Consider the following 72,089-nt stretch of genomic DNA (forward strand, 5'->3'; position numbering starts at 1 on the left):
TAACCAAATCTTGGAAGTTATTTATGTGATTAAATCACGTAGTATGATTAATCACTTAAACCAGGGATTCCAAAAATGGCACATGCAGTACTACTAAAAATACAGACTGGTCTCCAATATGGTGTCTATCTCCCATTTTTACTTTAAAAATCCTATTAAAATATGTACATTGATTGATATGAAATGCATTTTAGCAATAATACATGGGATTCAACAAAACATCCAAATTAGTATCCACTTGAAATTGGCATCTATACACCACTGATTCAAAGAGTGAAAGTGTAGTTAGGTCCTCAAACCCATTACATTATAGGAAGTAGGTATTTATTCTGTGAAAGTTGTAGCATTTTAACTGTCCAAAATGGAGAATAAATTAACACACGTTTGTTAATTTCCATGAAACATGTAAATATTTTTTTAAAGGCTTTGGCCACCTAATGAGAAGGAAGGACTCACTGGAGAAGAGCCTAATGCTGGGAACAATTGATGGCAAAAGAAGAAGGGGACGGCAGAGAATGAGGTGGCTAGATGGAGTCACTGAAGCAGTTGGTGTGAGCTTGAGTGGGCTCCGGGGGATGGTGGAGGACAGGAAGGCCTGGAGAAATGTTGTCCATGGGGTTGCGATGGATCAAACGCGACTTTGCAACTAACAACAACAACTTCGCTGAATATTAAAGGCTGTTCTGGTAAAAAAATTGCCCTCCCTCCAAAAGAAGACAAATACTGGGCACTGCCAGGGTATATGTTTAAAGAAGACTTAGCTGAATTAGACTATCCGATTTTTCAGAGACATTTTGATGTCCGACACATATGAAACACACATTCTTCCTGAATGAGGTGCAGCCCAGGATCTATGGATCTGATACAGAATCACAGAATAGTAGAGTTGGAAGGACCCATAAAGCCATTGGGTCCAACTCCCTGCTCAGTGCAGCATGCCAGGTTCAAGCATCCCTGACAAATGGCTGTCCAGTTGCTTCTTGAATGCCTCCAGTGTGGGAGAGCCCACAACCTCCTAAGGTGATTGGCTAACAGTCAGGATTTCCCCCCACCACCCCATGTTCTTCTGGAATCTGGCTTCCTATGACCTAAGCTCATTATTCTGTGCCCTGCACTCTGGGGTGATTGAGAAGAGATCCTGGCCTTTCAAGTATCTAAAAAGTGCTGTCATATCTCCCCTCAGGCTTCTCTAGTTCTAAAGGCTAAACATGGGCATTTTTTCAGTTTCTTCTAGGACTAGAAGAATCCTCCTGGAATCTGGCTTTCTTCTGCTCATCAGATTTCTTTCTAGAGTTCAGCCCTGGCTTAGGGAATGAGCCAAGGTGACACAAAGTCTGTGAACAGTAGTGGAACTCCTTTTTGCACAACCCAGCAACTTTTCACAGCATGTGCTGTATGAACACAAGTCACATGTGAGGAACAGGGGCTCCACGTGCACAGTGACTTCATTCCTAGAGGATGCCTGTGTCAGGTCTCACCATGCTCAAAACCCAAGTCAGGCTTAGACCTGAGAAAAAGCAGGCCAAATTCTGGGGAGCTGAGCCAAGGTCATCCAATGGATTCCCAACCCAAATTACATCATGCCAGGGAAAGTCTGATGCAGAAAAAGAAAAGCAAATATGAGATGGGCTGACTCCATAAAGAAAACCACAACCTTGAGTTTACAGGAGCTGAGCAGGGCTGTCATAGATAGGACATTCTAGAGGGCTTTCATTCATAGGGTCACCATAAGTCGGAGTCAATTTGATGGCACAAAACAATAACAACAGCAACGGGTTGGTTGCACACCTGCCCTGTGGTCTTTCCTGTAGCAAGAAAATATGTGCTGAGGTGAATTCACATGATAGTTACATCCTAAGCATCATTTGGTCCATTCTCATGAAATCTCAGTGTCATAAGCATTTATTGCACTAGTACAATAAGAGGCAGGAAAGGTTTCCATCTAATTATGGGCCCATTCATATGTATAGCTTCTGCCTATTCTTTGCCTTTCTCCCTTGAGTCTTCATCAGATACGCATATACATACACTAACTGTGTGTCAGCCGACAGGAGAAGGGATAACGGGTTATTTCTGAATCCTAGTACAATAGACTTTGAATAGTAAAAAGTACATCCAGCTGGGCTCTCCTAAAGAATGCTCTGCTGAAAAGGGCTATTTAACATTCAGATGTCCGGAAGAGCATGCTGAGTTTTTCTCAATTTTGATTGAGATGCTGCCTTGCGCTGGAGTAAGTCCAGGCGCGTGGAATTACTGAGAAGCAATCTGATCCCATCCTCGCTGTGTTTACCCATTAGGCCAGGCATCTTCAACCTTTTTGGGTTCAATGGGCATTTGGAATGTTGTGGGCAATCTCACAAAATGGCTGCCATGGGTGGAGTTGGCCCATTTACAAAATGGCTGCCACAGTCAGCAGAGCTGTGAGGAAAGCACCTATTTCCCAGAAGGCACACTGGTAAGGGTGAAAGGAAAGTAACTTGCCTGAAGAACTGATCCACAAGCAGAGGAAGTTTTTGAGCACCAAAATGCACATCACTCTTTTTAATCTACATTTTTAGCCCCAACACACATTTCACAGAAAGCAAATTGTTGAGACTCTGACATGTGGAGTCCAGAAGTATTTCTGGGAAGAAGAGGAGACTGTGGCAGCGGCAGTGGTGGTGGCAGCAGTGGCTAAGGCTAAGGCTAAGGCTGGCAGTTCCCTTTGCCAGTTCCCGAGTTTAAAAAAATAATTAAAAATGTTGTTAAAACATAGTATAAAATTAGGAGGTGCAGTGAGTCTGGTAGGCTCAAAGAGAAGTGTTTGTGGGTACACTGGTGTCCATTGGCACTACATTGGAGACTCGGGCTATAAGCCATGGCTCCGTTGTTGCACAGGCCCGACTTGGGGGAGTATCCAGTGTGCTGCTTCATGAGAGGGGGCATTCTGCAAGGGGTCACTCCCATTCAGCCCTTCCACCAACAGCACTCACCAGTTCTGGGGGCCAGCGGGAGCAGCCTTATCCAAGGTCCACCAGCCTGCCCAAGATCAGAAATAATTGTTTCCTGTCATTTCTCTTTGCCCACAGAAGTACTGAAGCTCTATTCTCCAAACTGTGACCCACACTTGCGGAAGGAAACACAAAATGTTGGCCACTTAGTCATGGTCCCCCTGGATTCTGTCCAATGACTTAAGCTAGAAAAAATGCTGCAGTCCTAGCATATTACCTATTGGCATCACAATCCTAGATATTTATGCTGGTGATCTTTGCTTAGGTGAGCAGAACCACTGCACTAATCCTGCCTACACATCTGTCCCCCAGCCATCGCATTTTTCCATCCATCACCTCCTCAATCCCTCCATGATCGGTGCTGCTGTCAGCCAGGCTATGGAGGGAGAGGAGGCTTCCCCATCTAGACTTTTCCAAGAATTGACTGGGAAGAAGAGGAGTAGCATCTCAGTCACATACACCCACATGTTTAGATCAAAAGATTATGCCAGCTTTTTGTGAATCCCCTAAAAGATCAAGATTCAAGTAAAAGCTTAAGTTTTGTGCATGTTTACAATGCTGTACATTTCATCCTCCTGACTGTTGTGGGAGGCATCTCTTGCTCATTATAGCTTGTCTGATTTGGAAGAGGAGGTGAGGACTTTGAAGTTTCAGGTTAGCTAGTGAAGGTTCTGAGGCACAGTATGGGAATCGACCTGTTTTGGAAGGAGTGGAAGGTTTTGAGGATGGAAGGAGGAGCAGCTGTGAGACCCAGTCCATGACCCAGTAAGGAGGCAAAGGGAGAAACAAGCTGCCTCATTGGAGGGTTTTTGCCATTCCCGATACCTTGCCCTCAAGCTCCAAGAGGATGGAGTCAGACTCTTTACTGAAATGAAGGGAAGTTTCCAGTTTGGATTCAACTCTTTACCATACACAGATGCTTTCCGCTCAAAATTGGTGAAAGACTATTTAGCGTTAATACTGTTCTGGCATCTGTTAAGTTTCAGTAAAAGAAAGGCACTGCAAAGATTGTCTTGAATTTGGTAACCAGAAGGAAGGGGGAGGGACCAGCTCACGGCAAGCCTTCTGTCTTCCTTGAAAACCTGCAGCAGCTTCCAAACATAGTGCACCTTTCAAGCTCCACTGGACTGAGTGCATCTTAATGGCAGGAAGGAGGAGAAACTTGACAGAGTTAGCTTTAGGAATTTCTCAGTCAATGAATTGCATGCTGATGAAACAAACTGGGGAGGGTTTCTATGTTCATGGCTTGTGCCATTCTGCGGAGGTGATGTAACATCCAGTTGTTGCATTACAAACCTCATGGCCATTGTTTACACAGTCCTGAACTGGGCGGAGCTGGCAGATTGACTTTAATATTCAATGTGGTGTAACAATTATGCATCCAAAAACCCTTTAGTGAGGACAAGAAAATGAGGCAACAGTCACTCAGAAAATAAGCTAGTTTTCAAATCAAACTCTTCTTCTTACTGTATTGTACTGTAACAAACTAGGAACTGGCTAAATGAATGGAATTGGTTCTTGAGCCTTGTTGTATTCTTACCACATCTTTCCACAACCTGATGCCATTCAGAGCTTGAGATGAGGGATGGGCAGAAGGAAGCATTCCAAATTTTTTAGGTATCAGCTCCCAGAAGCCCCCGCCATCATGCTCAATGGTCAGGAATACTGGAAGTTGAAGTCCAAAACATCTGGAGATCTACTTTCTGCCCAGCCCAGTTTCAATCTTGGTTCACATATAATGCAAAATATTTTCAATTAGCCACGGTTTCTTGAATCTGGGTTTGTAATTACATGGAAACCCAAATCTATGGGTTAATTGTGGTTGTCCATGAACAAGCATGAAGAGTACTCATGCTTTATTTTTGGGCTGTGAAGTATAGATTGTTTAAATTATGGGTTGTTGTTACTGAACTCAGAATTGTGGATTGTGCATGGGTTGTTTCACCAGGCTGAAGAAATTGTGCAAGACCATTAATTCCCACCCCAGATTCACAGATTTGAGGAATAAATGACGCAAGACTTTATGCCCAGTCTTATCCATCAAAGCATTTCTGTAGCCCTGATGCTACCATCACCCACAGCTGGTCATTTGGGAGAACCTCCTTCGTTGGAGGTCTGGATGCACCAAAGCATTTGGCCTGCCTCTCTCTTTCTCTCTCCCTGCTCTGATCATTAACCGCTTTGGTTTGCCACCATCTTCCCACCTCAGAAAAGCATAATTCAGTTGGGGGGGGGGTTGGTCCTTGAAAACTATGTTCATAACTGCTATTAATCTTTTCTTGCCCTTTGCAAGCATGTTGTGGGATATGTTTTGACTTACCTAATCAATTTCCTTGTCTGTTTCAGCTATTCAAGGGATCACCCAGATGTAGAAGGTAATGGACAAGAAAACTGACAAGCTGAGACCACATATAAGCTACTTTGTGCACGGTTGCTAGGGTCCAATTACCAAGTTGTCAATTGAAAAGCACCAGTTAAAAAACAAAACAAAACACAATACAACACAACACAGGGGAAGCACCAAAAGAAGATGCACTGAAAAGGGGAGGGAAAATTTTTCCTCTTAACAATATAGTCCTCTCAGTTTTTAATGTTGAATGGACAGCTCTTAGTGTCCTTCCATCTTTTCAGCACTTTCCAGAGTCTCCAGCTATTCCAGAAGGGAAGATATAAATTTCCTCACCCTTTCCCTATTTCCATTTGGAGTTTGTTACCTATTCCACTGCTGCTCTCTTTGACGGATGAAACAGCCAAAGAGATTGATCAGAACAACTACAGATATTAGCCAGCTTCTTCATGAAAAATAAACCACCCTGATGGAAGTGATCTGGATTTGGATCACATGACAAGACACCATGACTGGTTACCAATGCTGGGTAGTTTTGTCATGCAAAGGCAAAATCTGTTTACAGCACAATAGCACACCACTTTGCCAATAACATGAGCATCTCATAATATCCAGAATCCCTTTTAAAATTATGACCCCTTTCACTGGCTACATTGATTACTGGTCAGAAGTCCCTAGTTGATTACCATTGGGTTAAGTCTTCAGTTGCATTTAAAGGAGGTTGAAGTCAGAATTCCCCTCCACACCCCCCCCCAGGCATGTTATGTCAGATACTTGTCAGTTTAAATGATAGAAAAATCCTGACCCAGAGAGTGTTATATAAAAGTGCCAAGGCAACTGGGCAGAACACGCTGCAGCAGACAGGTGAGATTCCCCGGTGGAAGCAAAGGGGGGGGGGGTAGAGGAAAGGTTGAGCAATGTGGCTGACAGGCTGAGTGGACAGCACTACCCATCCTGCAGGAACCACGTAGAAAGCTACTCACAGACACAGCAGAAAGCTCTTGTGACAGGCTGAAAGCTGAGCCCACAGGGGAGGTGAATAACATGCTCTGGAGCTGCTCAGGCAACCCAGAAAAAGGAGCTGGGAAGGAAAGGGAAAGTAAGAGGATGCTAACTTGGGCTGTGCCTGAAAGAAACCTCTCTTGGAGAAAGCACGGAAGAAGAGGAAGTGCTGAAGAGGCACTTAACATTCACATAGGCAGTAATCCAAAGAAGAGACTTGGGCTTTGGAAGGGAAAAACCAGGCAAGCTGCCAGATTCTTACTCAGTGAGGAAAAGCAGCCTTTCCTGTCCCACCTAATGGACATCAGAGGCAGCTGAGCTCCCCACTGCACCGCATCAACATGGTTCCCTCCCTGGTGCCTTACATAGGTGGCCCAAAAGAGCTGCTGCAAGCCACAGTGGCCGTGGAAACCACTCCTGCTCTGCTTCTTTCTGGGCACTGGATGCAATGAAGTGCCTCTGAGTTCTCAGGCTTACATGCACAGAGGCAACAGGGCATGGGAGTGTGCCTTTAGAAAGTTATTAGGAAGTTCTCCCCTTGGCTACCTTCCTCCATGTCAGGATTGTGACTCTTCTCTTCCTTTAGGGTACAGTCCAGTGCATGCTTAAACAGGAAGAAGGTTTTTCCTGGATCGCTCCCTTGGATTTTCATTCTGAGACATATCTCAACGATACTTTCTATATTTGATGTATCATGGTGGAAGCTCAATGGTGGGGCTAATGAATGAACTCAGCAGTCCTCCTGAGCATTTTCTTTCACTGGTTGAACCATCACCATATTCCAGCAAAGCCAGGCTCTTCATCCAGGGAGCCAAGCAGGCTCAACTCAGCAGGTAGCGTCTACCTTCCTGTTGCAGGCACCTCTTTGAAGCTTCCTGCAACCTCAACCCTAGATGCTCATTAGCATGCTGTTAATTCACATTAAAAAAAAAGATTTGGATTAAGCTCTTTTTAATAATTCACAGCTTTCTGAGACAACTTGGATGGAATTGGGAGCACACAACTCCTTTGCATTCAAGCAATTCTCCTTGTAGAGCAGATGCAGATTTTGGGAGATGGAAACAATGGTCAGTCAGCTTATAGGACTAAATACCCCTAGCTTAGGATGCAGAAACCGGCAGTGAATCCACTCTACTTCGGGCCCCAGTCTGGCCCTAAAAGAGCCCCCAAATAGCTGTATTCCCCCACTCCTGCATTCAACAGACAGTGGTGTCTTTCCTTTTGTGCCATTTCCCCCTAATTCTGAAGGGTTGAAGTGCCTCCCCAATGGCAGTTAGAGCTCAAAATTAAAATAAGCTTCCCCCTTCTTTCCAGTACTGATGCTTTTCTCTTTGGACCTCTCTATTGGTAGAATGTGGACTCTAAAATCTCTGAAATGGAATTGGACCTTAATGCTGAAAGAGCTTGTTGCTAAGGTTCACCACTAAACTGCTCAACCATCAGTTCAATGTTCTGTCAAAGGAGATCTGTGAGATCCACACCATCTGATCATTCAGAGGCATGCTAAAATATTCTGCATTTCTAAGCCTCTGAGATATATATTGTTGAAATGTGGATTTTGCCTTCTGCTTTTATGATTTATGGTATGTACAATTTTCAACTGACATTTACCAGTTTTCATGTATTTCTTTTCTATTATATTAAATGGTAAGCTTCCTTTGGACAATTTGTTGAAAGGTGGGATACAAATGTTCAAATATAAATACAATGACCTGCAAACCAAACAGGGCATGGGTGGGTATGAAACAGGGAGAATATTTGCAGTGTTGTCATGCTAACTTAGGGGTGTTATCCTCCAGATTCTGAGATAACCATTCTCAGCAGCCCTTACCAGAACAGCTAATGGTGAGGAATAATGGGCATTGTAGGTAAAACATCCATAGAGCCACATACTGTTCTAACTGATGACAAATGTTTGATGCACACAACATTCAACATTTTCAGGAATCAGATGGGTATTTGGCAATTCCTTTGTAGATGCTACTGTTGCCCATTGCATCTCCAGAACCTGGAAAGAACTTGCTTGAAATCAGCATGCTACAGCAGATATTTTTTTGCTATACAATGGAGAATTGGATTGCTGCTATTGACCTGAGGGCTTGTGTGCATGGCCTTTCTAACTTTATTAATAATATATATCAGCACATTTCCCGTTTACAACTTGTGGACATTTTCCTGCTGTGTAAGCTCACAGAAATGCCAAAGGCCCAAACTTTGGCTTGAATGTAATATAATTTATCATTTTGCAGCTAATTTATTAAACCTATTGAAAAAATGATTGATGAAGGGCAGAAACATAAAGAATGGTTTGCATCATTGCACGGGATTAGCTTTTACTGGGTTTCCCTTTTTCATTTGGAAGCCCTGAAGCAGCTAAATCTATTTGTTGTGATATCACTTTTCTGAGGTTCTGGCTGCCCATACAATGACTCTCTCTCTCTCTCTCTCTCTCTCTCTCTCTGAGTGTGTGAGAGTGTGGTGTGTGTAGTATAATCCTTCACCCTTCGGTTGGCCATGTGTCCTCTATTGCAGAGGGCAGTCCCCCATTCCAGAGGGCAGTTTGAGTCTAAGCATAAATCTAAGCCCAGTTTAAAGATCAAGAATGATCAGCGAGAACAGCTGGACCATGAAATTGCCCACCAATAATACCAGGATGGCAAACCCCAGGTCTCCTGGTCAGTCTTCCTCAATAAGAGATGTACTGCAATTGTTTAAATTAGAAGATTTCCAGATTTGCATCTGAAGGTACAAAATGATTGCACTATTCGATTATCTTTTCCCGATGCTTTCCTTTTTTTCAGTGATTTATGAGTGACCGTCCATTTTCTCCGGGCATGTGTGTGTCTTCACTCAAGTATTAAAAAGCCCTTGTGTGCTCCCAAACCAAAGACAGATTCCTGCAAGTCCCCGCTGGTCTCTTTTCAGACGTCCTCGGTCACTTCGTGCTTTCCTTATATTTTTGCTGCCGTTCACTTGCATTTGTTTCGGCACTCGGCTTCCTGGCTGAGTTCTTCACTTGTCTTTCATCCCCACCACAACTCCCCCTTTAAGAATAAGTGTTGAGCTACTGCCTGGGGCGGCCGCCATTTTGTTCCCTCTGAATGCTCCGCCGCCATGTAATCCCTGGCCATTTCGGCAGACAGCTGCTGAGAGGAGCAGGCGCGATGGCAAAGCAATACAGAAGCAGACACAGAAAGGTGGAATAAAACCTCTTGCAAAGATAAGAAGCCGCTTGGTGGTCTTCGGTGATTGCTCGGCCGTTTGAGCAGCTCTACGCAAGAGAGAAGGCCGCACTAGGTTAGGCGCTTGCCTCGCTTTCAACGGAACGGGCACCTTTCTTCAGAGGCCTGCGCTGGTTGCCGGTTGCAATCCTGCCTCCTTGCAACGTGAAAGCCCCACGTGGATTAAGTCTAGGTGAGTTAGCCACCTTGTCATGAGCCTACCTGGATATTAGGATCTGCAGGGGACTCCTCGGGAGGGCAGCGTTACTCACCTACGCTTGCCTCTTAAGCATGTGTAAAAGTACATGCCTTGCTCCCAGGCGGAGCTCCCCCAAGAACTGCAATTGCTCCCACTTGTTTAGCTTTTGGAAAGGGGGTGAAAACCCCTCACTGTAATTCAGGCTTATTGTGTTGCTGTTTTAACATCTGACTTGCTCCTTATTGTTTTTTTCTTCTGCTAAGACCTAATGGTTGTGCTCCACCTTGATGGTTTCTTAGCAAATAAGGTGGCACAATAAATTCTGATATAGGTATCCACATAGCCTCCAGTTCCTAAACTTAAAAATGCCCACTCCAAAATTATATGAGCTGGAAAAGAACCAGGATTGCAAGCACCAGTCAGGTGACACTTTCCTCTGCTGTGGTAGCACATATATTTATTAGTTTTATATCCAGCCTTTTTTCTTACAAATAAATTACATAATGCATAATTTTCATAAATTCATTTCCGTATGTGGCTTACATAATTCTGCTTTCAGTCTGAGCCCCACAGCAACAACCCTGTGAGGTAGGTTGGGCTGAGTATCTGTGATGGGCCCAGTCATCTGGGTCTAGAACCCAGATCACATATAATTCAAACCTGAAGATGTGGCTGCCAGTTATTGTCAAGGAATCAAAGAGGATGCTTTAGACTTACCTTACAGACTTTTAAAAATTAAGCCATTATCAGCTTTTAAAGTTCTGCCTGCCTGCAGTGTATACAGGTTCTAAGATCTGCTGAGGAAGTATAGATGTGAGCCCATGGAGATTGGCAGGGATGGGAGATAGTCAACCACAACCCAACAACAGTATAGGGAGGGTGCTTAGAAACATCCTGCAGATCTAAAGGCTAGATCAGAGCAAAGACATGGAATGGAACTGAGGTGTTCCTTCTGGTCACATGGATTACATAGAACAGATGGTTAGGGGGCTACATCTGCCAAAAACCTAGGCCCAGCTTGCTTCCTGACAACATGTGATCTCAGGCTGGGACACTCTGGGGAAGCCAGGGCCCATGTTCTATTTGAATCAAATTGCTACCTTTGAGTGTGTTTCCAGATAGAGGGATCCTAGTGCTGCTGATTAGAAGGGATTGTGCAGCTACTCTAAGTTAGTCTCCTTGATGGATTTTCTGCAGTGAGAAAAAGATGCTGGGAAGATATGAGAGGCCTAGGAGTGCAAAATGCTGGCTGGAGCCCCTCTCCACAAGTCTGAGTGTAAGTGACGTCTCATCTGGAAGTACGTTTCTATTATAGCTTTTGCAAAACTGTATTCAAACAATTACTTTTATTTTTACTTGCCAAAATGAAGCAATGGAGACAGCCTAGAGGAAAGACCAGGATAGGGAGGTTTTCACACTCACCAGAAAGCAAAGAAACACATACATCTTGACTCTGAAGAAAGACTTATTTGGTACCTGCACTAAAAAAAAGACAAGTGCAATGTCCAAACCACCAATCCTTTCCATCTTATTTAATTGCAGGTTTAAAAAAAAAAACCCAATAAATCACCCATATGGCTATGTCTATTAATGATACCTCCCAAGAGGAAAGATTTGAAAGTTGATGCATCACTCACAGTAAACTTGAAGATAAACATGGGGTTGGGGGGGGGGGGTCTTGCAATTACAGGACATGGCTACAAAATGTCTTGTAAATTAGCACTAACAGAACCATGAAATTAAATGATATGAGTGCCCCCTCCCTTACTTCTAGATTAATAGATAAGGTACATGGTTTCAAAACATCATTTACATTTAATAGGTGGGGTTTAAAATGCAATTGTTCTTTTTAATTAAAATCTAATTATGCTTATAAATAAGCAATTATTTCCAATATGATGGAGCACCTCATGTGAAATTATTAGTTAGGCACTCATATTTAAAACATTAGCCTTGATAAGAATTGATAACTGGCATTACATTTCATTGAAAAGGCATGATATTCGTCCATATCAAAGCAGACAGTTTGGACATTTATTAATGTGACAGATTTCATAGCAAGGGATGAGCAGCAAGAGAGAAAACAATTCTCTCATAAACAACTTCTCTCTTTTAGATGCCTGAAGCAGTAGCAGAGTCTTCTGGAGGGATCTGTGAACAGAGGAACTTGAAAACTTCTTCAAAAAGTAACACTTTCCCCCATTCTTCTTGCTAGGGGAACATGGAAAAGGAAAGGTCCACTTAAGACTCCTGGAAGCTTCTGGGAGGACAGAGGATTCTTCACAGTTGCAGATCCCAGACTGTGGTGGTACTCTGTGGGCCAAGGCCTTTCCCACCCTCCCCACACAACTGCCACAGAAAGAACCAGATCACCCCCCCCCCCCCCGGGGCCAGGTCAGAAGTGAAGAAAAGTGGTGGGCTGGCAGGCAGGTAAAGGAAAGAAGCAAGGACCACAAACTTACCCCAATTCTTCTCTCTGCAGGTCCCCCACTTTGCCCTTCCTCAGTGCTTTATCTAGCCAGCCGGAACTGGCTGTCTTAATAGGCAGTGGGGGCTGCTGCATTTTGCTCCTCCTAGTAAGCCTCTGGCAATGGGCTTACAAGTCTGAGTGGCTGGATTGTGTCCCGAACAGTTGCTTCAGGAATTTATTCAGGAACTTACAGAGTACTTAAGAAAAGACTGATTGAAGCTAGCGGGATTTAAGGTAGACATAACAACCATTGATAGGTATTAACATCACAAATACAGTGGTATCTTGCCCCCCCTCCCAGCACTATGTGATTGGGGCTAGTGATCGACACTCGATGCAGAGTTCATGACCTGCAGCAATTTTTTTATGAAATTTCTGTTCCCAATCCGATTTGATCGTGAACTGAGGTGTATGTGAGCTGAGGTACCACTGTATGCCTAATCTCCCTTTCAAACCTTCTAAACTTGAGCCCTTAACCCCATTTTGTGTCAGAAAATACTCCAGAATCCTCAAATGCATAGGTGTTTTGGCCCAACTCCTGCTGAGTTGATGGGGGAAAAGCAGGAAGTTTGTAAAACCTCAATGTGGCTGTTAGTTTTTAAAAAAGTAAATCTCACACAAAAGATTAAAGGAAAGCTATTTGAAAGTTTAAAAAAGGAAGTAAACCAAAAGACCTGTGCACATGAAGGGAGAAGATAGCTACAGTGGCCATGTTGTGTGAATCCAGACTTTTTTTTTTTTTGCTGGGTGGTTTATTTTTGTGAATTTTTGATGCTCTGAATAATAATAAAAAAAAGGAACAAAAGGGGGTAATGATTGGAATGGTTAGGGCCATGGGATAAGGAAACAAGCCAGGCTGTGCTGCCAAGTTCCACAAGGTATGTGCTAGAACTAAATAGAGGACTAAGGGGGAAAGCTGGTGACAAAAGCTGGCAGAAAGCCCCTGTGAGCTGTTGGGTGTACCATGGGTGGTTCTGTGGATAACCCATACTGAGTACCTGTGACCCCACCCAAAGATTAAAAAGGCATCTTTACCACACTATTGGTGTGGAGGGGCAGGGAAAGGAGGGAACAAGAGATGAACGATACAATTGTATGGCTGTTGAATTAAAAGTAGGTCCATTGAAATGTCATTTCCAATGCATCAGTGAATCAAAAGGGTGTATGTGTTTGGGGAGAGGGGGCATTTCCTAAAAATATTTCTCCTTGAAATTAGGTCAGGTCTCCACATTTAAAACAATCTAATTATTTCTTGTGAGCTGTAGTTTAAACCCAAAAGTAAACTTAACGCCTAGGATTTTTCTGATGAGTTGGGGAAGGTGAATATGGGTGGTCAAATTCCTGACAGTAACTCTTGTGAAGAGGCAGTTTTGCTATGACACTGAACAGTGCCAAGTAATGTTCCTTGCAAAGCAATGTACATTTTAAGAACACAATACTACAAAGTTAATTAAACATATTTTATTAAGTAAATATGAATTGTTACTGTTTTTTTTAAGGAAGGGGATCGATATTTTTTTTTTTCATAGTATAATTGAAGCAAACAGTTCCAGTACTGCAGACATACTAATATGATCTGTTTGGAAGGTTTTGGAATTTAGAACACTGAATTTTTAAAGCAGTCAGTCAACAGTGTCAACATTTCTTTGCCCGTCGTCCTTTAGACACTTTTCAGTTTGCTGTATATTCAATTGCATTTTAGAAACTGTTATAAGCAAATTGCTTTGACAAGTACAACCAGGTTCTGTTGGGCAGGTTGACAATGTCAGAGGGCCAGTGGAGGACTTCTTGCACTGGGCCTCCAGAGCGATATTCATGAAGAGAAAGTGGCGGGTTCGTGTTCTTCAGGATGACAGGAGCTAAGAGAATGAAATGGAGGGCTCAGTGAACTCAAAAATTTCCTCATCGTACAGCTCATCAGGCAGCTCTTCTTCCCCATCAGCAAAAAATGTTGGGAATGGCAAGTCCTTATGGTTACCTCGGTAGGCTGGTAAGGATGAATCACGGACCTGGGACACAACAAATGTAAGAAGTGTTAATTTAAAAAGGGAAGAACATTGTAAAGAATACAAAACTACCACTAAAACTAAAGAAGCAGGCATCCACATTATTTGCTCTCCTTTGTTTTACAAACTATTTCTAATTAGGGCAACAAATGCAATTTAAAATGAAGCATACTTTATTATCGATATCTGTGAAGTCATCGGATAAACAACTTTGTTTGAATTTGTTTCTGCAAGATTACTTTGCTCTTGACTGCTCCTCTGACAATGGCTGGTAGCCTGCTGCAGAGGCCTTCACCAACCTGGTATCCTCCAGTTGTGTTGGATTACAAATCCCATTGCCCAAGGCTGCATGGCCTTTGGACAGCCTTGCTGGGGATGACAGGAGTTGCAATACAACACACCCAGAGGGTGTCAGACTGGGGAAGACTGTTAGGGTGAGAAACCTCTCCTAGCTCACTTGTGTACCTTCTGGGCAGCCTATTTCCCATTCCTGCTTGCTTGCGTTAATTTAGGAACAACTTACTGAGCTGCAATTGATGGTTTAACTACAGTTTGCCTTAGAGATTTGAACATAAGCATGAAGAGTATGCCCCAGTTACATTCTGAGGGGAGCCGACATCATCTGCACCAAGGTTTCCTGTCAAGCTAGGTTCCAATAGCCAGAGGCATCACACTCTGTGGTAAGTGAAGCATTTATGAAGCATACTGCCTATATGATGGACTCAGGTGAAATTCATATGAAAGCACAGATAAATGAGAGATTTCAGCCTTCTGTGCTGATGAAAATTAAACAAATTACAGGGCAGCCACAAGATGACACATCGTTATGCTTAATATTTTTATTCTGCTCAGTCTAGCTCCTGGATTAGAGCCTGGAATCAGAAGCATGTTACAAACTAAATTATTAAAAGTGTCTCAACATTTGCAAATGCCCATGATTTATTTTTAGGCGGAATTGCTCACAGTTGTTTTTTTCTGGCCCTTCCTAGATCCATGGCTTGCTGCTCTACTCTGGTTGCATGAGCTCACATGTTCTATGAATTAATATTTTAGATGCTTTGCAATTTAAAAAATTAAAACTCTTAAGGGAAAGGACCTGCTGAGGGGCTTTATAGAAGACAATAAAAGGGCATGCTGTGCTGCTAAACACAAAACCATGTTCTAATGAAACCAGAAATGCATCAGTGTTCAGTCAGAAGAGGCTTCGCAATTTAAGGGCTGGAGAATGACCTTACACCATTCATTTAGCTTATTTCAAGACTTGGGGGAAGATGTTTTCTATAAATGTACATCTGCCAAGGTGCACAGTGGCTTAATCGTTGCCAAGCAACCAATGAAGAGGGCACAAATGTACTAAGCTGTGTTTTTCATGCACCGAAGACAGCAGCAACTTGGTATGCTTTCCTGGCAAATTACACTGTTTAAAAGGTACTTGAACAAAGTACTTTAACAAGTAAGTCCTGGCCTAGAGAACACACCCTTACCAAAGATCCAGACTCCTTAGTTCTGTGGTTCAAACATAAAGGCAAAATAAATACTACCTAAGACAGACATAAAGTTAGGAGTCCAACTTAATTGCTTTATTGGGGGGGGGGTAAAAACAAATTCCTTTAAATCTCCTAACGGCATGCTTTACAGGATGCCTATGCTCAGCCAACCCTTCTTTATCTGATGAGAACTCCTAACAGCATTGACAGGACTTCCCCTGTGCTGGTACCACAAGTATGGAGTGTCTTATTGCATACCGACTCAATTACCTCCTTTATCACTTTCAGAAAGGCCATAAATACATTTTTATTACAGCAAGGTTCCAGGGAAGATTTGGCTACTCTGCTTCTGCATTACTGACACTTTAATAAACACAATAAAGAAACGTGTGCACCTTAAAGATCAACACATTTATTATGGCCCTTCTGGATTTTCACCAGATGAAGCTACACTATATGTATTAGTCTTTAAAGTACCACAAGCCTCTTTGTTGTTTCTCTTGCAGCAGAATAACACAGGGAAATGATATTTTAATGTGGTTCATTGTATTTTAATTGAATTCCTAGTTGAATAGAAAGGGTGAAAATGATACACTTCATTGGCCGTACAAACCTAATAGTTTACTTCCATCTAGAGTTTAATTGCTATCTGGGTGAGCAATGCACATGATGCCACTCTGGCCTTTTGTCTGACAGTTCCACTGCTGAATATGCCACAGAAATCAACAATGAAAAACAATAAGCCGCCTAGGAAGGCCTCAGCAGTTATAGGCGGCCTACAATTACATGAATGAACGAATTAATGAAAACAAATGTTTCATTTGTTTGGCAGTCAAAAAAGGGACAATATTCCCCCCTTCTAACTGCTGCACTGTCACCTTTTGCCCCTACCAATCCCCGGATGCTGTCCACTCTGCATTTCCTGAGTTCCAGGCCAACACTCTAGCCACTATGTCCAACTGGATAAGGTGAATGAATCCGTGTGTGTGTGTCTCTAAACACATGCCATCGAAAACATATTCTCAGCTAAAAGCACTAGATTATACAGAAGGGAGTAGCTACCAGGGATTTCCTAGTAGATCTCCTGACCGATCTGCAGTAAAATGGCCAAGATTTCTGATCCACTACTGGCTTTTTTCACCTAAATTGGGCCTCTGAAATGAAGAATGTTGGAAGTGGCTTCTTCTCAGAAAGGGACTATGAACTCGGTTCAATGAAACAAATTAGACTCCGAGACAACTTAGGAGTTTATCTTTTGCATTTGGCTCTTGCTGATTGATCCCAGGGCTCCTGTAAACACCATAATAAAGTCCTCTAGCCCGAAGTTTGCCTATCCCAGAGCTAATAAATTATAAACAAGGAGTCACAGAAAACCTTCCTCAATGCAGCATGTTGGACTGTGAGTTTTAGGCAAACTTCCTTGGCTATTTTGAGCAATGAGGAAATATTTGGATCAGTGGTTCAAACTTCAGACTATTGTCTGATGAAAAAAGTAAAGCTAGAAACAGCAATGTGAGAAGGCAGAAAAAAGTACAAAAAGATGAATATAAACTTCAGCATGATCTGATTTTCTTTCTGGAAGAAGCAGAGAGGGGAAATGATTCCTTATGAGGCTGCCAAAGTGGTAGTATAAATAGAATCAAGGAAGCAGGTGTGAACTAGCTGGGGACACGCACACTGGGGATGGGCTGGGGATGTGCTTGGCTAGGAAAGGTTTTCAAATGGTGTTCTGTGACTAGCAAGAACTTTAGGTGCATACTCTGAAGGACTTTGGAATATCTGGATTAGAAACATTCGAACTGGATGAGATACTCAAACGGTCACACAGTGGTGTGCTTATTACTTATTACATATGGATAATAGTATAAATATGATAGAATCTGATAGACCCATTGCCTGGTGCATGCACGTACACTACAAAACATGTAGCATTCTTTCCAAAGGCAAGATGTTCAGAGTTGGCAGTGGGGTTTATGGAGATGCCGATACTGAAAAAAACTGACTTAAAGGAGATGGAGCATAATGTGAATAAGAACCAAGATTTCAATCAAAAGAGTCTTGATTCAATACTGGCCAACTCTTGCTCATTTCTCATTTTTATTTTATGGTATTTTGTTGAAAAGTGCCCATTGATAGATCAACATTCAACAGGACAAGGACTTAGAAGATTATAGCATGTCGGACTTTCACTGAAGAGGAATGTGCTAGGATAATATGGCATTTCACCTCAGTGTAAATATTGATTAGTTATATCAAGCTTAAAAGCTGCAACAAAAGATACGTGCATCCTCACAGCCAAGCAAGCCATATGCTTGTTGGGTACTGACCATTTCATTATTAATGATATCAGTGCATTACTCTGATATCCCTCCTTGGAAGGAAGTCAATGCAGCTTACAGACCCTGGACCCAACCCCAGTCTTTATCAGAAAGCAGGCTGGCAAAGAAAAAAGATGTCACTTCCTGGCTTTCAGGACTGTTATGCAGTCCTTCCCATCTAAATATTTCAAATGCTTTAGGACAAGGCTGGGAAAAGGAGATGCCTCTGCCATGATGCAGAACAGAAGACACTACAGAATGATAACTGGATGCAATTTCTGCCTACAACTGTCAGAATGGAGCACCCACTTTTGTGAAAAAGGCTGTCTCAATCGGGAAAAGTGTAAGGAACTGCTTGGAAGTTCAGGTTTAAATGAGCTGAATCCAACTTGGCAAAGATGCCTCCCCACAGGACAGGCAGGAACCTTCATCACCACCCCAATGACTTGATTTATTCACAACCAGTACACACTGCATTTTGGTTGCAGACTGTGCAGATGGAAAGCTATGGGAACAATAATCTCTGCTTGCTTGTCGAATTATGTGAACTAGGACCCATGTATGTTGATTTCTACAAGCAGGCACCATTTGCTTGATCCATCCACTGCTAAGAAGGAGTTGCTGACTCTAGAGATGGGAGCTTTTATGATGACTGGAAGTGGCTCATACTAGATGAGCGGGTGGGTTAGGGTGCACAAGCACCATTTCACATGTCGTGTGTACTACCCATCATTGCATTAAAATACAGGAAAGATGTAATTTTACACCTCACAGGATAACATTGAAATATACACTGTAGTAAGTCAAGATTGACTTCTGTGGCACTGAAAGCGGAGTCTACAACAGCTGCATTTTCAATGGCTTTGTACCATTTCCCCCGCCCCACACACTGTCAGATTTCACCAGCAGTGCAACATGCCTTGGCTCAGCATTTTCCTGTTCTGTGTTCTTTGTTTTGCTGACTGAAGCAATGTTGAGTCAAGGACGCCTCAAACTCTGTGGTCCAATTTCCATACAAGAGTCCTTCTACAGAAAGATGGAAGGGAAACAGTATGCAGCCTAATTGAATGCGACAGCCTTGTAAGTGAGAAAACAAAAAAAGCAGGAAGAAGGCTGAAGGAGCAGCTTCTAGCATCCTTAACTCTACTAGATCAAGAGAATGCGAAGAAAACCTGAGGAAAATTCCTTGCTTTCATCATATAACAATGCTGCACTAAAAGAGCTATCCTGTTACTGCAATGGCCTGGCAAGAATCGCTCTGGCTTCCTCCACCAGTGTAAGGAGTCAAGGGCCCCTTGAAGCGCCCCCACCCACTTCCATCCAGGAAGAGCCATCCCAGTTAGTGGAGAGCAGCGTCTCCCTTAGTGAGTAGCTTGCACCCCATGTCCCTGTCAGCAAGAAAGGTGCTTCCCACCCTGTAACTGCAGAGCCAACAGGAAGGCCATTCTCACCCATGACTGGCCAGAGGACCATGGGTTGAGGCACCACTTCCTTTCCGACAGGAACTGCAGCAAGGGAAGACCATTAACAACATGTGAGCTTTTCCCCTTTGGCATTGCCAGACTGATTGCCCTGCCCTGTCTTTTCTCTCCACTCCCTTTCCCTTCTCTGCCTCCTCTGTTGGGCTGTTACCTTGAACTCAGGGCTATTACTTTTCTCTACTTTTAAATCAAGCTGCAAGCTCACAAAGGGGAAATGTGTCTCTCTGCTACTGCTGTGCACAATAACGATTTGCCAGAGTGTCAGTGACACTTGAAGGGCAGCAGGGGCTGCAATGTAGCCTTCATGTTGCTCACTCCCATTCTGACCAGTGAGATTTCGTCGGGAAGAATTCCTTTAAAACACGTTTTCTAATTTTTCTTGGTCATGCCTTAGTATTGAGTCAATTTAAAAATAAAAATCATTGCAACCTATACATGAAAAGATGTTTCGCTTATTAACAGATTCTTTGGTAAAGCTCTAGCTTGATCAACAGCTGATAATATGTGTGGGCTATTTCTGAGATGGCATTCACAGTTTGCTACTGTTGGGTAACAATATAAGAAAGGGGTTCCCTTTTAAGACAATGTGCAAACAAAGCACAAGGACTGTAGAAGATACTGTGTTGCTTGTCACCAGATTGCATTTATGTTTGACCTTTCTTCCTCTTGGCAAGGAACCCAAGGCAGCCTACAGGGTTCTCCTCACCATTCTGCCCTCACAACAACAATCTTGTGAGGTAGATTAGGCTGTGAGTCAGTGACTGTCCCAAGTTCAGTGAGCTCTTGAGTCCCAATCCAGCACTTTTAACTATGATACTACACTTGTAATTGTGAGGAAACAAGAGAATCAATATTGTACAACAAAACGTTCATTAAGCGTATTGTGTCAACACATTATACAACCATTTAAGAATCAAACTTACCCTTACTAAACAATTCCTGTGTCCTGGGACAGCACCATTTACATATATGATGTTATGCTTTGTGCTAATCCGCCACACCTGAAAGATTGAAATTTCCAAATTGAAATCAAAACATTTAACTACAGTTTCATAATGTTGCTGAAGTGCTGAATGTTAACTGCAAATTATTTCCAAGGGCAATATATTAAAACTCACAGAGTACAAGCTTAATAGAAAATATGGCTCTTCACAAACTGCACAAAAACACAACCATGATCCATACACTAGAAATTATTCCTCAGTTTGTTGGGCAGGCTGGATGCCGGGTGGTGAGGCACTGTGACTGGCCTGTGCTGAAACAGTGGCAGGGTTGCCACTTTGGGGGATTGCATGCCCTTCTCCCCTGGCTCCCTCAGTGGCCATGTGGGCAAGTGACATTTAGGGAAAGCTCCACCACTTCCCTTGCAGCAATGCTACGGTTAGAATGAAGCAAGGTCTTCAAAACAATCCATCCCCCCGTTTGCTTCTTTTTCCTTTCTTAAAAGGAAAAGTACTATTTGCTATTGCATGAGGGTAATTATATATTATGGGGGTAATTGTACACTGAGGAAGTTACTTTAGGAAGTTAGAGCAAGTTCACAGATGTTCCTTCATAGTCTTGGCTTTAGCCCACATAAATAATCCTCACCTTTAGTCCTTTAACTGTCACGAAGCGGTTACCCATCTGTCCAGGCATTTTCTTTCCTTTGAAGACCTTTGCAACCTTCTGTCTCAAAAATACCAAATGAGAGTTAGACATGTATCGAGAGTTCTGATATGGAACTCTTACAAGAGTAAAAGGAAAAATTCTCACCAGAAACCAAAGCAGATATTTTTGTAACATGTCATTCATCGGAGAAAACCTGGCATCCTCCAGATGTTTTGTTTAAAACATTTGTATGCTGTCCAATTGTGCCACAGCACCTCCAGACCATTAACTTCCACTAACCCCAATCACTATTACCAACAAGCAGGGAAGATGGGAGTTCTAGTCCAAAACTGGTGGGCACCTTGTTACCTCCCCATGCCATACGTAATCATCAAATTGATACAGAGCAATCCTATACCTATCCATTAAATATTCAATGGAACTTACTCCCAGGTACGTGGGTAGAAAGTTGTACCCAGAGATAATCCTGGGCACAATTATTTGGAAATTCCATTACATTCAGTAGGAGCTGGTGCTGGTATCAATATCCTGTGTCCAAACAGACTGCTTGATTTAAGGTACAATTCCATGCATGTTTAGACAGAAAAAAAGGCCTACAATTCCCAGCAAGCCCTGACCAGTGTGGAAATGAGTGTGCTCTTCAGCAGCTTTTGCCCTGATCAAAATGTCTAGATTCATGGATAGAAACTTCTAAAACAATGTTTTCCTGCTGACAAAAGTAATAGTACAGTTAAGAATACATACGCTATTGGAAATCGCTCCAGGTCGTCTGTGTGTTTTAGTCTGGCCATGGGTAGCAGGCTGGCCTTTAAAACCCCATCTTTTCATAACACCCTGGAAACCTTTGCCAATTCTGAAAACAAACAGAGCCAAAACAGATCAGTTAGAAATACTTGTCAAGAAAAGACTATTTCCTCATTTTCAGTAGTACATATTTAACAAATACTGCTCCTTGTATTCTCTGCTGATATTTCTGAACTGTTTGCAAGGGTAACACCATGAATAGTACAAAATAGTAGATTAAATCAAGAGGTTATGCAGGGCATACACCCCAGAAGAGCTGAAAAACCTCTGTTCAAGAAAGGGCATAATATATATCAAGTGCCTCAGCCCAGGTATTCAGAAAGCAGGCTGAATCTAGAGACACTCTAAAAATACACCAGGTCTTTTCTTTCTGGGGAGAATTTGACCCTGCACAGAATCAGTATTTCTACCACTTCACAAAAACTGGAAGTGTCCACTTTGAACAACTCCACTTTCTTTGACTGAAAGCAAGAGAATCAGAGGGCAAAAGAAGTCAGAATCAAGAGGATGGGAATCCAATGGTGGAATCCATCACTGTGTGATTGGCTGTTTCCCCTCTCCTCTGCACAGCACAGCAATCTGTGGTGTTGCCCAGGACACTTTTTCAAAACTTAAATGAGCCTGTAGGTGTAAAAGGCTTGCTTACCCACAAATTTATCTACTTAAATACTGAGCAGATATGTACTATGAAGTGATAAAGTCTTCTAATCACATAAATACATCTCTCTGTGCCTTGTAAAATGCCAGCAAATCTCAAACTGCATATTGCTTTGCCATTACCACTTGTAAACACTAGTTTGTTCATTTGCAAATATTTAACACTTCTACAGTTAATACTTTAAGAGTAAATTCAATATGTTATACTCTAACAAGAAGATCTGTTCCAGCTCATTTGTTTTCATCTTGAAAAAGTGAACAAGCAAGAGCATGACTCATAAAGGAGATAAAAAGAACATCTACCCGGAGCAGGGCCATCTCTGTGGTGGCGCCCAGATTATGAAATGCACTCCTTGGAGAGGTGTGCCTGGCGCTGAGTTTATATTCTTTTCGGCACCAGGTTAAACCCTTTTTATTTAATTGATATTTTGAAAACTAATATTTTATTGTTGAACAGTCACTCTTTTTGTTTTCGTTTTTTTGTCTTTATGCAATCTTCTTTTGAATTTGTTATTTCTAAAGATCATTTTATTGTATTTTAATTGTAGGTACTGTGAGCCGTCTGGAGAGGCCAAGGCATGTGGTGACGGCATACAAAAGTTTTAAATAAATAAATAAATAAATAAATATTAATACTTATCAGAATTGGACAAACGTCAGTAAATGTGACTATGGTGACACTATACAAAATGGGTGTTAGAGTGTCCTAAAACTGATGGGGAAAGTATAGACCCTCATGGGCACCTGGAAGGACTATTTTAGATAAGGTGTCTAAATAGGATGGAAGGGGGTTAAAGATTTTTGGGAAGATGGTATGGGTCATATATTAAACAAATAAACAAATACATTTCAATGTATTATGAAGTTTTATGTCACAATACCAATACATGCATGATACTATCAAAGTGGTATGAATTATTTCAGGTATTTTATACAATTAATGTTCTGGTGAGGATTTTTTAAAAGGATGCAATCCCACGCTATTTAGAAAGAAATGGGGCAGGGAGGATTGTATGGCTTTTTTCCTGTCTGCACTTGCACAGGACTGTGCTCTTAGGGACTTAATTTCTTTTGAGAATTGTTATCTTAACATTTAACATCTATATGAAACCGCTGGGAGAGGTCATCAGGAGGTGTGGGCTGCGGAATCATCAATACGCTGATGATACCCAGCTTTACCTCTCATTCTCCACTAATCCAGGTGAGGCAGTGGCTGTGCTGAACCGGTGCTCGGCCGAGGTAAGGGAATGGATGAGGGCCAATAAACTGAAACTCAACCCAGACAAGACGGAGGTCCTGTTGGTTGGCGGATCGGGTTTCGGAGAGGGTGGATTTGACCTGGTCCTGAATGGTGCAACACTCCCTCTTAGGGATAAGGTCCGCAGCTTAGGTGTACTCCTCGACCCGGAGCTTTCTTTGGAAGCTCAGGTGACAGCGGTAGCGAGGAACGCCTTCCTTCAGCTTCGGCTGATTAATCAGCTGTGCCCCTACCTGGAATACGACTGCCTGGCGACGGTGACACACGCGCTGGTGACTTCCCGCCTAGACTTCTGTAACGCGCTTTACGTGGGGCTTCCTCTGAAGACAGTCCGAACACTTCAATTGGTGCAAAATAGAGCTGCCAGGTTGCTGACGGGGACGGGGCGTTATGCTCACATGACTCCAGTCCTCCATCAGCTTCACTGGCTTCCCATTGAAGCCCGGGCCCAATTCAAGGTGTTGATTATGACCTACAAAGCCCTAAACGGCTTGGGTCCTGGCTACCTGAACGAGCGCTTACGTCCGTATATGCCCGACCGCCCTTTGAGATCTGCGGGAGAGTCCCTTCTCCGGGAACCCTCCATGAAAGAAATTAGGAGAGTAAGTACCCGGAGGAGGGCTTTCTCTGCGGTGGCGCCCAACCTATGGAATTCACTCCCCAAAGAGGTCCGCCTGGCACCGTCGTTACTGGTTTTTCGGCGCCAGGTAAAGACCTTTTTATTTAAACATCATTTCAATTGTTAAAACATATGATCTGGCCTGGGCAACTTCTTCTTTCTTCTCTTTCTCCTCCTATATTTTTATTTTATACTGATAATTTTAATTTTGTATTTGTAAATCAATGTATTTTTTGTATTGTTATATTTAATGGTAATTTTATTATGTACTATTGTATTTCAATGTATTTTATCATGTTGTAAGCCGCCCCGAGGTTTCGGCAAGGGGCGGCATAGAAATGTTATAATAATAATAAATAATAATAATCTTTGATTCTTTAGTAAAAGATAGGAAAATATAAGGAAATTATTATAAATGGCTTGCAGAAAACATGGCCATTATCCTTTAGAAGGAAAGAGTGGGAGAAGATTTGGGATTGACATTACTATCAGAGATTTAGCAACAGATTGTTGAAATTTGAAATTTGCACACACTAAGTGCAATGAATTTGAAACAAAATTATTTTAAAACTTTTCATCAATAATTTAACACCCTGTAAAACTAAGATGACAATTGATTTATCTAATGATGCTGGAGGTGTGGTACTTGTAGAACAGATTATATGCACATTTTTTGGCATTGTGTTAAATCTTATTTAACTATAGAAACTATAGTTTCAAACAAAGCAGATAATGGCTTATAAGCTTCTAATGGACTATATTAGGATATTCCTTAATTATTTAAAAGATTGTTTGGAAAAGGTAGCTATGGAGTTAATCTAGTGACAGCAACAAAAATTTCAATAGCTTCATTATATCTGATCCTGATTTTTTTGGGTTTGTGTTTTTAATGGGGGTTTTTTGGGATGTGGCAATAGTGATTTATAAGTCATAAATAAATAATGACTTATACATGACTTATTATGTAAGGGGCAGCAGAACACATGTTTGAGGCCAGATTTACCAGAAGATAGCATTTTTTCATGATTTAGAGTGAAAAATTTAGAGATAATACTTTCCTTATTTATTGTTCTCTCCAATGCTCTTTTTTTCTGTTGAAAGATAATACAGGGTGAAAAATGTTTTGCAGTGAGTGTAATTCACCCAGAAATGACCATTAAAGTTCCCTTACATGGCTCAATCAACTTAGAACAAGGTTTGTTACAACTTTGGGGTGAGAGTATTGCAGATCTGTCTGTTAGATGAGAAAGGGTTCAAATCAAAGGTTCTTTCAGGAATGAGGCAGCATTGAGCTGGTTAGCTGAACTGCTGATGTTTACACTTACGCCAAGTGTAGGGCCAGTCTAATTAAAGTATACCCAGTCCCCAGGTTAAGAACGAGTTCTGTTCCTGAGTCCATCTTTAAGTCAAATTTGTATCTAAGTCAGATCATGCATTATAAAAAGCATATAAAACACTTAAGAAACACTTCCATATACACTATCTTATACACAACACAGTAATAATAAAGGGTTAACTACAGGCATGGGGGGAGGCAGGGAGAGAGGCTGTGTGTGTACATGTGTAGGTATACATTGCAGTTCTTGAAACAGTTTAGAAAGATAGAAAAGTAGTAAAAAAATTATATTAACAGTTAACACTTTCTGAGCTAACATTAAGCCTAACACTATTTCTGCCTTTGCTGCTTTTTCCTTCCTCCTTCCCTCTCTCTCAATCCCTCCCTCTTCTTCTTCCTTTCCTCCCTCTTTCCTTTCTGTCCTCGCCACCCGCGGGCGTCTGCTCGCTGCTCAAGGAGGCAGCAGGACTTCCAGATTTGCTCGTCTGTAAGTAGAGGCTGTTCTTAATGCACATGTTCCTAACTGGGAGACTGGGTGTAACAACAGCAAAGCCAGGATTAGGAGATGTGGAAATGCAATGTGTTCTGACACAGGAACACAAGAAAGGTAAACAGAGAAGATAATTAAATATGCTGAAGATCTATAAGTTAACATTATAGCAAGAGGATGTGTGTGTTTGTGTGTGCAGAAGGGGTGTGTTTAGAGATCTTCGGTATCTCTGTGAAGATATTATACACAAAAAGTCAGGTGGGCAGCAACAAAGCCTTGAACTCACTTTAGTTGATTGCATTTACATAGCACATTTGCACTACCTTTTAGGTGATGTACATTCTGCTAATTAGAGCAAAACATGCACGCAAACTGAATAGTAATGGTGACAAAGCAGCCAGAGGAATAAGAATAAACTAAGCAAAAGTATGTGTATTTGAAGTAATCACAAATCCTTTCTCTGTTTACTCAAGCCTCCATTCCTCCTTTTCTCTGCTGCCTCCTGCACTTGTTTTACACTGTAATCTCCTTGGGGCAGGGACTCCTCATACCTATTTCCTCTGAAATGCTCTAACAAATAAATACTGTCTTGTTACTAAGAATGAGATACTTCCACAGGGATCTCCAGCCTTTATTTTGGCCACATCTTCACCTCTTCACTATATTGGGATAAATAACCAGAAGCCACTGTGACAAGGAAGGGTTAAGTGTGAACAGTCCCCAGTTTCCAGCATTAAGTGTAGCCACAGGTATCTGTTCGGCTTAACTGCTGCGAGAAACCTAGCAGGCGCTTTGAATTCCTTGCCTTATGCCTGAGATAGGGATGTTTGCACACCCCTTTCCTGAAGTTAACAGGGCGTCCTCACACTCCCTCATCTCCCAGGAACGTGGGGAAGGGGGTGGGCTTGGGCATACTGTGGAATGCGCTCCCCAGAGACATTCACCAGGCACTGACTTTATAAAACCTTTTTATTTACCCAACATTTTAAAGCTCAAATAGTTTTAATCTGGTTTATTAATATTAATATCCTCAGCCACATTTTAGCTTATTATAGTTGTTGGCTGTTAATATTTATTATTTATATAATATTGTAAGCTGTCCTGAGACCATTGGTTTGTATAGGATGAGATAAAAATGAGAGAAAGAGAGACAGACAGACACACACACACACACACACAGAGAGCGAGCGCTACATTAAATAAATTTTGCCATCCTACTAACGCTCATTTAGCTAACAGCCTTTGAATATCAAGAACTCTTCATTACAAGAAATTCTGTTTAAAGGGAATTGTGGGAAATTGAAATCTGAATCAACCAGATTCAAGCAAGCAGCAGGAACCTGGTTGGGACATCATGATCAACCCATAAAATAGTTAGGGCTGCAGAGGAGTCAGCAGGTGCGCTGCACCCTACCTGCTCACTGCTTGATTTCTAGATTACAAAACAGTGCCCCCTTCCTAAGCTGTGCTTCTTGAGATGAAATGCTAGGCTTTTGAGTAAGAATCAACCCAGAAGTATAATCCAACCACAAACCATGAATTTAAAAACCCAACAATTAAAGTCGACAGAGCGATTTCTAATGGCCAGGTTCAAAAGCACCAACTTGGGTAATTAACCCATGGGCTGTTGTTACACCTGAACTGGGCCAGTAGAAACTGGGAAATTATTAATACTTTAGCATTAGAGCAACTTTGCAGGGAGTGGGAATAGGGCCACCTACAGCCACAAATCATGATTTGACAGAATCTAACTTCAAAGAAAATAGCTCTGTCAACTTTAATCAACCAATGCAATCCTTGATGTCACAGGACTAAGCATCCACTTCAACATTTCATCTCAATGGCCCTTTTAAAAAAGAAAAGATGGGAAGTACCACACAACCATAAATAGTACTTTTTGAGGGATAAAAATCGAAAAGCAATTTCAACACAACAAATTGTATAAATATAAGAGGCAGTACTCTGGGAAATATTTTTCTCTCCATGCCTGCTTCACATTTTAACAAGTTCCAAGTTTACTGCAAGGGAAGGTTCCCAGTGTTTAATGGACTATAGGCTGAAGCCTATTACTATGGAGTCTAGTGTCTGCCTCTCTTAGGATCTAAGTTGCATGCCATACATTCAAAGCCAGTGCTCATGTGCTCTTTCAGCTCTCTTACATTATGAAGAAATTAAGAGGAACCAAAACAGGACAACATAGGGGATGGATGAGAATTTTTTATTTCTTGCCAAGAATTTACCTGTGCCTAATTGGCCAAAAGGGAGACTGGTAGGTTTTTATACACAAAAAGTTATACAGTAACTGCAGCTCTTACACAAGGAAAGAATCTGGGCTAAGGGGATGTAGAGAAAGCCACATAAACAGCCAGAGTTTTGCCTTCACTACAGAAGGTATCACAACTGAACACATGTGTTCCGAGAGAGAGAGAGAGAGAGAGAGAGAGAGAGAGAGAGAGAGACAGAGACAGAGACAGAGACACACACACACACACACACACACACAGGAGATTTTATACTGAGCCGTAGGCTGCACTGCAGCAAAACCTGGAACCAGTCTTGGGCTCTCCCTATGCCCATATCACTTATTTAGATGTCAGCTTGTGTCTCCTGTCTGCTGAACCCTTTCTTTGGCCATCTGGTATTGTATTAATCTTTTGACCACTGTATAAAATTGCTATTCAGTGGATGCCCCACAGAGCTTATCTGCTAAAATGCTAAAATGTGTGAGAGGAGAATTTCCTTAATGAATCATCAACAATTTGAGAAATGCTTTAGAAGAAGTACCTAAAACAGTAGCTACATTATAAATGCTATTCAAGAGCAAAGAGAAATACAAATGAAATCTACCATCTGAGAGACACTGTGCCACATAATGTGAAGGGACTGAGAGGGAGAGAAATGAAGGTTATTTCTAGCTTCTGCTGCTGTCACAGGATGGTATCTTGCCCAGAGGAAAGAAAGTTTTCCTTCCTGTGGCTTTACTATTTCCAGGACACATCTAAGAGCTGAGGTGAAGGACAACATGGTAGCCAACCTCGCTCCAGATACAGCAGAACCTTCCTTCAGCACTAGCAATGCAACATCCTCTTCCATTCTACCCAAAGGCAGGCTAGCTTAGCAAGCATGGGGCTGTTCAATCCCACAATGCCACGCTCCTGCTTCCTAGCATCTGCCACCTGAGGCAACTGCCTCACCCTGCCTACTGGAAGGAGAAGCCCTGACTATTTCATTTCTACACTGTTACATATACTTCTTGTTTCAGTATTTTTAAGTAAACCACTTTGTGTTGTTAACCTGAAAGATATCAAAAGCATGCACCAATGGCTGCAAATCATTTGATGGTTAAAACATCCTAGTACATAAGTAGATGTGGGATAAAACTTACGATTTTGCAGTAACGTCCACAAACTGTCCAGGTCGGAAATGGGCAGCATACAGGGGAGTACCTTAAAACAGGTGAGAACTTAATTAAGTGAAGCCAGTGCGTTAGTGCATGGCTAATGACTAATGCCTCTCACTAAGTTTTACAACTGTGGAGGAGACACTACAATCAAGTGAACTGTTGCCAAATTACATGGAAATGTTACCGGTGGTTACATATGCACATTATAACTAATGGCTATAGAAAACTGGAATCGGCTAGTTCCAAAATAACATGAAATAGAGGTGCTGTATTATGTTCTTTCCGTGGCATGATGAAAATTGACAAATACACACTTTTCATGATAAACCTGTGAGGATCAGCAATGTGTGCTTTCCTCACACATGCATACAATGCTCCCGCCCCACAAAGTCAGTTTTGGCTTGGAAGCTTTTGCTCTCAGTTAAGTGCAATTTATTATGTCTGGAATTAGAAATTGTGGTTAATACTAAGTATGTGTCGTGCCACAGTACGGCTTGGCAGAGGCATTGGCACGTGAGAGAGGGTCAGAAGTTCATAGTGAGAGTCAGGCACTGGAGCAGGGGGATCTATACTTGGTGCCCAGGGCCCAAACGGCCCCCCTGCAGCCCGACTCTGAAGCTCCCGAGCGAGTAGCCTCCCCGCATCCTGGCTCTGAGTTGCTTGAGCAGGGTACAGCTTCCCTTCCTTTAGTCTATGAGGTGTTTGAACAAGTTGCTTCCCCGCCTCCTGACTCTGAAGTGGCTAGGAGGAGTCCTGGGGAGCAGGAAGATGTAACAGAAAATCTAGGGAACGCGCAGCTCAGGAGGAGCTTGCAGCGATTAGACCAATTGAGATGGCAGGAGAAAAGTTTGTCCCACCCACAGACAGAAAGACGTGAGAGAAGATTGAAATCCACATGACCTTCCCTATAGAGTTCAGAAAGGAGGGGGAACTGAGCTGTAAGGAGCTCCTCACCATAGCTTATCTGTCGCACCGTAAATCTTGAAGCAAAATAGCAATAAAAGTCTTTAGTTTTATTGCCGACTGCTGTGTGAGTTAATTGGAGGTGTGAGTTAATTGGAGACATGAGTTACGGGCTCACGACAGTATGCTTAATTTCAAATCCATCTTCAGATCATAGGTTAGAAAGGTAGCTTGTTTGAAACAGACACCTGGTGATGTTAACCATGATTCCCAGTTTAAGTAACAGAAGAAGCCATGGTGAAAGAAAGCTGCATAATCTCTCATTGCCATGTGGGAAGGGGGTGAGGGGAGGTTCCCTGTGGCTCACAGACATCACGATCAACCATGGATCAACCATGTGAATACTGATGTTTTAATATACAAAATTCTTACTGAAAGAAGTTTAGTAGCCAATCATCCTTCCTGATCACAGAGAAAGAAAGAATAACCCAACACTAAACAAGTCTCTCAGACAGACATGAAAGAACAGACTAATTTTCTAAGGATGCAATCCCATGCATGCTTGCGCAGAAAAGAGCCCTACTACCCCCAACACTGCTCAACCAGTGTGGCTGGATGAGGCATAACGGGGATTGTAGGATGTTTTCTTGTCTAACCATGCACAGGACTGCACTCCAAAGGCACAATCCAATGGCCCTCACTACAAAGAAGCCTCCTAATTCAGGGGCTTAAGTGCATCCAGTGACAGAAGCAAGGCACAGTGAAGACAATTTCCACTGCTGTGGCGCCCCACCCCATGTATTCTGCTTTCAGACTGCTAGATGGCTGCTTTCAGACTTCTAGCTTGAATGCCAGGGAGTGGGAGGAAAGTTGGCTGGGGCACTGGTACACAGAGGGCCCTAGCCTCCTCCCATCCCTGCCATGCACCTTTCCCGTCTCTTTGAGGTGTATCTTCTTCCCTGGAAGGCAGCTGGCATGGGTCTTTCTGCAAGCATTGTGAGGGCGGCTGGCCTTTGGAGGGTCAGTCCTGAGGTTGCCAGACCTGAGGACTGGGGCTCTGGAGGATCCTGTGGCCTCCTAGACCATGCTGGAAGGTCACAGGATTATGCCCTTAATTGGTGATACCGCAACTCATTGGGAAAGGAAAGCATGGCCTTCCTATATTCTCAAGAGCCTTTTAAAAAGCAACATTGAAAGCATAATGCATTTAGAATCAATACTGAGTTATGGAAGACTTTCTGACATTCCCTGCACTACCACCAGCATGAAATGGAAGATGCCAAACCACTCATACTGTTTTCAAAGATTGGGTAAGATGATCATAATACATTACACATCTGCAATCCAATACACTTCTTGATGAAAAAGGAAATGGACACAGCAGATAAGCAATAGAGGAGACTCCTATAAGATAAAACTTGGTTGTTGAATTTAAGTTTTGAGAAACCAAAGAGGATTAATGTTAGTCAATGGCACTCAAATGTTTTGATGTATTTTATTACTCTCTTATAAAATAACTAAAGAAATGCCTTACAATAATCTTTTTGGTCATCTTCTTAATATTTTATAAATTTATTACATTGTACTACTACTTCTTCTATTAAAATACTTGGGTGCAATACAGCAGGAAGGCCCAAAAGCCTCCTTACTTGGAGAATTATGAGCATCCTATGCAGAGTAGGAGATAGAACAGAAATGCTCTCCCACTTCCCATTCTGCAAAGCAGCTAGACAGCTGATTTTGGTTGTGTGACTGCAACATTTTGGAGAAGGTAGGAAGAAAGCTGGAGTGCCACCAGGATACATTTATCCCCTTCCCTTTATCTGTTTTCTGAGGCCTCTTTTCCAATGTCGGAAAAGAAGCCAGAGTGTTCTTTGCTACCCTGGCTGCAGGAGGTGTGAAGGGGGCATCTGAGCATGACACTCCAGGTCCTCAGTCAGAGCTCTGTCTCCAACCTTAGATTCGAGGATGTTATGGTTCTTTAGATGCTGTCTGGTGAGCCACTAGATTATTCTCCCCATCCTAAAAAAAAGCATTTTCAACATAGTAAGATTGCTGATCTGCAAGAAAACAACAAGAATGTTACCTTCCCTTGGAAAATGAGTGATTTTTAATTCTTTTACATGCATAGGATATTTTTAATAGCATATTAAAATGTATCAACACATTTTATACCTCTGCAGAATGTATTTGATTTCAGAAGATGAAATATTAAGCAAAACTATGCTCAAGGACCTCCATTTTGCCAAAATTACCTGGTTTAATGAGCGCATTAGGTGACACTTGAAATGTAGTAACTTTTTGCTTTGGCGGAATGCCAGTTTCTCTGTACAACTCCATTGCAGCCTCACTTTTCTGGAAGAAGCACCATACATATAATGGTAAAATATTAAGAATTTAGAGTTTGAAAAAATACTTTAAACACTACCAAGGCATAACTGACAATTGTATAAGACTTTGCCAAAGAATTCATATATCATGGCTTGTAACATTAAAACATGATCCTATTCATGTCTATCTAGAAGAAAGTTTCTTTGGTTTTCATAGCCTTTACTCCCAAGTTATGTGTGCCCAGGATTAATTTCCTTATTACAAAGAATGAGTTAAGTTTCCATTCCAAATGTAACAAGGAATCAATTACAGTGCTTAACAACAGCCCATATTACTGTGCATTTTGGACACATCTACTCTTCAGACCTGAAGCTCGCTTAATAGAGGTTTCCGCTCTCTGAGTTGTCATTGTCTGAAAAAGAACAGGGATTTTTGCCAGTGGTAGTGTTCACACATAATAAGAAATCAGGAAGTTCTGATTTATCCCAGTTTACTGTGAAGGAGCCATGTGCTGGTGCATGCAACCTGTTTGTTCCTACTTCACCTTTGTTGTAGAAAAAGGTAAAACTGATCAGAAAAGGATAAACTGCTTGTAATGTCTGAAATCAGGATCCTGGTTTGTTGCTCCTAAGCAAGCAAGCAAGGACCATAGGGAAGCAGGAAGACAGGGTGTGCTTTTGGCTTACAAATCCTGGCTTGTTTAGCAGTAGCAAGCCAAAATCCAGATGCCCTTCCTGGTTAGTTGCACCAACCTGTATTGAACAGGCTGTGGGCATCAGTACACTGCTTATTCACAGTAAGTAAAAACTGCTCAGACAGAATCCAGTGGGCCATTTAACCCCATACCCAATTCCTTTCTACCCTCATACACGTTATGGGTCCTACCAGTTCTGCTGCATGAGAAAAACACTTTGCTTATGCAAGGAAGGTAGAACAGCAAAACAAATGGAACTGCTATTTCTGGAAGGTCCCAGATCTGCAGAGATTTTTTTACACAAGCTCTGCCTACATGCCTTCTTCCAGAAGTGAGCTTTCCCACTCATTTTGGGCTGGCCTGGAAGTGCCAAAATTGACAGGGCATAAGAAAGAAAGAAAGAAAGAAAGAAAGAAAGAAAGAAAGAAAGAAAGAAAGACAGAAAGACAGAAAGACAGAAAGACAGAAAGACAGAAAGACAGAAAGTGATGGAGGCCATGTGCACAACAGAATGGGTGGGATCCACTGCATGTGGAAGGGAATCAACAGAATAGATGCACCCTGTTGGATTCTGCCCACTGTGGGCAAATACACTGAATAAATCTGCAAGACCCACCCCTAATGAAAATTATGATTCTCTTGGAGAAAGAACAGTTTAAAGAGTTAAAAAGCTGATAATTTTAGCAGAACCAACTTCTGCTGTGCACGGATATAATCCATTTAGAAAATGGGCAATTATATAGAAAATACATGAGATGAATTCCTTTTCTATCAGCTGTAGATCACACCAAACAAATTCCTATTAAAAGATATTCACATGAAATTACTACATTCAGTTTTTAAAAGTGTTTTTATTCTGCCTCCCCATCAAAAAGCCCAGGGAGTCAAGAACTTTGTATCTCCTCAAATCTGGAAGAAACAGAGTGAAGCTGAGCATTGCACAAGCTTATTCTTCTAAGCATCGAATGCCACCTGTATAATGTATGCAAATTACATGTGGATATGTAATCTGCAAACCTTAACACTTTTAGTGGATAATACAAATATGAAAAGTATATAATTGTCATTATATGGACAATGTTCCTATGCCATGGGCAGGAGAGGCTGATCATTGCAGTTCTTATTTTGTACTTTATAGGAGCTGTCCATGGTACTGGACCTATTTCACTGGGCTGGTGTTCAGCACTGTGAGTAACTCCTCTAAAGCTCCAAATAGAAACTGCAATGAATGAGGAACCCCAATGACAGAGGGGAGACAGCAGGGTTTCCAATCAACTCCTCACTGAAAACAAACAAAAAAATAATAGTATGAACAATAATGTTTAAAAGATCACTAAAACAGAAAGATCTGGATCAAATCTACGGCTGCATAGTAAGATTAAAAAAGATGAAAGTACTTATTCTTTCAACTTTTAAGTTCAACTCATCGTATTCTGAGAGACTAATCTTTAATAAAAGCATCTTCATTAACCAAAAACAGACAGAAATGTTTATGGTAGATTAAAGGAACTGTCCTTGAGTTTCCTTCTCAACGTATTAACTAAATGGAAGCTAAATGAATGAAAACTGCAAATGCACAAGGCCGTATAGCTGAATTTTGTACTTTAAATGGATCCCCCTAGAAAGCAATTTATGTGACTGACAGCAACGACACACTTGGATAATCACCATCTGTAAGGTAGTCAGTGTTGTAGAAGTTATCTGCAATTTTCCTTTGCCCCATGAAAATGTCTGCCTCAACTTTTAAATGAATCCATCAAGACAATTTTAAGGTGATAGAGCATCACTCAAAAATCTGCAAATTGCTAATTATTTTGTGTAACACCAGAAAAAAGCTACTATTCTGCACCATGAAACCAGAACTAAAATACTGCCTTTGTGAGAGCCTCTCTCACATGCTCAGAAATCTGAGTTTATGTTAAGAGAAGGGAAACAAAGGCTATTCAAACACAAAAATAAATAGTTAAATGATTTCCTCTGTAATGGTTCAAAGGACATCCATAAAAGGACAGGGCAACTGCCAGCCATTCTGAGCCACACCCTTAAAGCCCTCCTCAGGGCCTCCCCCCATTTCTCTGCCACCCCCCATTTCTCTTCCTCGCTGCCTTTTTGCCCATCTCACTAACTTCCTCTCTGGAAATTCCTTAAGGAGAAGTTGCCTGTCAGTGCAAATCCAGAGCCATGGCTATAATGTGGTTTGAAGAAGGTTACAATGATCAATAAGTAAAATGATACTAGAGAGAAACTGCTTTTTCTTTGCTCTGCCCCCAAATATTATGCCAATTTTAAAAATATGTTTCAACATATGAAGGAAAATATCAACCAAGTGTTTATAGAAGATGGCAGAGGTAGTCATTTTTGTTAAGTACACACATTAAAGAAGCCTTTAAAAAATCAGAATTACAGGATATTTCAAGTTAGGGTATATGAGCACTTTCTGTGCAATGGTATGGATATGAAAGATCTATCTTCCAGTTGAACAGATTCGGCTACAACCCTTGTTAAATTAAAGATACGAGTTATCTCTGGTTGTTGCCAACAGCAATCTGGCGAGCTGACAAGCCTCATTCAACACACTCTCTTGTAGCAACTAGCAACTAGCTGTAGGATATCAGCTTCAGAAACATCTCTTGCATTCAGATTTCCCAAAGCTGTGAAAGCAGAGCAGTTGTAGCCCATTTTTGTTTCAGACTAGTTCAATCTAGTACCGCCTAATGTAAAGTTAAGTTAGTCTGTCCTTCAAAAGTGTCCATGCATAGCTTTGATTTTAGATCTATTACAACATGTTGCAGGGGAATAAGAAAGCACACATTAAGGAGCACAAGACTAGGTAAAATGTATGTATGTCACAGTGTGCAAGGGTTCCTGAAGGCCTAAGACCCAGAAGAAAATGAAGAATGAAAAAGCATGATGGGACTGACCAGACTGAGAAAACTGAGAGGCCGGGAGTGGTTGGAGAATGAAACATAGCATATAAGATAAACCCACACTGTACCATACAGAGAGAGAATGGAATGTGATGAGTGTGTGTGTGTTCAAGAAAAGGACCAGCACGTTCTGTGTGTCAGCTCTGCTCAGAGGAGTTTATTGTTCGATCCAGTTGGACTAAGCTGATAGCATCAACTTAAAGGCATAAAATGGCTGGGCTTTCCCACTCCCATGTGTGTCAGAACAGCACCGCTACTGGTCACCCACAGTCCCAGTGGATCATCAAAAGGGTCTATAAGACTGTGAGTATGAGTGTTGCATGAATGAGACTGTGAATGAGGCCTCTTGATATTGCTGCTGATGATTGTTGAACTTGTACTCTTATACTTCTGTATTCTTTATATCATAAATGTTAAATGCATAGTGTTTAAAACCCAGATCTGGTGTTCAGTCTCTCTTTGAAAGGAGCTTTCCTTGGAAACCTGATAGTCTCCTCTTTACTGAATCAAGGACCGCTTTAGCAGGGTCACACATAAATCCTTTAATTCCACAGCTAGTATTTGTAAGTGAACATAACATGGCTCAAGCAACACATATTTAAATAAACCCTGCCACCATTCCTCCTCTAAAAAAGACTGTGGGTGATTTTTCTATGGTATTTATTTATTTGCTCTATATCCCACTCTGTTAGCCAAAATGGCTCACTCTTCTTTTGAAGACTGAAGTTAACTACCTGTGTTTTTTCTTCCACCTTCCATGATCTCTCACCATCAATTGTGCCAGTTAGGGCTAAGGTTAGGTCATAGACCAAAACAGATGGAGGCCCTTAAACTGACCACCCCTGATCTTGATAAAAGAACCAACTTTGAATTAACAGAAGGCATTGTATATTAATTCACCGATGGAGTAATTTCTCAAATTCCAAGCAATTCAACATCTGTTGTTTGGTAAAGAAGCACAGATTAATATACTCTTATTATATAATCGACCAGTATTATGATTCACAGGCTTTGCTTATGCACAGGCGCTTAAGATTTCAAGGCAATGCCAATTATTTATTAAATCCACTGTCCATTTCCTGCCTATACTTTTTGCAAAGAACTCAGCAGTATGCATGAGGTTACCCCATATCTAAATGGGACTGTATATCCATATATACAAAAATGATTTTTGTAGGTCCAAACTCATGCACTTAATTTCATGGCTGAACACTGATTTGAACTCAGGAATTCACAGTCTAAGCCCTGCATATTCATGCATATTGGCTGTCAATGAACTGACATGGTGAAATGTGGGTTTAGAGTGCTCCACCTTTTTGCGTTGTTTTTTTTGCCAAGAGTGGATACATTTTCATGACCAAGGACAGACTAGGAATGCCCCAAAATGTCACTAATAACACAAACACTTGAAGAACTGTGTGCTGGGCAGAACTGTTGTCATTTTAATGGATTTTCACCTGTATTGTGAAGGTAGGTGCAACTTCTCTATAGCACTTTAGCAGCATTCAATGTAAATTTAGCAGCTTTACCTCTATGCCACAGTTTCCCATCCCTGATACACTCTGCCTCTTTCCTGTTAAAGGCACAGACCAGGGTCAGGTAGTGTGTTTCAGATCCTTGCAAGGACACAGCTAATGCAGATTTTCATGCCCCATTATAAGTGAATAAAAAAGGTTCAACTGAATATCTAAGTCCTAGAAATATATTCCAGAGTACTGCTGTAAATTCCAAAGAATTTCTGTAAACTGTCCTGAGACTTTTAAGTATGGGATGGTATAGAAAAGCTAAAGAACCATGCTAGGTGCAAAATCTCACACAGAGGTCTGATCAAGGTTCCAGTAGTGTTCAAGGGAATGCAGTTAGATCCCTGCCTCATGCCTTTGAGGGAGTGGGATGTTTGGAGAATAAAGTGGGTGGGAGCCAGTACATTTGGGGCAGGGCCAGCATGAGTCACTCCTCTCCCACTTTGGGTCCTCATGTATTCTTTGCATCACACAGATAAGAATGCAGTTGCAATAACCTGTGTTTAAAGAATGTTGTTCCTTTTACAAGGCAGTAAAGCTTCTTGCACAAACTAGCATGGTGGGATTTGTGGACAGATGACAGCAGAATTTCATACACAACACAAAGGAATTGATCTGTTTAAAGAATGAAAACTTGTCCATATTAAAAGAGGAATATTGGATACAGAAATTCCCTGCTTCCCTTCATGAATTTTCCTTAATAAATATCAGTAAAGGGAAAGAATGGGAGAGAAGAGATCACTTTCAAGAAGTTATAACCAATTACAGACAGAGGTTCATGTAAAGCTTTTTTAACAGCAGGCTTTAAGATATACAGTGAAGCACCTCATGTAAAAACGGTATCAATGCACTCTAGAAAGGCATTTAATTAAAACTGGTATTCTAGCACTAAAAGCATAACACAGACTTACATAAATCCGAGAGACAGTTTTTCCTCCAACAAGTAGACCATGATCTTTCCCATCAAATTCTTCCTTTGGTACGTACTTCAAAACATGGCAGTCTTCAACCTTCAAGAGATGACTCAAAATGGTTAAAAAGTGTTTAATATCCATATAGTTATAGATCAAAATAACAAGCCATTTTAAGCCAATGAAAGAAAACAGCATTGCTTGCTTGCTTGGCTTTATAAACCATACTCAATAGTCCTGCACAGATAAATTTATTACTTTTTTATTATTCAATTTTATATACTATTTTCCACAAAAGTATCAAAGCAATAGACAAAAAATATGATAGCATAAAAACAACAGGAAATCTAACAAAACCCCCACTGCAAATTCATCAGCAATAAAACTATATACTGCATTGTGTGCTAGAAACCACAGCAGGCCAGGTTATACTTCAGGTAAGACCTGTGTAAAGGTATGAGTTTTCAGATGCCAAATGAACATTGGAACAATGGGGGCCTGTCTCTGATACCATTAGCAAAGTGTTCCAGGGAATGGGTGTTGCAATACAAATAACTGTACAGTAAATGTTCCTGAGGTGGACCATCAGAAGTGTTCCCCTTTCAATGACTGCAAAGTTCAGACAGGAATATAAGTGTTGAGGTGGTTCCCAAGGTTGTCTCAGGTTCCTTATGTGTTAGCAAAAACATGAACTTGGCTGCCAGTAGCTTACTGGCAGCCAGTGCAGTTCTTTTAACTGGTGGCTCCAGTTAGCAGCCTCACTATTGCTATTACTATCCTGCACTAGCCAAGGCTCCAGGACATGGCCAAATGGTAGCTCCAAACAGAGGGCATTAAAATTGTCCAGTTGTGATGTTACCATGGCTAAGCTATAGCTAGTGTACCAGCTGAAGAAGACATAAAGCACTTCTAGGCACTCGTCATGTGAGCCTCAAGTAACAAAGATGAACCAGGAGGAACTCCAAACAACACACCAATCATGAATGTTGTGGCCTTTTATGCTTCTCATGTGTAAAATCTCATTATAACTGGTTGCCTGTGACATCTTTGTGCATTTCTGCAAGCTCCTTTGCCAGAATCCTTTACCCATAGTAACTCAGAAACAGATTTGTACTTGCAGGGAATCCCACAGTAGGGCGCCACGGGGAAGGAAGTAATTTCCTTTTCTCCATCAGCTACCATGTTGTTGCTGATTCCATTCCTAGCCTGTTTTACAACTGGCTCTGGCTGATAGAATTCATGATACTATCTAACTAGAAAATTAGATTCCACAAGCCTGAAGCCTTCCTATTGCTATTCATTGCCTGTAAAAAAATAACATTGGGTAGTCTAGGTGTGTTGAACCTCTTTTGCCCTTCAAAGAGACTTAAAACTCTTCTGACTTGGCTTAAAACTGGCCACTGAATGTCTATAATCTAAAAATACTGCTTTATTTTGCTTGTTTGAAATTGCATTTATTTGACTATTGTGTTTATACAGTTATGTCACTTTCAGTGCTGCTATATGGTGAAAAGAGATAAAAATGCTATAAATCAATAGAGAATTTATATAAAAGCTTAAAAGATGCCAAATCATATTTAGAAAGCAGACTGCTTGTACTTCTCTTCAACAGAGCATTATATTTTTAAAGTTCAGAATATAATTTTCTTACATGAAGTAAAGTGACAACCAATCTTTCACCCTTCTTGGTCCATAGTGGCATCATTCCTAACTTTACTGCAACAACACCAACTCTTTTGGAACCTGCATGAAAAATTAAAAGAAAAGGAGTATCCAACAGCCATCTTTTATTTAGTTAAATTTCTAGCCTATCACATTTCAAGACTTCAGGACAGGTAGCATTTTAAAAGCAAAAGACTCCATTCAATCTACTGTACAGCAAATAACATTTACTGAGTCTTGTTCCTTCCTTCTTCCGTGCTGCACATATATTCAGGCACCACAGCAGGTCATTACATGGGATGAGGGAGATATGCACAGGTTTTTCATTGCTAATGGCAGCCTGGCACACTGAGTACTTGCACACATGTGTGCACACAAGGAGGGGAATACACACAATGCAGGATCTGTTATGTCCTATAGAGTTACATCCATTATGGGTTGAATAAACCCTGTGATTTAAAACATATCTCTACTTAAAGAATCCAGACAAAAGATAAAGAACTGTTCCAAATGCTTTAGCTCCCAATCCTTGAATTTACAGACCTGGCTTCCAGTCGTGCAAAGGCCAAGGTTCATCTTTCAATGGATACAGTTTACTAGCAATCTGAGCTTTGTCTTCTTCTGCTATCAGCTTCCTAAAGAACTGGTTATTTTCTTCTGTAAGGTGCTCATTCCACCATGTGGCTTTGTCAGCAATATGCCTAGCTGTGACACACCATAGGCCCCTGCCAAAGAGAAGGCAAAATTGGTTTAGGAAACATGTTCCAACATCCCACACTTTCAGTTCTGCAATTCTTAGCTTAGGTCTCTCAAGTTATCAATCATTATCATCATCATCCATGTCTGAGAAACATATGTACCAAATTCCCAGAAAACAAAAACGGGGAGTGAAGGAATCTGAGAACAATTGTATCAGTTGAAAAGATGTGAAGTAAAGAGTTGGTATTATTGCCTCAGTTAAAATAAGCCTTGAAAACCAGGTGCATAATTACTAAACATTTCAATTTCCTTAGCAGTAATTTTTGAATACAATTGCCCAGTGTTTCAAGGGCAAGCAGTGGGAATGGAGTTTAGCATATTTTTCAGGTATAGCTTCCCAGAGTGAGTCTGCCTCAAGAAACACTGTAGGAAAGGAGATATTATGAAGATGATAGAATTGCATTTATAAACTGTCTTGCTTCATCTTGCAAGGAACTCAAGATGACTTACAAAGTTCTCCTCTCCATTTTTAGCTTCATAACAACAGCAAACATTGCTGTCTTTACACCACAATCCCTATCACAGCTTGAGCAAACGCTGATGGGAATTTAAATCCAGAACATTTGGAAAGTGCCAATTTGAGGAAAGCTGTCTTACTTAATGTACATACAACTCTTCCCCACCAGTAACCCCCCCGCCCCCATCCTAAAGTCAAAGCAAAACAATACGGGCAGAACTGGGGAGAAGGATAAATCCTACAACATCCGTTGCTGATAGTGTAGCCAGCAGTGATACACATTGTTCAACGTTGTTCAAGGCCACCCCCTCAAAACCCTCGACACTAGCTGGAAGCAGGAACCACGAATCACTCCCAAACGAGCATCCTCCAAATGAAAACAGAATAGCAATCGGACTTTAAGTCTGAATGAACCCCAATTCTCGCCCTCAAAAGAGGGGCGACTCACTACCTGCTCCACGATATTATCATTTCATAAAGGCAGGAATACAACAGATAAAGCTTTCGCATGCAAAGAAGAGGTAATTACTGAATCTCTGCCTTTCCAGCCGCTGTTGCAGGAACAAGGAGGCAAGAAGCCTAACCCACATGCAAGGAGGGGGAGTAAAGACACAGGGATCGAACGAGAATAAGCGCCCCCCTACCCGCTCTTCAGCCCTGCTTCTCTAGCCTCCGTGGACACGTGAACTGAAGCGCGGAGGCCTCTGCATAGCAGCCGCGAGCCCAACCAGCAAAGCAGCCCCGCGCCAGGCATGACCCCCAGCCGAGAGCGTCCCTCTCCCGGTTGGGAACAAGGAGTCCGCTCCCGGAAACTTCCCCCCCAGGCCCTTTACATGAGTTCCGAGTACACTTAGTTCCTACTCGCTCTGTACTCACGCTGGAAGAGGGCGGGGTTTATTCAAGGACTCTGCCGCCGAAAGGGCAGAGCGGAAGGAGTCACGCCCTCCAAGCCAGCGAGCGGGCGACTCCGCGAGCAGAGCGGCCTCTATGTCCTGGCAATCTGTCGCAGGAGAAGGTGGCTGTGCGAGGCTAGCGCCTCTTGCTGGTGGGGAGAAGTCACTTCAGGCACCTTGGCTTTGTTGGGGACGTTCCCCTTTTGGGTCTAATAATCTGGAGGCGGCCAAGTTGGGGAAGACTGCACGGGACAGTTTTCTCTACGCGCTGTGAACTATTTGAAAAACTATTCACCTGTCCCTTGAGCATCTCTTCCCCTTCTAAACTAAGATAACCCAAACGTTTTAGCCTCTTAAGGCTTCTGAGTGAAACTCATGCACATCAGGTGTGTTATTCTATAAAAGTTTGGACAGCAAAAAGACCTACATCTCCCAACATGCCCCAGCCAGTTGGCCTTTTGCTGTATAAACTTGCTTAGGTTTGTGCCTTAAGAGTGCAAACCTAGGTATGTTTAGACAGGACAAAAGTTACATATCTCCCAGGATTCACAAGCTATCTTGGCTGGGAAATTCTGGGAATTGTAGGACTTATTCCTGATCAAACATGCATAAGACTGTGCCATAAGCATAAGCAGCTTGTTTTGTCTTTACCTTATGAAAGGATACTTCTGCTACAGCTTGTCCTCTGGCATGGAAAATGACCAAGAAAATAAGAGTCAAAACATGTATCAGACACTAGGTCCTTTGCTGGTGTGTTCTGTTCCCCAGTACTGGACATTTACAGATCAGCTTAGTTGCTGAATTCTGCATAGGGCAGTCCTTCACACTCATGTGGAGGACTCCGATGTCTGAACCTCTGAAATAGCCAGTGCGTTGCTATGGTTCTGCATGACAGGGGAGCAGTGTTTCCTCCAGACTTTACTTTTAACTGTTTTCCCCTTCTTTACCCCAGGTCCAGTGCTGGCATCAAATTTTCACATACTTATTGCTAGAAAGAAGAACTTCAACTCCAACACCTCCCTCACTCTGCCTGTGCCACAGTCCTGGTCCTTCCCCTTTTCCCTATTTTTGGCAACAGGTGTGAGGACAGTAGCTCTTTCTGTGTGGTCAGGTAGTGGGGACCTAAGGTCAGAATCAAGGTTTTTCCTTGACCTGAGCTCTCCTTTGTGGAGGAGATCTGATCTTCTGAATTGTCCCTGAGTTGCTGTCCAAAGGACTAAAGGATTGTAGTCTAAAATTCCAGAAAATAAGGGCATAGGAAGGCCTAGGAAGGTACTGGCAAAACACTGTGGTGTGTTCTCATGTCACAACAACCCACACTGTCCATAAGCCACTTGTGGCGTGCCCAACAGATGATTTGGTTTACTCTGCGCTGTTCACACTGTGCTGTGCTAACCCCTCCCTTAGTCCTCTGGTGGCATCCCAGGGGATCTTGCAGCAAGGCTGACTTCTCTGCCTTTCCCTACTGTTATCACAAATGCTTTTACAGTGGCACTTTCCCTTTATTTTTTCCTTCGTGCAAGTAGGAATGCATCTTTGTTTGAAAAAACAAAACAAAACCAGAGAACCCTATTTCCCCAACAAACAAACAAAACCGTTTTTGTCAAAACTAGCAGCTCCCATTAGAAAGAGGCCTGCCTCACACTTTTCCACCTGAGCACTTAGAATCTTGGAAAAAGATAGAAAGGTACGCGGAGCCTTATTTTGTTGAAGGACCTTGCCATAAACGGGATGACTGACTCGCACCCCACTTCTCTAAATAAGGATCACTTGCAGCTCTTTTGAAAGTTGTTCAGAGAAATCAAAACAAAAAATGCCCTTTCTCAGCCGATGAGGGTTGCCTGCTGCAAATTTAACAGCAGATGGCCACCTAGGCATTGGCCAGGCAAGACATGACATGTCATTTTGGACCTGTGTAAGTGCAACTCCATCTTTTTAAAAACGCATGCATTTGGGGTTCAAAAAGGGAGTGAAGAATCATTGACCCTGGTTCTTCCCCTGCCCCTTGGACACTTTGGAGGAACTGTCATTAGCTGTCACATTGGAGATCTCTTTTCATGTGAAGCCAGTTGTTGAGTGCTTCTAGACACTGCACAGCTATCCTGTCTTGTCATCCTTCATGTATTTTCCATGGTAAGAACCAAGATGCAAGGAGGAGTGGGAAAATCAAGAAGGTTACAAATAGAAGAAGCCGTGCTTGGATCCCTTCTAAAATTCTGCAATGAGGAGGATGAGTGGCAGCACGAAAGTCTCTTCTGAAGTTATTGCCGTGTAACAGGTTGTTCTGATTAAGTTGGGAATAGTCACCAAACAAGAAAAGTAGTGTGAAAAGAGGAGAGGCAAATAGGAGTTGGATTTGGGGTCTTTTTCAGTTTCTCAGAAACTTAAAAGGGTTTCTGCCCCTGCAGTCAGTGGTGCTTTCAAAGTTTGGTGGTGGGGCTGGAGCTCCCTAACTGAGTGGGCCCACCCCCTCTTGTCACTGCTATTCATCACTCTGTCCTTTCCCTTTGGACCTAATCTGTCTGACTGCCCAGCAGAAAAGGGCAAGATACATGGAACCTACTTCTTCTTCTGGATCCTGCCTTCAGTTGTGTGCTTAGAGGGATACAGCTGGACAGATCCTGATAGCAAGGAGAATAGAAACCTGGGCAAGGGGTTCCAGGCTAGAGCGAAAAGCAAAGCAGATCATCTTGAATTCCACAGTGAATTCTGGAACATTGGTTCAGGTAGAAACCACTGGCATTCCAGCACAGCTGGCCTCACTGTGCATGCAAAGAACTCTCCTATGTGAAGTCACATAATGAACAATGAGTAGACGTATTTGTCTGGCAGGGCACAGGAGGCCTCTGCAGATCAGCCTTTCCTTCTGTCCTCCCTGTGGATTTTTTTTACAACTAAAGACACATAATCTGTTTTTTCTGGCTGAGGAGAAAAATCCTGTTACATTGTAAAGATCAAAATATAATCTAATTATAAATGAGTAACTATGTGATAAGTCAGAAGCATACAGTCTGTACATGGCGGGTATGGAACAGTTCCCAAAGTTCAGGAAATACTTTCCAACAGTAATAGTAATAATATTTAGGCAAAAAGAAAAAATAAAGTGGGAAAAGCAAGGAAATTATAATATAGTGGGGAAACTGACAAAGTGAGGACTTTTTTCAATTTAATACTTTTCCTGGTAGAAAAGGCTTTCCACTGATTTAATTTGGAGATCTTTAAGTCTATTTCTGAAGAATGACATTGAGAAGAGTACTGGAGAAGAAGCAGCTGGTAGACCGAGACACATTTGTGCTGGCTAGGAGAGAGGTATCAAAATTATTAAGAGACTGGACGATTTCCCCTATGAGAAAAGGTAACAGTGTCTGATGGCTTACACTGTTGAGTTTAGAAGGAAAGAAGAGTGTGGTGACACATGGTGGAAAAGTACAAAATTATGCATAATGTAGAGAAATAATATTAGAACTCCAGGTCATCTTATGGGGCAGAATGATGGGACAGATAAAAAGAAGCACTTCTTCATGCAGTACTTAGTTAAGCTATGAATTCTCTGGCATCACTCTAGACAAGATGAACAAGTTACTCCTAGATCAAATGGAGCTGGAACTTTCCCTAGAAACAACCACGAAAAAAATGAGGCTGTCATACTTTGGACACCTCATGAGATGGCAAGATGCGCTGGAGAAGACAATCATGCTAGGGAAAGTAAACTGCAGAAGAAAGGGAAGACCAAATATGAGATGGGTTGATTCCATAAAGGAAGCCACAGCCTTGAATTTAGAAGAGCTCAGCAGGGCTGTCAAGGACAGGACATTTTGGAAGGAATCATTCATAGGGTCACTGTAAGTTGGAGACAACTTGATGGTACACAACTACAACAACAACAACAGAAGTAGTGATGGCTTTGAAAGGGATTAGATGTCCCTGACTGATAAGGCTGACAGTGGTTATTGATTTCCATGGCTGTCTCTGTATTACACCCAGTATCAAAAACAGTGTTCCTCTTTGTTCTGGTTGCTGAATAGTGGGAGAGTGCTATTCTCATGTCCTGGGCTTCTCTGAGGAGGCCATTTGCCCATGGCTTGAAAGAATGCTGGACTAGACAAGCAGGGCCTGTCTGCAATTCCACAGGGCTCATCTTATGTTCCTATCACCTGTTTGCCAAAGTTGGTGAATAGGTAAGCGGGTGAACCTCCCTGTTCCCTTTTCCTATTTGAGCTAATTTAATTGCAGGGAAATGAAAACAGCCCAGGGAATAAAGGAATACCCAAATACCTTTTCTTTCCATATAGCATAATAAAATAATGGGCCCCGTGTTCCTCATCAAATTGGAACCGATGGTGGCACATCAAATGAATTGCCTCAGTGACGGCTTCTGTCTCATGTATGTGTGGTGTGCGTGGGCTTCAGTTCCTACCTGTTCTCTACCTTAACTTGCTGCTTATTTTATAAATACTGGATCATAACATCTGGATTTTAACCAACCCTGATAATTATTGCTGAATTGGATTTGAAAGTATCTGCATAATTGGGAAGTTTTGAGTGACAGAAGAGGAGGATTAGATTTCCTTTGTAAAGACAGGTCACTTTTGATATTACAATAGCACATTTATGCCAAGGGCTATAGATCTGCCTTGACAAAAATGTACCGAGCAATCTGACCTGACCAACCTAATGGCAGAGCCGTTTTCCGTTGAAAGGGAAATCTAACGAGAGAATTATAAGGAGGAGGGGGACATTTTCCTTTATGTCTGTATATTTAACCATTCTTCTCACCTAAACCTTTCAGATCTTACTGCACTGAATCATTCCATTGAGTACAATGAATTTCAAATCTGACTTTAAAACCCAGTGTGCCACAGTCCATTAAGCTTTGAACATACTGCTTCACATCACCACGGACATTACTTACATTCAGTTACACGATTGTCTTTTATGTAAAAATCACTGTAGCAATCTGCAGCGGGTGATTGCTGTGTCTTTCCGTGCACTTCTGCTACACTTCGAAGCCAATTGGAAGCTGCTGTCTACTAAGCCCTGCTAGCTCTGTGGCCATGACTTTCCAGAATTTCAGGCAGGAGTTTCTCTTAGCCTTACCTGATGGTACCCCAGATCAAACCTGGACCTTTTGCATGCAAGGCATGTGTCCTAGCACTGAGTCTGACCTGTCTCCAAAGCAGGAGCAGAGCCATGTATACCCTCAAACTTAGGAAGAAGTTGCCTCCTTAATCAGATTCTGAAGCTCTCCAGGTCAGTTTGGGAAAGAAGAATTCCCATCCATAGGGAAAAAATCCCAGCCAGATTTGACTTTCACATGATAAACTTGGCATAAGACTCTGAAGATCAGTTCAGAGCAGTTACTCTTGCAGTTACTCTTATAACATGCCTAGAGTAGTCCTTTGTGTCTGAAAAGGAGGGTAGGAATTTTTATCAGATGTCTTCAACCTGGTTGCCTAGGGCAGAGTCTTGCTGCTATGGAGGTCTGCAATGGACTTCATTGTTCAGTAGGCACTGGCCAAAGAGCAAGATGGATCAAGACAAGAAATGCCATCAAGCACTTCTCTTTGTCCTTCTGATGCTTACTTCAGCCTTCCTCAGCCTTTTGCCCTCTAGATGTGATGGATGGCAGTTCCTGGAATCCCCTAGAGTTGTCACATCAGGGAGGACCACACTGGGGAAGGTTGCTCTGCTTGAATTTGATTGCATCGTGACACTCTTTTGCAAACCCGAGAGTCTCCCATGCAGGAATGGGAAATCTTTTTCTCTTGGGGAACTGCATGCTGATATGGGTGGGGCAGAAGCTAGCAGTGGGTGGGGTAGAGTCAACCCTGGATGGAGCCACCCCCTTTCCTGCTATTGCTCTTTCTTCCTCCCAACCCAGGGAGCTGCCAGGGACAGAGCAGATGGCTTTTGTGAGAAGTCTAAACTGATCATTTGCAGAGGGCTTTTGAGATCAACGCAAGGAATAAAGCAGGGCATAATTATGGATCTACAACATAAATAAGTGGGTATTTATGAGGAGTGACTGGATTTTCCTTGTGCTGTACCACTGCTGCTCCCCTGGTTCTATTTGCTCTGATGTCCCAAACACTGTGTGTAATATTTTCAAGGTGGCTGAAGGTCTGCCTTGGGAAAAGGGAAGGTGACATCCTCTTTCATCAGCCCAGTCACATTGACCTAACTCTGGATCCAGCCTCTGATTCAAAATCTCCTGATAAGTTCATGCCAAAGCTCGAAATACAATACTAAATTCTCCTGTTATTTTTAGACTACATTTCTGCTGGAAGCTGATAGAGAGGAAAGGGAGGGGTACACAGTGAAAGCTTGAAAGTTATTACCTTATAGATTTGGACTGGAGCACCCTGTCAGAGTTAGTGTGTTTGGGGAAATTCATTTTCAAAAACAATACTGGCTGCATGTCAGCATTAGTTGGGATTAATTTATTCAAACCTGAGTGACAATAAACTACCAATGGGCTACTAACTATCTCCTGGGGGAGAATGTGTCCAGCTAGACAGTCCAGCTAGAATTCTCAGATCACAAGAAGCTCTCCCCAGACAGAGGTTTCTGATCATGAGTTATCTGCATATTACTGGAGCAGATAGATCATTGAGGATAATTTAATTTTCCTGCCACATGGGCTGATCCAATACATTTTGAAGTTCTTTAATGAACTATTATTTTGTGTTCAATTTAATGAAAACCTGTTTTAAACAACAAAATGTAGTAATTTTACATAGACAGATATACCATCTTTCTAACAGTTTATGAGTGAGATCCAGAGAAAGTGGATGTCTAAGTCTTGTTGAATTCAGTGGTACAGCTTGATATTGACTAGCTTATAGCCTGTTGGTTTTAAAAAGACATACACTGAAGTCCTTCTTCAAAAATAAATCTAAACTCCCAGGTAGTGTGTAGGGCCATGGCCTTACAGTGATTACTATGCATGTCTAAGAAGTAAGCCCCTTTAATTTCTATGAGGCTTACTCTTAGTTCATACATTCTTATGTTTAATATATTGTATTTGATATCTTTTAAATGTGTTGCATATTTTTAGGTTTTCAATTTGTCTTCCCACGTGTCAGTTATGGATCACCTTGAATATAAGGCATAAAGATGAATGACATCTTAAAAATAACTAACTTTCTCTGGATTGGGACATACGTACTTTAAAGACATTCTAATGTTAGTAATGATGAGATTTTTCCAAGACTTAGGTTTCCTTGACTTTTCATTAATGAAAGACCCCTACTCATGATCTTCTACACTACGGTGCTTTCTTATACTGTATTTCTGTATTTACATTGAATTTTCCTGGTAATTTAAAACAATTTCACAATGTTTTACTATATGTATAAATTAGCGCATCCCATTTTTATGCAAATATGTGCTTTCTTTTGCCCTTGTTAAGGTGATGCATTTCCTTTTTTTGTGGTGATTTGAAAGCATTTTTTGGCATTGTTAGAGGTCCTGCATCATCTCTCCTACCCCCTGCCTCACACGATCTCGCAAATCATCTTTATACGGCACAGTCAAATCATGTACCATCTGGGAGTCAGCCAAGTGTGGCAGTTAAATCGAGCATGTCCTTAATTGCTTTGGTGCATCAGACATAGATGTTCTTCCTGATTTTAAATGTATCACTTTTCTAGAAACTTTTATACAATCTCCCACAATCCTCATCATGGATTCTATAGGGAATGGACCTGCTTCTCCCAAAATGCAGCTTTTCAAGGTTGTTACCTCAGAATCTGAGTTGGAAAAAGAGGTGGATTGAAAATTGTTAGCTGAAATATCAATGCCAGCAGGTCCAGTAATGGGACAAGAGGCTGGTCAGCTGAACAGACAGAGTTAGATGGGAGAGGTTGTCCCATAGCCCTGTGTCAGATCAAAAGAGCAGGTCAGTTGCACAGCATCTGACATTCCCTCTGTCTGGCCTACAAGCAGTGGGAACCACTCTGAGAGTGGAACTAATTTCTTCTGGTTGGAAAAGGAAGAGGGGTTTTTTAGTTCTGAACCAACTTCTTAACATTAATCCCCATTTCCCTAATAGCTGATATTTTAACTTCCCTGTTGTCCTTTGTTAATGATCTCCACATTCCTCATTTTGTAGCACAAAGCCAGCCTAGCTGGCCAGTTTAAAGTAGTAAAGATGGCAGTTAGAAGCCTTTTGTCTTGAACTGCTTGGAAGGAAGGTGGAGGGTGGTGGTGAAAGACCTGATAGAGTCTTCTTCAGTAGAAACTAATTTATTAGTTGTTGCAAAGCAGGTGGACAAAGCAAGGGTTTAGAACCAAACATCAGCTTGTGCATCAGCTGTATAATAGATAGCCATAGAAAAAGGCTGCTTTCCCAAAATTTAGCTAGGCTCATTGGTAACATTGATGTAGTTCATTCAGTTTCCCCAAGGAAGAATTTATCTAGAGTAGGGTCTTAGTTCAGGGGTGGTCAAGGGCAAGGTCTTGGGGTCAGGACTCTCACTGAAAAATAATCCTGATTGCAGGGGACAGGATGGGATGTGTGGGCTTAGATGCTCCAGAAGCTATTAGCCATCTATGAACTGTGGCAGATTGGTGGAAATGGCTGCTCTAGAAGCTGGATAGCAGCCCCTCACAGAGTGTGGGTGACGGTGACTCACTCAGGTTGCCAATGATGATGTTTCACCCAATTTCTATCTTGGTGATAGATGAGAGGTGCCAGGGAGGCAAAGGTGTTGAGAAGCCTCATCCAGTTATCAGGTGTGTCAGATGAACTGCAGATGTTTAAATCACAAGGAGAATTCTGGGAACTCTTGGAACCAGCTTTTGAATAAATCATGTCCTTCCATCAATTAGCTCTGCTTTTTTGTAGCTTTGCTGTTATGGTGTGCAACCCTCCATCTATTTTGGGTACATCAGAAGCACAGGACTCAAAGGGAGGAAGCAGCAGGGTGATGAGAAGCCTTCCCGTGACCTGCTGTGTTAAACAAAGCCATGCAGGAAAGGTCTCATAGCTTCCACACAAAATTTGGCATTGTGAATGAAATCAAAGGGGCAGGCAAAATATTAATGTTCCGGAAACAATCAGATGTGTCCAAAATATAGTCCACAAAATGCTGTAACAGCTAGCCATGGGTATGACTTTTAACATAACATGGCATGTAGACTTTCTGGCCAATTCTTGCACAGTAAGAAGTATTGTAGCAGGTGTAGTCTTCAGCTGTTACAGAAATTATGTGAATCCTTCGAGTTTTCTACACAGTCTTGGCTATGTTTGGCCACATCTCTTACAAGCTGTCATCATGCTTATCAAACTCCTCTTAGATTCATGCTTTGGTGTTCCTCAAATGAGTACAAGTGATGCTTTAAAAAAATTGTTAACTGAAGTATGGAATTGTTGATGGAAATTTCTGAGCAGGCACATTTGTGGCAAGAAATAAACACAACAACTGCAAAACTGTGTTGTTTTTATTTTAGATCATGCAAAATACAGTCCATGCATCTGCCATTTTGAAAAATCATTTCATAGCAGATAAACCCAAAGACATTTTTGCTATCAACTTCCAATAAATGTTTCAAAATGCTTTACAGTGTAAAGATAATAAGAAATTTAGCAAAATTTCAACAAACCTGTATAAAAAACAGATACAGATAACTTTTAATTTCAAGGCGACATGCTGTAATGTAAAGAGTTATAATTTTGTTTTGTTTTTTTCATAAAAATTCTTAACAATACACTCGCTTAACCTTTACCTGTACGCCTTTAGGCTACACATGCAAAAAAAATTATTTGAGTTAAAAATCACCAAAACGTGCTATTTTCATTAAAGTACAGTAGTTGTAAGTAGTAGCATTTCTGAACTCTGTAAAAGTGTCCAGGGAAGTTCATGGAGCTAGTGTCCTGGAAGACTCATACTCTGACATACATTTTGGTTTAATCGCTTTCCCATTGTAATAGTCCACCACTTGATTGGGAACTTCAGCCAAAACACTTTTTGCTAATGCAGCTGGGGATGCCTACAGGAAATGGTAGAAAATAATATTTGTTAACTCACTTCTTTACAAAAGGTACCAACTTGTTCATCATCAACAGGTAAGATGCCAGTTATGCCACTTCTGTCTAAGCAATACCTCCTGTACCTGCTATTGCAAAGGTAAGACTCCCATAAGACAGCTCAGTGCTTCATGCACATAGACATATTTTTTGGCATGGTCTATAACTATATCAGACTCTCATAGGGTGCAATCTTATGCATGTTTAGAGAGAAAAAAGCCATATAATTCCCAATATGCCCCAAGAGTTATAGGACTTCATTTTTTCTCTCTACACATGCATAGGATGTGGAAGCCTTAGTGATACTTTAGAAAACCAGAGCCTTGTCATTTGCTTTGTGTGATCACCAGTCAAGTGCTCAATTGATCTTGCATCCATCTGGCCAGCTGTTGCAGGACTGAGACATTTTGAGGTTCTTTATTATCATTACTTGTGTGTATGAAACCTTTCCAGTTCTTTAAAGGTCTTTAAGTACTTATTGATTTTCAGGGGACTGTTTCTACTTTCCAGCTCTCCTCCTTGTTAGCTGTGAATCTTTCAGTATATATACATAGGCTAAACTACACTCCATCTCCCTTCACTCTGGCATATTTGTGAATCATGTGCTAATAGGAGAGCCATCAAATGCTTTCTGTAGTTTCATCATGATCTAGGCTGTAATCCTAACTGCAATCAATTACAACAGGTCCCACTGAACACAATGGAGCTTAATTTTGAGTAAGTATACCTAGGATTGCAGTGTTAACATACTCATTTTGGTTTACTGATTTTAGAATTCAGTAGACCATCTGAGATTTGCTTTATATCTGTACAACTTTGTTTTTTAGACTTCATCCACCTTCTTTTAGATGCCATCCACATTCTTAACCATTCACTGTACATGGTCATCGTAAGAAAAGGAAATATGGTTGGCATTTAGTGAAAGGAGCTCTGGAATTCTTATTCACCTTTCTGTCTTATAACAGACTCAGACTTCATGTAGTGCCTCATATAGCAAAGACTTCTTGGTATGTACATTATTAGCTGAATACCTAAACAAGGAAATGTGGCAAACACATATAGAAGTGCACTTCTATATTTCCTCTGTATCACTTATGAGCCATCTCGTCTTAAGATGCTTCCATACATTACACTAAACATGGCTATTGAGCCTCTCTATTTGTGCTATATGGGTGTATTATTAACATAGCATAGAAAACACGCCATAGAAAAATTGCCATTTTAAAGACCAGGGGCTGGATCCAAACTTAGCCATTCTTAGACACACTGAAATCAAGGAGATGTGAGTGAGTCATGGCTAACTTGTCCCACTGATTTCAGAAGGCTTGTTCTAAGTGTGGCCCAGTCTGGATCAACCCAATAACTGCAGATTCTGTCTTGATCTCCTCTCTCTTCTTTAGTGCGCAATAATGCAAAATGTATGACATCAAGTCATAATGTCTAGCGTTTCCTCTTCCATCCTCCAATATTTGGCTTCAGCTTCCAGATGGAGGCAAACTCCTGCTGTGATGATACATCATGGCATATTTTCCCTTATTGAATGTAATTGGGGCATCAGCCATAACACTGACTTCCACCCCAATCCAATATTTTTTGGAATTCACTCTTGCACTGTAACCTAATTTTTAAGAAGGAAGTGTGGACCTTTCCACACCTAATAGTCTCTTAAATCAATTTAAGAGGAATTAGTTAAAGCAGCCTTGTTCTACAAAACCTCGAACAATCTATCCAGGCACACAGTAATGAACCCTTAAATTGTACTGAGGTCAAAAGAACTTAACACTTCATAACACTTCCTCTCCACACTGGTATTATTGGGTTTCATCCCTGTTTTATATTTCATCCCTGCTTTATTTTATGAAATGAAACAGGTACAATCCAAGCTGGTTACTTAGCAAGTCCTGAGTTATTGTATGAATTCCAGGAATCTCAGTAAGATTCAATGCAACCCTATGCATGTATAATCAGAAGACAGTCCCACTGAGTTCAATGGAACTTAATCACAGAGAAGTGTTTATAGCATTGCAGCCTCACTTCATTGGTAATTATTATTCAACTCTTCAAATCTGAATGTAAAAAACAATACAACATGAGACATCTACACACAATGAACATTAACTTTGCTTTTTAATTTTAATTCGTAAGTATGCAAACTCACATTTCAAGTTCTAAATAAATGTAGAAGCAAATCCTACTGAATCTACATTTGATTAAACGTGATTAACTGTACCACCTAGCAATCTAGCAGTCTTTAATATGTAAATCGTCATCATGATTATAGGTGACAGTTACTTTCTCTCTGGAATGAAAGTTGCTTGGTGCCAAAACAGCAGAGGCAAAACGTTAGGGCTTGCAGACTTTAATGCAATATGGATATAATAGTGTGTATATTTTTCTTTGAACAGTGCTCTATTTGCCTGCTTTTATCATCTGCTTTTACCTATTTTTAGCTGTTTAAAACTTTTTTTCTGATTTTTTTTCTTACCTTTCACAGAATCATACAGTTGGAGAGGCCTAGGAGGACATGAGGTCCAACTGCGTGCTGAATGCAGGACTCAAGTCACCCATCCAGATTTCAACCTGGTCCAACCCTACTTAGCTTCCAAGATTAGGCAGGATCAGGCACTTCAGCTATATGGGAGCTTTTTATTGCATTTTTATCATTTGTTTTTATGGCTTGTATAAACTGCCCAGACAGCAGTATAGAAATAAACAAACAAACAATACCTAGACATTTACTGGTTCAGGGTCTGTCTTCTCAAGGCAGAACAAAAAGAGGGTCAGAATTCATCTAATTTACTTGGTTGAATCATCTCACCGATCATAATCAATCAATGGCAACTGGGTCTGTTGGTAGGTTAACTGCTGGGTTGCTGGGAGGCTAAACAGCTCATCGGTCCAGGCATGCATGTGATGCTGTACAACCTACATGGGATGTTGCTACTCATGCAGTGAACCTATTGGAATCAGTAGGATTTCAGGGTGGGCGCCTGTTGTTTTTACTGAGTCTAATCTAAGTAATGCTGGATCTGGATCCAACCTATTGCCTAGCTGCTACTGTCTTTAATGAAGCCCTCATTCGTTTAGTTTGCTGATGCAGTCCTATGTATGTTTAAATGGGAAAAGTCCTGTGCAGTGCCCAGCGGTGCTGGCTGGGGAAAGCTGGGAGCAGTAGGGCTGTTTTCCACCTGAACATGCATAGGATAGCACCTTAAAAAAGCTGCACCCTTAGACATGAAAACAAGGTTGAAGGTTCATTCTTTATAGAATCCCTGGATTAGGAAAGAACCCCTTCCCAAAGAGAACACAGTACAAAGTAAGCTTACATGTTTGAAGTTTCTGAATGGCACAAACTGCACGATGTCACGGAGGACTGGCTCTCCCTTGGGAGATCTCAGGATCCCATCATCTCCATCTAGCATCTGCATGTCACTGAAATCAGCATTTCCAACACCAACAATGATAACCGACATGGGCAGATGGGAGGCGTGAACGATGGCCTCTCGGGTGTCAGCCATGTCTGTGATGACACCGTCGGTCAGAATCAGCAGGATGAAATATTGCTAGAGGGTTTGGAAAGGAAAATCAAGACCTATTTGCAGCTAAAGAAAGGCTTTGGCAAGTCTAGCATTTTCCACCTGTGGCAATGTCCATGATGCTATTAATGAATGTGGAAGGAGGGAAATTAAATAAAACAAAACATGCTACATGCACTACTAACGTGTGTTTATTGCCTAGACATGGATGAGACATTGTCAATGGCTTTCTTGGGAATGGCAGTAAACCTGTTTTGGGGATGGGCCTCAGCACTGTGGAGAGCTCCTATAAAGCTCAAACAAAAAGAGGTAATGGATAAAGAGCCCCAAGGATGCGAAAGTCACCAACCTTCCCTGCATGTAACCTTCACACTGTCTTTTTTCTCACCTCCCTCTCCTGAAAATGCCTCACTGGAGTACCCAACAAAACAGGAGCCAGGGGACAAAAATGAAGATTCCAGGCAGCAACCATTTGAGTGGAAGGGGATATTCCTATTGTGGTAATACTTGAGGCCCAGTATGACTTTAGACTTGCCAACCAGATGGCCAATTAAGTGGCCAGTGAAGGCCAAATAATAAATGGTTGTAAAGGTAAGAAAAAACACAGCCTGCACCCCCATTCAGATAAAGGTTCTCATAACTATGACCCATTGAAAGCAAAGGGATTGATGTCAATAAGACCAATTTCAACAGAACTAACTCTCGGGTAAGTGGATTTAGAATGGCAGTGGATTGGGGCCAGTAACTGCAGTTGTATGAATGCCACTTTGAAAAAATACAGCATTGCTTCAATATAGGAGTGACACATGTGGGATTACACAATTTCACACTCACTGAAATGTGGAAGTGGTACATACATAAACGTACACACATTTTGTTGTTCAGCACTGAAAACTGCCTTGATGTGACGCACACTCTAAACATGGATTGAAGGAGTAGGGGAACTTCTCATACTTTAGCCACCAGATAGGTAAGCACATGGGTGCAGTTAACATATATTAACAGGTAATAAATGTGGCCTTATGTGTTGTTTAGAATGCAAAAAAAATAGGAAACCAAGCTAGCTTGCACACTGCTGCAATCCTCACCGATGCCTCCTTTGTGTTGATTTCTTCCGATGCTGATTTAGCCACCTTCTGGATGATGGGAGCAATGTTTGTAGGCCCATAAAGCTGAAGCTTCGGGAGGCAATTCTGATATGCTTCAACCACTCCTTGAATTCCTTACAACAACAACAACAACAACAACATCATAATAATAATAGTAATAGTAATAACAGAATCATTGAATTGGAAGCTGTCAAGCTGAACCCCTTCTTGGTCCAGGCATCCAGTTTAAAGCTTCCTGGACAGTTGGCTGTCCAGTCACTGCTTGAATCTGCCTAGCTGGAGAGAGCCCACCAACTCTCTAGGCAATGGTTTCCTTTGATTGACTGCTCTGACTGACAGGAAGAGTTTAGTGATGTTCAACCAAAATCTCTTCTCCTGTCATTTCAGGCCATTATTTCAGGTTCTGCAGTGGCAGATGATAAAGACCCTTCTATGTGAGAATCTTTTAGGTATTTGGAGAGTACTATCATATTTTACCTCTTCTTCTCCAGGCTAAACGTACCAGTTCCTTCAATCTTTCCCCATAGGACTTTGTTTCCAGCCGGTTGATAACCAACGTTGCCCTTCTCTGAACCCATTCCAACTTATCTGAATCATTCTGAAAGTGTTGTGTTCAGAATTGGACACAGTATTTGTGGTGAGGTCTAACTAGTGCGGAGGAGAGTGGAACTGTCACTTCCCATATTTTTGAAGCTATGCTTCTATCAATGCAACCTAAAATATGTCAATGTCAACCATTAGCAACAATCCAGGAGTAAGAAACCAGCCTTCTTTTCCCAAGTACATGTTAAAGAAATGATTCCTGCAATTTTTACACACAGAGACAACCTCAAGTTATCCACGATCCTGCCAATTTATTCTGCACAGCTGCTACTCTGAAGGGTTTGTTCAAAGCAACCCTCCCCTGCTGACCTGACCTCTTTTAGATGTTATGTAATATATAATTCATGAGCCATATTTTCTCCTTTCCAGCAGCCTTTTAACTGTGCATTTTGCAGATATTAACCATCCCAGATGATAGTAACACACTTTGCAAACGCATTAGGTTTTTATTCAGCAGCAGCTTTCAATAATTGTTTGGGCACTGGCAAATGTTCACACTTTGAGGTCTGTAAGACTTTAAATATTGGTGATAACTTGTTATTCTTTCTTTCTTCTTGCCCCTAGTCAACTATTTTCTTGTACCAAAGCAAAGCAGTTCACAACAGCATCTTTTCTAGAAGCCTATATAAATCAAGATATCTGAGTGTATCTGAAAAACAGTTCCTTGGATTTGAACAGCCTGATCTTCCATTACACAAAGTAAGGCAAGAGGTGGCAGATGCTGCACTGGCAGATCCTCAACTGTTCCTCCACAGCCTCCCTCAGCCCCTTTCCCTGCATTGAAGGAAAGAGCCTTGAGTGTCACAGAACTTTCCAAACTTAGTTTGCTGCCCCCTAGTGCTGTGGAGGACATTACCCCATTCCCAGTCTTGAATAACTTTTCTCATACCAAATGTTTCTATCTATTTTCTCTAGGGTGAAATTGACTCACAGTCATCAATTAAAACAAGACTGACATAGAATGCTGCTTTACAACCAATTATCCCATTGAATCATTTAGCTCATTATCAACTCCACTGACTAGCAGTGACTTCTCCAGGATCTCCTGCAGGGGTCTTTCCCAACCTTGCCTGAAGATGAACCTGAGATCCATCAAATTCCATAGTTAATAGTTCTCAGTCCATCTGCTGAGTTCTTACAAAAAAGTTATTTACCCTTAAGCAACTAGTTAACTGAAACAAAAATTCACAGTACAATCTTATACACATCTACTTAGAAGTAAGTCCCACTGAGTTCAGTAGAGCTTACTCCCAGGTATCCGAGTACAGGAGTTTAGCCTTAAAGATGATGACATAGAATCTTATTGTTCCTTCACCAGGAATGTATTTAGTAACTGTGACTGGGCCTCAGACAATCTCATACCTTATCATTATTTCCCCAAAAAGTAATGAGCAGCCACAACATACGTCTCAGTGTATACCCAAATGCTGTCATATTGCATGAAACAGGTTGTTTGCCATGATGGAACTATTACCTGCACATTCTGGGTTGTCCTCATTAAAGTTGATGGCAAAATCATGAGAAACCTGTGGACCAACCCCCAAAAGATTAGTTACAATTTTAGTTCAGACAAGTGACTCGGTTGTTTCTCAGTAGATGGAGAGTTCAGATGTGTTATCTTCATCCAGACAAATACCAAGATGTGTTTTAAACTGTGTGTTTATTTCTTTGCTTCATACGTGTGGAAGTTCTATCATGCATCAGTGGAGAGCATTTGCATGCTGTTGAGTCACTGCAGTTTATTCTCTTCTAATAGGAGAAGGTAAAATTAATGGTGGACAATATCATGGGATTCATTGCATTCCCTATTTGAGGCAAGCCACTTCCAATATTAATGTTACCTTGACTTGAGTGTATGTAACCAAGTGTAATATATGTGCAGAACCTCAGGTCCAGGATCAAACCTGAAGTTTCAATCCAACCCTCCAAGGTACCCCAAGGGCCCACCCTCTTTCCCCGAATACCAGTAGTTTGGTGCTTTCCAGAGTTTTATACAGCTTTTTCCTTATTCTGCAAGACTGGAATGCCTCTCCTTAGGCCTGGTTACTGGCAGTAACAGCCTGAAGCTAAACTGAATCATGGAATCATAGAATGGTTGGGTCAGAAGGGACCAAGAAGGCCATTGAGTCCAACCCCTTGCTGACGCAGGATGCCAGTAACATCATCCCACTCAAATAACTGTCTAATTGCTTCTTGAATGTCTCTAGTGTGGAAAAGTGTACAACTTCTCCTGACAGCTGGTCTCACTGTACTGTTGTGTTTAGCCATTTGTTTTTGGCTCTGCCTGCCATGGGGATGTAGCCCCCAAGAGCATCTCCAAAATGGAATTCAGTCCTCAAACCAAATGAGGGCTGTAATGTAAATGGTATAAATGGTTCTGGCAAACATATTTAGCCTTACTATTAAATATGAAACATCATGAAGCCAGCAATGTTCCCAGTTACATAGTTTACAACAGCAAAATGAATTGAGTTTACCATTCAAGTGACCATGTTTGTCAGTTCATTTCGAAGCAATGACTTTCTGGCATGTTATTTGTCTTATCTCTCATATATTTGCAATTAAGATATGAAAAGCACACATTTCCACCTTACAATTCGAAACAAGAATATCTTAATGGGCATACATTGGTGTTGGATATCTCAGTTACTGTACTTAGGCAGATTGCTTCAAGTACATGCAGCATAATTCACCTATGCTGATTGTCCCTTAAGTATAAAGGGTTAGGTATAAAAGTAAATCAAGTTTTTTGGCTACAGTTAATCAAAGAGTTAGTCACTTTGTCCTGTAAATAATGTATATGTCTTCAAAGGACTCTGCTCCTAGCAGAGACCATTAGTAGAGAGCTGTTTTAGTCTAGTGCTCATATAATGTAATTGTCTGGTCAATCACATCAAAATACAGATGCAATTCCCATTATTCTTACTTTTGGCAACCTTGCTAGCTTGGCCTGTCTCTGGCCAGTTCTTGTGCCCCATTCCTGAATCACAAAGCACAGCTACTTTAGTTCAAACATATTCACACACAAAAAGATTCCTCTCAGCAATGTTATTAATTCCCTTCTTCCGAAGCACTGACACTTAGTATAAATACCAAATGTGTGGTTTTCTAAAAATAAAACATGTCACAACAGGAGAGGAAATTGAGTGGCATGGGAAATCTATAATATGGTAATGTTATATGAAGAGCCAAAGGGCTTCAAATTATCATTGGCACAAGATTGGGTTGGAACTCATAATTATGCATACAGAGATATGGCCTGAGCAAAAAGGCTTAAAGTTCTGGCATCTTAGGTAACTGAAATTGCTTCTGCCACTCATTCATCTCTCCTGCTGAGTTGTGCTCCATTCCCACAAGCTGTCCCACCATCTTTCAAGTTCTGCTCCAACTCATGCATTTGCTCTTCAGCAGCCTGTACATTGGGCTATAATCACTGAGTAAAGGAGGAAGGTTCACCTAGACACCTACTTTATAGTCCGGAGGTATCCTGGCTCCAAAACCATAGACTGGGAACATTTTATCACTGAAATCAAGACAAAAACAAGACATGCTTTTATTTTTCTCCCTCTAAAAGAATGCTTTATTAAACTAAGACCATTTCATAGTTTCACAATGGGGTGGCATAGAAATGGTTTAAATAAACAAATTATGGAGAAGAAACTTTTGTAAGACCAAGTATATCACTGCTATTAATGTGATTAAGAAGACCAATCCTTTTTTTACCCATGTTAATTTTTTATCTCCATGTTTTTGAAAGATTCTAAAGCACAGATACCATCAGATGTTCTCAGAGTTATTTACATTTGTATAGGCTTCTTATTCTGATTCTGACATTTGGTATTGCCATTTTCTTATCTGGTTTACAATTCTGACTTGGGGGTAGGTAGGTTCTCCTGTACTAAATGGCACCCCAAGTTGCATCTATATAATGTGTTCAAGATCAGGATGCTTCTCATGTGAATAGATGCATATGAAACTACACTGGTCTACCTAAGCCCAGTATTGTTCTATTGATGGGCAATGGCTGTCCAGCATTCCAGGCAGCATATTCATAGTCCTACCTGAAGAGGTACCTGAAGTGGCTGGGGACTGAAGCTGGGACCTTCTGCAGGCCACCTATGTGCTCACCTGCCGAGTTATGGCCCCTTCCTTGAATGAAATATGATTGAATCAATTACCTTGCAATGTATGCCATGCTAATAAAGACAACAGGACCAACACACGCATATCATGTAAAGCTCATAAGAAGTCTATTCTCAAGTGTTCTCCAAACTTTACCATTACAGGCACAATTCTATGCATGCTTCTACAGGAAAAAAGGCCTACAACTCCCAGTATGCCCAGCATGGGAACGTGATGGAAGCTGTGGGCCTTTTTTCCTCTAAAAATGCATAAAATTGTGTCCTTCCTTCCTTCCTTCCTTCCTTCCTTCCTTCCTTCCTTCCTTCCTTCCTTCCTTCCTCTCTTCATATTTTTGTTTTCAGCACCAGTGTCTTTCTTGGCTAAGCTACAGATCACTCTCCTCACTTTCACTCCACTTGGAAGTCAGATGATTCCCTTAAGACAAGGCAATGAAATAGTTTGGATATAACCTAATTGCCAGCTCAACCATAGTATTACCACAGTGATAATGTTACTTAGCAACGAAATGGAATGGATGATAAAGCCCGGGCAGTTAACTAAAGGAATAAGCATATCTTTTGAATGCATCTATCCAATACGGCTCAGGACAGTCAAAACACTGGCCTGTTAGATCCCTTGTAACTGCAATATTCTCTTCAGGACTGGTTGACATGCAGCATGATCCTAAGCATGTTTCCTGACAAATAACCCCCTAATTTCTGATTTGCTTTCAAGTAAGTGTGCACTGAACTAGAGTCACAGCACTTCAAACAAGATGAATACTGCATTGGCAGAAGATGGTGATGATGCAGTGGCATTCACATCTTCTAGTCCATAGGCATGAAGTTATGCATTCTTGTTGTATGAAAATAGTAGTAGTAGTAACAATAATACCACTTTACCTTTCTTCTTCTTGCAAGAAACCCAAAATGGCTCAGAAGTTTCTCATCCTCTCTGTTTTAACCTCACAACAACAACCCTGGGAGGTAGGTTGGGCTGAGGGTTTGTGACCATCCCAAAGTCACCCAGTGAATTTCTTGGCTGAATACAGACTAGACCCCAGCACTCCATGACACTATAGGCTTTTCCTACTTTTTCCCCACTCAACAGGCAATGGTTCCTCTGCAATGCATGTGCTATGAGAACTATGACAAATGCTGTGCTTGGTATGTGAGCTGAACAATATTGGTAATCAATCCTGGAAATCTTTCACATTGCAATGAAGATTTTAAAACACAAAACAAAGGGTGTCAAAACCAAAGTAGGTGGTGCAACTTTAATTTCATGCTAATTACTTTCTCTTTGAATAAGTTCTACTAAAAGCAGAGAAATCCTGTTTAATAATTAGGAATTGATATGCAAAAAAACATTCAAGAGACTGAGAACTCAGATGAAAAGAAGAAAGTGGCGGGTAGATCAAATAGAGTGAAAACTCTACCAAAAGAGGAATTAGAATTGGATTTAACACCCCTACTCTGTTAGAATATCCCAGGGTACAGGCCAAGCCACAACTGCATATGTAATTGGCCATCCAGTTGTTTCCATTATTATGGAAAGATTAAGGATGTGCACCAGCAAGTGTTTCAGCTCCTGATCAATATAGTGCTGCTGCTATGAGCAGCTTGTGTGAAATTGAAAGAGGACGGTCCTTCTAAATACAAGTCTGGAAGATGGTTTTTCTCTCAAATGGAACTTTCTCTGCTGCTGAGCTGCATTCACAATTCCATAATTAAAACTCCAGATGGAGAAATTATACTTGTACCTGAAGCACCACTGGAATCTGATTCAGGGAGACAGAATTCCAAGATGTGGATATATGTGAGGCTTTAGGTGTGTGTGTTTGTCTGTGTGTGTTACATCTGTAGCAGGTCAGTAAATTTCACTACTGCCAAGAGAAACTCAACCCACCACCCCTCTCTGGGCCCTATACAGTAAGATAATTGCTCTGCGCTGAATTTATTTTATTTTGTGGGGAGCAAGATCACATGATAAATGTTTAAAACATAGAGAGTAAAATATATGTACCCACTTTAATTACTGCTCTATCAGTTTTACATTTTTTTCCACTCACAAATTGCTCTTGAGGTACTTTGGGGAAATGGAATCTGCTGACTATGAAGAAATGTGTGCTTTTAATTGAGCTTTAAGTGCATGGAGATGGAAAGCGCCAGTGTGCTACCTACAAGAGGAATAATTAATGAAAAGGGGGACTACACGCCCTCTGAAGCTAACTTCTGAAAAGCATCCACTAATGAATTAACTGACATAGCTGAATCAGAATACTATACCTATAAATTTCCCTGAGTAACAATAAAAGGAGCTGTTCTGACAAAAGCCAACACACACACACACACACACACACACACACACACAGAGAGAGAGAGAGAGAGAGAGAGAGAGAGAGAGAGAGAGAGAGAGAGACAGAACACAGAAAGGGAAAGGGAAAGAGAAAGGGAGATGAAAGCAGTTCTCTCCAACTTCTGTAAAGAGATTCTCACTCACAAAAATGCAGTAAACACCTATTTAAAGATAAGGATCAATCCTAGGAGGAAACAAGGGAGGCCCAAAGCTAGGCAACTGCCTCAGCACACACAGTCACATGCAACAGTAAGCCAGGCATCTAGAGCATTCTGAGTTTCCATTCATGAGTTGCATACTGGTGTATATTGGCTGGTTATTTCTACTTTGCTCCTTCTCCCAGCTAAACCAGAGTTGTACATAGAAATGTTGGAGGACACTACCATGGATTCAAATGAGCTTAAACTTTTAAGACTCCAACCTGCAGATTCCACAGTGGTCTGAATGACTTTCTCCAAGTCTGTTAATTGTTAAATTTTTGTCATAATTGTACTCAAATTTAGTCATAGATTAATGACATAGTGGTAGTACTACCACTACTGCTACTAAAACACTGACAAAAATGTGTAGTTCCTCATGGACTAAAGCATGAAAATATACTTTTTCAGTGCTTTACGTATTGGGAGGTGAGGGTGACATTTTTAGGACATTTTTAGGAGAATGAATTTGTGCAAGTGAAAATTTGCACAAATGTATATGAATGTATTTGTGCAAGATATGATTCCATTGATAAGTGGACGATGGAACAACAGGCACCCAACTATGCACAAAACATAGATGGAACAGATTTTACTATGGCCAAACATCCCCAGGTGTATGACAGGGCCGGTCCTATCGTTAGGCAAAGTGAAATTGTCACCTCAGGATGCATTATGTTGAGAGGTGGTAGCTAGATATTGGAAGAAAGACTTGTGTGCCATACTGCCTGCTCTGTGCCCCAATAGGCTTGTGTCTTTAGATGTATGGGGGTAATGTTGTCCCATACAATCATCTAGTTCAGCTGGATTTTGGAGATGGAACTGGAGAAGGTGTTCTATCAGCAAATGAGTTGGTGTACAACCTGAGGCCCAGGGAACACAGGTGGCCCTCAGGCTTCAGCTACACTCCTCCCACCAGCGTGACCCCCCCCCCCCCACACACTGCTGCATTCCCCTCCTTCAGCAGTTGCCTACTGACTGGCCAGCTGCATCATTGCTACTTACAATACAGGCTGCTCCTTTCAGTAAGGAAATAGCCCTCTGTATAAGGATCCCAGCGGGAGGGAATAGAGATTCTCAAAGGGTTTGCTGTTTTCCCACTGTTGCTACTAGTGAGGAAAAAGTGTTTTGTTTCAGGATTGCTGGGATGTGCATGTAGTTGCTGGCTCATATGTATTCCGCGGGGTCTAAAAGGTTGTACATCCATGAGCTAAACTAACCAGGCATTGAAAGCTTAGAGCATGATCTGAACTGGGACCTCTGTCTTGTTGGGTCTTTTGCTGGCTAGAGTTTAAACCAGGAAAGTGTCTGGGAAGGACAATCCAGGAGCTCTGGTGCAAATGACATGCTAAGCTTTCAATTTTTGGTTAATTATAATTAAGTTTTTTGAAATAAAACAGAATGAATAAGAAAGGATAATATGCAATGCTTATTGACTAGCCTTGAGTGTGTCTACTCATTGACTTCAGTGGGAATTACTGAACTTGGTCCATGTACAGCATTGCAGCCTTATTTTTCTCCAGACACAAGGGGAAAAGGGAAGGAATTCAAAGGACACGTCAAAACACATGTAACAAGTTATGATAAAGTGTGCTATTAGGACATACAAAATGATGCTATTGCCAGACTGCAAGCTGAATAATGTTTCTACTTAGTCTGACATTAAAGGTACAATTTTCATTAATGTTTTATTTATGCACAACTCCTGGCTCAAACTTGCTAATCCAAGAATACCAATTAAATATGCAATTCTAGGTGAGCCCTAATGAATTCAATGGTAGTTACTTCTTAAGAAACCTATGTAGAATTGTTCTGCACCTTTTATTGCAGTAAAAAGCAACTCTGTGTTTCTTCTAGTAATGCATGGTATTACTGCTACTAAAAAGCAATAGCTATTGTTATTTTTCTTATCCATATTTTTCAGAAGTATTTTGAGCAAAGTGAGGCTACAGGGGCAGCTCAGTTTCTGAGCTAACTTAATCTATAAGATTCCATGGCATGTTTCAAAGGAAGGGAAATGCAATGGTTCCTGGGAAAATGCATAATCATAAGGGTACAAGAAACTTTATTCCAGTGAATGTACCCAGGATGCACTGTGTTCCCCTTCCTTCCAGAAGCATTCTTCTTTGTTCTGTCAGTTGTAAACTGGAGAACTTTCTATGGACTGAAAATGCTGTTCCTAAAAATATAACAAGAAATTGTGCCATGCGATTTTGTGGACAAAGGCAAGATGAAGGCGCTCCACAGTAATCAGTTTTTATCCAGGCCCTTTGCTGGCGCACAGAGTCACCCATCCTCCAAGGATTTAATTCCAATTTGCAGAAGTTCCATTTGCACTACTCTAGCAGCGTTCCACTCTCCACTCCTTCATTTGCCTTTGAAAGGCGCTTTCATTACCATGCAAACAGCAGTCCTTTGAAGCAGCCTAATTACTGCCCCCTGTAGTGTAATACATGGAAGACAACAGTAAACTCCTCAAGAATGATCCAGAAGCATAATTAGCACCAGGTTGACAAGACACTCACTGTCAATTTCATAACGGGCATTCCTGTCTGATAAGGATGGTCATAGTAGCACATATGACAGACACCTGCTGCATCTTTTGGGAGTGTGTGGGAACTAAAGCTTCTTCTTCGCAACAAAGGTGTGCCCAGATACAAGCTGTGAGACTAATTGGGGAATGCAGTTAATGCAAGACTCTGATTGGTAAGCTTTGGTTAAAGTATTGCAAGCTGGAGTGTGGACAGAATACGTTTGAAAAAACACCCTGTACAGCCAACAAGAATACGCAGGTGTTCATTAGATGGCCCCCTCACCGTTGGTCCAAGACTGACTTCACCAACCTCCAGATGTGCTGGGCTGCAGCTCCCGTAGGTCTCAGCTAGCCGACAGATACAACCCAGCATATCTGGAGGGCAGCAGGTTGGTGGAGGCTGAACTAGATAAAGCAGGCTATTCATTTATTTACTTATTAGTAATACTCATAATTAGTAATACTTATATACCACTTAATATAATAAAATCTGTGACTGGTTTAACACATTCAGGGCTAGATTCCAATGTAGAGGTAACTTTAAATATGGGGAAATGAAATATAAATGGATGCAATTAGTGCTAAATAAATCTATTGACACTGGAGCAGCTCTATGGATGGAAGTGGGCTTCCCTTCCCCTTCTTCCCATGGCAGTTTCTCCTTCCCTCTGGAAACGCTTACCAGAGAAGCAACAGGCTATGCTGAATGGGGTATGTTGTGCTGTATGGGAGAGGGGCATGAGAGATCCCCAAAAATCATGCAGAGGGACCGTCTGTGAGTGAAGCCCTTCCTCTCAGGATAGGTCACTTCCTCTGGTGGAAGGATGATCCATGAATTGCACCCAAAGAGGTATTTGGTCTGGGATCCAAAGAGCCATTTTGGGCATACACAGTTCCCCCCATTAAGACCAAGAAGATCCCAGTCTGAACCCACAAGTTTAAATATAATGGCCAGTTACACAGATATGCACATACTTAATATTTAACTAGCTAGTGTGACGATGGGAGCAGTGGTGCTGGTTGGAGATATGGATACACTAGGCATATCAAAGCAGTGGCTGAGAGTGGGATGAATCAGAATCTGAAATGTATAAAAGCAGTTCTTTGAGTAGATCTGGGGATTTGCTATGAAAACCTCAAAAGGTCCTATTTAGGCATACTTGAATATTATCGAAAGCTCTGTAAGCAACCCAATGGTGCGAGAACTCTTGGAGGTTTTCACTGTAAGAGACACAGTCTTGTGCTAAAACTACCAGCATCTAAACAGCAGTGGTACTGTATTGTTTGACTGCCATCTAGAAAGCACTTTGAAGTATATGTGATATCCTTCACCTGTCGTAATCTTGGCAGATTTCCCCAACAGCTACCAGGGCCTTCAAGTATTCATTTGGCTGATAGGGGTGGATGTAGTGGAGTGAGCAGCTGTTCCGGGGATCACCATTTGAGGCTGTAAAATCTATAGCTACCTGGAAAAGAGAGAAAAAGAAGTTATCTTCTATCTTGAAAACTAGCAAAATTCAAAACTGACATTGTATTTAGTTATATTTCTAATATCTGTGTTCTGCCTTTCCAGTAAAAGGGCCTGAGGTAGGTAACAGAGTGGGGTAGGGTGAAATCAGGAAATGGTACAATTCACAACAAATAGCTAACAGCACCAAAATAATAACAGTGTAAGATTTGTGGGAGCGAAAAACTCAATTTAGAGCCTCAGTAGGCCAAGGCAGAGGATATTAATGATCATCCCGTGTTCAGTAAATGGACACTGCAGTTTATTCATCCTCACTGATGTTTTCTGAGGGAAGCTGAGGGGTGTTGCTTATGTAACACCAAAAAAGAGGACAACAGAAGACATACATGGGGCATAACATTTATATATGCTGACCAATATAATGCAATATAGCTAACCACTGTAAAGAAGATTGACCTATTATCTCTGCACAAAGTATAGTCTGGATTCTATAGGCTGACTGAGGTAGAAAGGAAAGCGGCTGATGTATGTGCAGCACTAGATGGGCTTTGGGATTCTCTTTGGGAGCTGGAAATACAGCGTCCCCGAAGGCATCACCAAAAAAGAAGATACAGATTTATATAACTTTTGCATAGGCTGTTATTCATATTTATAGTGGCTAATTAGGGGAAAATGCAACATATCTGATTATAGAAGGCAAAACTATAACTAGGTGAACACTTCCTGAGTTCTTCATTTCTGAACTGGCTTTGGACCTGACAGCTCCTTTGATAGAAGACACTTTCAAAGAGAAGACGGGCCTCTGCAAAAGAGAAGACGAGGCCACCCTAATACATCCTACGCCTTGTTGGCCTACCACAAATCACTCAGAGATCTGCCAGCAGGTGCCATGTTTCTAAGACCACAATTATGGGGGAAAGGATAGGAGGTTTGCTAACGAAATCCACAAGCTCCACCCTTGTATCTGACCAATGTTACCTTCTGTTGCAGTCTTCCAAAAAAAAAAAGTAGCCAAGGGAAGCACCTCAAGAGGTGATGGGACCAAGCTCTGAACATGGGTGGATCAGGATAGGTAACTTGAATAAACAGTACAGCTGCTGAGAGATGGTGGAAAGAACTGGCAGAGGGATCACTGGGGCAGATCATGCCCGTACCCCAGCCTAAGATCATGCCCCTACTCTAAGGAGGCCCATCTCAGAGACAAGGGTACTTTGAATCCTGGGTAATTGAAGCACAGTCTGAAAACCTACTTGATATTTTCAGCTAATTTACCAAGTAAACTGAAAATGCCCCCAGATATACACATTTTGTTAATCCATTCAATTGTGTTCCATGAATGTCGCATATGTTTTATTCTATTGTATGCTCATTGACAGAGGATTTTTAATGAGGTTTTCTTCCTATACACACTTGTGCTTATGTGTATTTGCGCAGATCTTTCCTGAAATTTAAAAAGCATCCTGCAAGTCCACCAAATCTGCAGTTTGGATTCATAGAAATCTGGATTCATTTGCATTCATTGTGGATTTTCTCCCTGAATCTCAATATACTTGAGTAAAATTGTATTTCTATGTTTTGTTTGTTTCAACCAAACTTACCACATTAAAACAAATGAAACACAGCATCTCTTCCAATTACATTACAATGTTCATTTGTCTAATTATAAGTTCTGAGCAATCAGAGCTTAATTTAATACCCCACACTCAGGTGTTTTCAGGTTCACACATCTGTTTAGCATAAAATCACTGTAAAATTAAAATGTTCCACACTGTATATATAAATTTAAACTCCAGGTGATGTCAGATGCCTACTTTCATTCCATTCCTACTGCTTAAGCTTTATTATGATTACTGTAAAAGTAATAATTGGTACCATGTTTTCCATATCCAAATAATTTTATAAGCTAATTAACCATTCCACATTTCTTTTACAGATGGGAAAGAGCCTGAAGGTAAGCCAGGAGGCAAAGCTCAAATTTGAGCTTTGAACAGATTTTGGTACACCATATCCTCATTTTTGAGAAATGAGAGGCATCATGCAATAACAAGAAAAGTTTTACCCAGCTTTTTAGAACTCATGGTGTTTTGTTTTGGGAAATTTCTTAGTGTTTTCCAGGTCTGTAAAAACTGGATTGTGTCACCACTAAGTTGCTCCAGTGGACCAGGACAAAAATGCAAGGCAAACTGGATGACAGCATCAACTGAAATTCTTAAAATGGAATGGAATTCAATACCATGAAGAGTGAAGTCACGCACTTGTGCACTAAGAGTAAAGAAGTTTCCAGCTGATAACAAAAATATTGGCTAGAAAACATAGACCAGCCTTCCCCAGAACTAGTCGCCTGCACCGCCCATCATTTTCAAGGGACAGTCCACAAAGGTGGCAAATATGCTTCATACTCCCACTCAGTTATGAATGAAATTGTCCCATCGAAGAGTCCAATTCAGTCACTTCGGTTAAATGGAATGACTTCTGTGGTGGTGAGGGAGGTATTGCTTTGCTGGTTTGTAGTTTGATATTTCCCTTTGAATTTAGGATACAACCTATTAATTGGCTGAATGGTGGGTGAATTCTGGAAAGGGGAGCTTGGCTGGGACTTAGGGGTATAACTGAGTTTGCTTTTTAGGTTTGCAACCTAGGCATAGGCTAAATGGTAGGTGAGCTTTGTATGAGGTGGGGAGACTTGGTTGGGACTTACTTATGAGTTGATCTGCATAGAAATCTGCAGTTAAGAGAGACTCAAACTGCTTTTCAGATGCAGTTTGTTTATGCCTGAATGGTAAAGACTGTCAATTTGTATTGTATTCTATTCATGTATTGGTATGGTCACCCCGCTGTGCCTTAACCTCCTCTTCTGCTTTGCCTTTGGCCATACCCGTTACTGGAATGCAGCCCTGAAACATTTTATACATTGGAATTTGTCCTTCAGGCTGAGCATCTTCTCTACCACTTCACTGAATAGACTCTGGGTATTTAAAAGGGGATTGCTCTTCAGGCAAGGCCTTGCTTCCAAAACCCTTCCTTTAAGTAGCTAGGCTGACAAGCATAAGGATCAAGGTCTTCTCAATGGTGGCATCTTTTCTTTGGAATGTCCTTCCTATAGAGACTTGTCAGCTCAGTTTTCAATGATACCTTGGAAATCTAATGAGGGTGTTTTTGTTCTGTCAGTTTGAGGGAACTGATATGGAGGTTTTATTTTGGTTTCTATTTAGCTGCCTTGAGTACCATTTTTTAAAAAGAAATTGGGTGGGAAAGTGAGGTACAAATAAATCAGATAAACAAATTCCTGCCAATGGTTGTGTTTTTCCTGTACCTTTATTGCTGCTGCTTTTCTGTGTTCTGCATGTTATGTGTATTCTACATGTTATTGTTAT

The 72,089-nt window shown here is 41.4% G+C and overlaps 2 protein-coding genes across 2 annotated transcripts in view; both read right to left on the bottom strand.

Moving 5' to 3' along the window:
• Positions 1-13,675: 13,675 nt before the first annotated feature.
• MRPL3 (mitochondrial ribosomal protein L3) lies at positions 13,676-42,658 on the bottom strand. The gene is made up of 10 exons (XM_044455885.1): positions 42,511-42,658; positions 41,194-41,375; positions 40,640-40,731; positions 38,989-39,087; positions 32,858-32,957; positions 29,682-29,742; positions 21,877-21,985; positions 21,112-21,189; positions 20,445-20,522; positions 13,676-14,238 (listed from the first exon to the last, which is right to left on the bottom strand). The coding sequence occupies exons 1-10, from the start codon at positions 42,618-42,620 to the stop codon at positions 14,089-14,091; spliced, it is 1,059 nt and encodes a 352-aa protein (XP_044311820.1). The 5' UTR covers positions 42,621-42,658; the 3' UTR covers positions 13,676-14,088.
• A 9,657-nt stretch (positions 42,659-52,315) lies between these two features.
• CPNE4 (copine 4) overlaps positions 52,316-72,089 on the bottom strand; it is a 135,195-nt gene continuing 115,421 nt past the window's right edge. Inside the window, exons 11-16 of the mRNA XM_044419163.1 lie at positions 68,580-68,713; positions 61,506-61,560; positions 59,512-59,563; positions 57,414-57,547; positions 56,116-56,352; positions 52,316-52,752 (exon numbers count right to left, since the gene is read on the bottom strand). Of these exons, the coding sequence (XP_044275098.1) occupies positions 52,621-52,752; positions 56,116-56,352; positions 57,414-57,547; positions 59,512-59,563; positions 61,506-61,560; positions 68,580-68,713 (744 nt within the window). The 3' untranslated portion in view covers positions 52,316-52,620. The remainder of the gene's footprint in view (positions 52,753-56,115; positions 56,353-57,413; positions 57,548-59,511; positions 59,564-61,505; positions 61,561-68,579; positions 68,714-72,089) is intronic.

Source organism: Varanus komodoensis, unplaced genomic scaffold (assembly GCF_004798865.1).
Source record: "Varanus komodoensis strain SLA01 unplaced genomic scaffold, ASM479886v1 scaffold10, whole genome shotgun sequence".
Taxonomy (NCBI): domain Eukaryota; kingdom Metazoa; phylum Chordata; class Lepidosauria; order Squamata; family Varanidae; genus Varanus; species Varanus komodoensis.

Excerpts from the sequence above, each read along its gene's own strand:
- MRPL3 (XM_044455885.1), bottom strand. The coding sequence starts at position 42,620 with ATGCCTGGCGCGGGGCTGCTTTGCTGGTTGGGCTCGCGGCTGCTATGC. Across the intron at positions 41,376-42,510 it reads GAAGCAGGGCTGAAGAGCGG|GGGCCTATGGTGTGTCACAG; the intron begins GTAGGGGGGCGC and ends TCTCTTTGGCAG. Across the intron at positions 32,958-38,988 it reads AAACTGTCTCTCGGATTTAT|AAAAGTGAGGCTGCAATGGA; the intron begins GTAAGTCTGTGT and ends TGCTTCTTCCAG.